Source organism: Adiantum capillus-veneris, chromosome 7 (assembly GCF_014529385.1).
Source record: "Adiantum capillus-veneris isolate H3 chromosome 7, ASM1452938v2, whole genome shotgun sequence".
NCBI lineage: Eukaryota > Viridiplantae > Streptophyta > Polypodiopsida > Polypodiales > Pteridaceae > Adiantum > Adiantum capillus-veneris.
The window spans coordinates 116,387,085-116,459,173 of NC_140937.1; the positions used below are offsets into that span (position 1 = coordinate 116,387,085).

The following is a 72,089-nucleotide window of genomic DNA, read 5'->3' on the forward strand; positions in this document are numbered from 1 at the left end:
GAGGAATTTGGCAAAATGGATAGCGCCATCGCGTCCGGAACGGCCCAAAACCCCAGTCTACAATGTCAAAGTGCTCAAATCCGACCTCAGATGAGCAGTTTACGGCCAAAACAAGCTCCAAAAACCCCAAAAACACACCTACGGCTGTTCCTCCTCTTCTCTCCACGTTTTTTTTGGTCTTCTCTCTGTTTTTTCAATTCTCACGCTTAGCTTTATTACTTGGGCACCCTTGGCCTTTTAGATGACCTCAAACGGACCCCGAACAGGCCAAAAACTGACCCCGCAGTGCATAGTTGTCACCCTGCTGCATCCATACGCACACCTGACACTCGATTTTTTTCAATAATGTCTCCCGCCACCACGTGAAGTGGCCCCAAAATATGGTCCTCATGATGAACTTTCTGCATAATTATCACAAGAAAACATCCACGTTGTACCCGTACTTCTCCACGTGCAAGTATTGACCCCATTCGACCTCCTGACGCCACTAGATGCCATCTGACGCTGCTTACCTCATGTCATCGGCCCGCGGATAGCTTCCTCGAGAATTTTTACGTGCTATCAACTCCTCCTTATTGTAGAAAAAACACACTGGTACTGGTAACGATGAAAATCGATGCACTATGTACATGCTATCCTACCTGTACACATGTGGGCCCCACATAACCACCTGGTTCTGAAAAATGGGCAATTCTTTATTTGATGCACCATGCATGTGTATGTACATATGCGCAATCCCTTGCTCCAAAAAACTCCTGACATAATTTGCCCATCCCCTAGCCTGCTAGATCATTCATGATCAGCAGCAGCAAAAAGCGATATGAGAGTCGCCGCATCACAGGGCTCCTCATCCCTCGTATACATTACTTGTTCCACAGACAGCTCATCTTGCTCCACCATCATTAACCTGGCATGATATAATTTAAGACGCAATCCATTTACCCTTGACTTATGTAGAACCCCATCCAGGTTAGCCTGCTGATATGTACCATTCGGAAAACATTCCACTACCTTGAAAGGGCCTTCCCACTTAATTTGAAACTTCTTTTGGAAGGTGTTGTCCAGCTTACTGTTGTAGCGCAAAACCAAGTCATGCTTCTTAATACCCTTACTTTTGACCTTTTCATTTATCTTTGCTAAAGCCCTATCTTGCATCTGCCCATAATGTTCCAATGCACTCATCCTATCCAACTGAACCTCTTGTAATTGTAAGAGCCTCTCTTGGAATGCATCACTAGACAGCCCAAGTAGCTTCTCTAGCATCTTTACTGTAGGCAACTCTACTTCCACAGGCAATAGTGCTTCCTTTCCATATACCAAATGAAATGGAGTAAACCATGTACCTATCTTCATCGACGTACGGTAAGCCCATAATGCACTAGGCAATTCCAAATCCCAATTCTTTCCTTGGTGCTCTGTCACTTTCGAAAGAATTTGTACCAACTCACCATTGAATCTTTCATTTAAGCCATTACACTGTGGGTAATAAGGAGTGGTATGCTGGTGCCTAATCTTCATCTTTGCGCATAAAAAGTCTAGCAGCTTAGCTCTAAAGCCTAGACCCTTATCCGAAAGTAGCTCAAGTGGCACCCCAAACTTGCAACATATTTCATCGTACACAAATTTTTCCACATCCTTTGCAGTGATCTGTTTTACTGCTATAGCCTCTACCCATCTAGAGAGATAGTCCACTGCAGTCAAAATATAGCTTTTGCCCCTGCTAGTGATAGGTAACGGGCCGATTGCATCAATCCCCCACTTTTCAAACACATCAAATGCCATAATGGTTTTTCATAGCTTTGGCTTCAACACCCTCTTCCCAAATGCTTGACACCTATTGCAAGACCTACACCAATGGTGAACATCCTTGTGCAAACTAGGCCATACATACCCCTCTTGCAAGATCTTATGTAAGGTGATCTTTAGAGCAAAATGTCGGCCACATGCGCCTTCATGATTCTCTTCCAACACTCTGTAAAGCTCCTCCTGTCAAGGTACACGTCTCAACACGAGATCAGCCCCTTTCATGTATAAGACATCACCAATCAATTTGTACCTGTATGCTCTACGCACAAAACCATACTTCTTAGACTTCTGAATCTCCTTTGGAATGATTCCTGCTAGCAAAAACTCCTCCTCTTGAGCCAAACTTTCCCGGCCATGATAAAGAGGTAAAGTGGTCCTCAACACAAATAGCTCCCCAATCATGCTTTGAGCTGCTTCATGTGCCTCTCCATTTAGAGCACGTTCAATGTGTCTGATGCTCCATGCTTCAACCTTTTTTAACAGGCCTTTAATTCTGAAACACATTTCCTTCAATGAGGTGTTCTTGCTCTTCCACACACCCAACACTTGCTTCACAATTAACAAATCATCACCTTTTATGCTCAACCTTCTAACCCCATGCTTCAAACAAATGTGTAATCCAGCTTCCAATGTAGCATATTCAGCCTCATTGTTACTATGAGCATCCAATTTGAACCCTCTCTTGCATACTAGCTTTCCCTCTAGATCATAAAGTGCTATACTCCCTGAAGCCGCATCATGGCTCTTTCTGTATGAGCCATCAAAGAACAAAACATGTGCATTGTTGATCTGTGGCACTTCTTCAACTACCTTTCTCGCCACCTCCTCCTTAACAAGGAGGGGATTCTCCTTGTAAGTCAACAAATCAGCTAGTGTAGCTCTTGTACTGTCTTCCACTAGAAAAGAGAACTCAAACTCTTGCAGCTCAATCACCCACTTCTTGACCACATTTGACATGTTAGTGCCATTAATTAACTGTGGTAAAAAGGCATAACTCGTCAAAAAAACAAAAGGTCGTGGTAGCAAGTAATGACGAAATCATCGACAAGCAAATATTACACTGGCCATCACTAGCTCTACTTCCGATAACTTTCTCTCTGCTACCAACTTCACTCGGCTGGCACAATACACTGGCCTCATATAATGACTGCACTTCCCCTTTTGCAATAGCATGGCTCCAATGGCATCATCCCCTACTGATGGATTTACATAAAACACTTGCTCCCAATCAGGAGCCTGCATGGCTGACAGACCCCCTAACACCTCTTTAACCTCTTGAAACACCTCTTCACACTTGTCATCCCATTGCAATGGATCATGCTTTGCCACTTGTTGTAATGGATAAAGAAGCTGTGAAGACAATGGAATAAACCGTGCCATGTACTTTACTTTATGTATAAAGGTTGCCAATTGCTTCGTACTCGTAGGTGATGGAAGAAGAATAATAGACTTCACCTTGTCTGGATCAGCCTCAATGCCATTTTCTGACACCATATGGCCCAATAACTTCACCCTTGGCTGTGCTAAATGACATTTCTTTGGATTTAGTTGTCCTCCACATTCATCATATCGAGCCAATACCATTTGTAGCTTCTCATGGTGCTCAGCCCTACTGCTGTATACACAGAAGTCGTCCATAAAAGCTTTAACACAACTACCAATGAATGGTGCCAATACCCAATTTGCTCTCTCTTGATAAAAGGATGGTCCATTTGACAACCCAAATGGCAATATTTTGTAGCAATAACAACCCCATGGCGTAATAAAAGTTGTCTTTGTTCGGTCTTTAAGAGCAATCTTCAATTGAAAATAGCCTGAAAAACCATCACACACACTGTACCTCTCATAACCTACCACTGAATCCAAGATCTGATCAATGAATGGAAGAGGATATGGGTTCTTCTTAGTGGCTGCGTTTAAGGGTTTAAAATCTACACAAATCCTCCACTTCCCATCCTTCTTTGGACTGACTACTACTAGACTCACCCATTCTGTGGTCTCCACTGGGACTATGAACCCTGCCTTCAATAGCTTGTCCACCTCTTCCCGCAAGGCTTCCATTTTCTCTTGACCCATCCTTCTTAGCCTTTGTCTCACTGGCTTAGTACCTTCTTTCAGCTCTATATGCATCTCTTCACCCTTGAACCCTCTGATCTCTTCATATGAAGTAATGAACAAATCAGGAAAACTAGCTAGCATGTGCAAATATATCTCCTTCTCCATAGCTGAGAGGTCTCCACTAATCATTTGTGTCATCAATTCCTACTTCTTTGACGATTTAACCTTGGTCTGCATTAGCCCTTCAATCACTTCATAAGGCCCTTCACTTTCATCTTCAACCCCATTCGCAAATGCAACTAAACCAGACTCCTGGGTTTCTTTGTCCATCAGAAGAAATGCAACATCAACATCCTCATCACTGCTGGTAGTACTATTAATGTCCTCTTCAGTCACACTGTGGAAGAGTCTTCATCACTAGACTCATCTTCATCTTTACAAAGCTCCTCCAATCGTTTCCTTGTGTCCATATTATATAGCTTTTTGGCACCTGTCTTTCCATAGAGGCTAATCGTACCATGTCTCCAATCCTGAAGAGCTTCTACTGCACGTAACCATGGTCTACCCAGTATAATAGGATATGCTCCCAACCCCGCTGGCATCACATGAAAATGAACCACTGCCTTTGAATCATATGCTTCCACTTCTAAGCTCTTTACATATGCCTTTGCATCATATGCTTCCACTTCTAAGCTCTTTACAACACCCAAACATTTTACTTTCTGATGGTTTGTCAATCTGATCCGAAAGCCTGACACCCCAGTCACTGTAAGATCCATCTTCTCAACGCATGAGTGTGTTATGATGCATATTTGGGCTCCACCATCAACATAACCTTGTCCTAAATTTTTTCTTTTGTGCCACACATCTACTATTGGGCAAATGTTTGGTAGCTCATCCATCGCCAACACCATTATTGAACCTCTCTCTGGCTCTTTCTCCATTGGGTTAACCATCCTCTTCCACTGTTGCTTTAGTTTAGGAACCATCTCTATGAGCTGCCCAAAAGTAACATCTACCTTCCTGCTTGTCATATCCTCCTTTAAGTCATAGCTTAATTGTCCATCCCCTAGTGGAAAATCCGAAACATGAAACTTGCGACGAGCCCTCCTTTTCCTCTTGGCCTTGACATCTTCGCCTTCATGGCTCTTTCCCTTCTTCTTGCTAGGACCTGGGGCACTTCTTCCTTCCTTCTCCTCTGTGGTCCTCTTCCCAATAGGCATCACTAATGTATCCTCTAGCTTTGATGCCTTCTCCAAGGTGACTACACTTAGCACTTTTGTCTTTCCCTTTTCCTCCTGGGTTAATCCATTGGTTCCTTCATCTCCCTTAATTTCGATGCCATAATCATTTGACCTAGTTATCACCTGTCTTGGCAATGGATACATATCTCCACCCATCCTTGGTGGTTTATCACATTGCAGGCTGATGTGTCCCAACTCTCCACAATTATAACATGTGGGCGTCTGCCTCCAGAACCTACCATTACTTTGTCCAAACCATTCCTGGGTCTTTCTTCACCTCCTGGCTGATTTACAAACCTTCCTCGACCTCGATTATTTCCCACTTGACCTAGCATGTTTAGGCTGAGATTCTTCATTAAATCTACCACTTGCCTCATGTCTTGCCTTAGGCCATCATCTTGCACTGCTGTAGTGACCACTACTGGCATAACCTGAGGAGTAACAACAACCACCGGTTCATGATAAACCCCTGGCATGCGACCTTGTAAAGAGTCCATAGGCTGATATTCAGACCTCATGGGCAAAGACTCCACCCCTAACAGGCTCATTTTCCCCAGCTTCCACTCTTTGTTCCTTGCTACCTCTAGTGCATCTTCATATGTCCTAAGCTTCTTTAGCTCCACTCTCCAACGTATATTCTCCCAAAGACCAGCCAAGAACCTGTCCTTCTTCATCATATCAGGTGGGGGTACCTGTGGTGCTAAGGCCTTGCACATCCGCTCCCATGCCAATGAGAACTTACGTATGTATGCATCTACTGGCTCACCTTCCTTTTACACCAAACCTTGTACTTCTTGCCACACTTTGTCAGGATCTTCTATCTTCACAAACTCCACTTCCAATCCATGCCTTAGATTGTCCCAACTCAACCTTACAGGTGGATCAGCCACACGCAACTCCTCTTCAAATGCTTTGGACCAAACTCATGCATCACTCTTCAAACAGATTTGGAGAAGACGTAACATCTGCGCAGGGTCATGAATCTGGTTGCTAATGCAAGCAATCTCCATCTTTTCCAAAAATTCTTCCACATCTTCATCACTTCTTCCATGAAACACCGGATAAGAGAAAGCCATGGCTACCCAAGTTACGATGCTTTGAGAACCCCTTCGAACACACGTGCAAGAACCCAAAACTTTTGACTGACTCAATCCCTAGAAACCTCAATGGCGCTCAAACTTTAGATAAGGACAAACACATGCACATCAAATGAGTTTTCATAGTTGATCATTGGAATTACAACAGGCAAAGGACATTCCGGGATCTCTCGTAATCTTCTTGGCCCGAACATAAAGACTATGCGCTGCTAGAAAAAAATCTTCCTGGACACATGAACATTTATCTGGATTCTCTGGGTTAAATGAAAAGGAGTGAATTGAGGACCATTTTGATCATCCATTAAAGTCAACCATGCAGCTCCCAAGAAAGCACACCTGTCTTATCCTCTAATTTTGCCAAAATTTCAGCAGCATAACAGCATAAATGTCTCAAAAGACCAAAAAACCAGCCATCACCATTTGGAAAAATTTTGACAGAGTTTCCCCAGAAGTAGAGCAGTGTGAACCCAAAATATAGACTGTATATGTATGCATAAACTGCCAACAATAGAACCCGAGCATCAATTAGGATTCACTAGTACACAGCCTATGGCGAGGTCACGAAAAGGGTGCTCCAGCTACCTGTATCACCGAAAGGATCTCCACATTTGAGAATCCCCCAGCTCAATAAAACCTCATGCTATCTAACCTCACACGAAGGCTTATGCAAATCTCGTATAGTCAAGTCTCAGAAATGACTATCTTCCAGACCAAGTCTCAGAAATGGTTGGGACTCCCAAATAAAACCAAATATGTCTCCACAAAGGCGTACAATGGCAGTTTCCACAAGTAACGTACAATCCAGCAGACAATGCGCTCAAACAGGCGCCAAATGATGCATACCCACAACAACTGCCAGTGACTCCACTGCCAGTATATCGCTCTACTCCAGCTACCTATACCTGTGTGAATCACCTGTACCTGTACCTGTAACCTGTAACCTGTAACCTGTAACTTGTAGTCTGCAACCTGTAATCCCGAATCTCGAAGCTCGAAGCTCGAAGCAGAAGGTACTCGAAGAAGATCCTCAGTGGTGGCACCAAAAGAATCTGAGCGGGATGAAAACACACAGAACGCCTCTATAATGACCCGACACACACTCTTGGAATGATACACACACACACACACACTATGGGGCACCACTCGGCTTATACAATCCACCTGGCCGAGACAAGGAACACACCAATGGAGTGAGAGGAGAGAGACTTCCCACTTGCCCACTCAACACAGAGAGTGACACGCGCGCACACACACACACACACACACACACACACCCAAAAACTCAACTCAAAAGAGGAGAATTTCTGATGTTTAGATACAAATGAGCTTGGGCCAACACCAATGGGGCAAATAGCTCACACAATATGGGTAAAATAAGCCAGATACAATCACAAACTGGAGCAGAAGCTTCGCTCATAGGAGAAACTTACATAGCCAAAATAGCAAAAAAAGAGTGAGAAATTTGGAAAAATGGATAGCGCCATCGCATCCGGAACGGCCCAAAACCCCAGTCTACAATGTCAAAGTGCTCAAATCCGACCTCGGATGAACAGTTTACGGCCAAAACAAGCTCCAAAAACCCCAAAAACACACCTGCGGCTGTTCCTCCTCTTTTCTCCACGTTTTTTCTGGTCTTCTCTCTGTTTTTTCAGTTTCCACACTTAGCTTTATTACTTGGGCACCCTTGGCCTTTTAGATGACCTCAAACGGACCCCGAACAGGCCAAAAACTGACCCCGCAGTGCATAGTTGTCACCCTGCTGCATCCATACGCACACCTGGCACTCGATTTTTTTCAATAATGTCTCCCGCCACCACGTGAAGTAGCCCCAAAATATGGTCCTCATGATGAACTTTCTGCATAATTATCACAAGAAAACATCCACGTTGTGCCCGTACTTCTCCACGTGCAAGTATTGACCCCATTCGACCTCCTGACGCCACTAGATGCCATCTGACGCATCTGCTTACCTCATGTCGTCGGCCCGCGCATAGCTTCCTCGAGAAGTTTTACGCGCTACCAACTCCTCCTTATTGTAGAAAAAACACACTGGTACTGGTAACGATGAAAATCGATGCACTATGTACATGATGTCCTACCTGTACACATGTGGGCCCCACATAACCACCTGGCTCTGGAAAATGGGCAATTCTTTATTTGATGCACCATGCATGTGTATGTACATATGCGCAATCCCTTGCTCCAAAAAACTCCTGACAGCGTGTCAAAACAACCAGCCCAATCTGAGTCCGAAAAAGCATGTAAGTCTGGCGGCAATGATCCCCCCTTGGGATAAAACAAGCCAAGATGTAAAGTGCCACTAAGGTAGCGAAAAATCCTCTTGACAGCCTGCCAATGCTTAGACCCTGGGCTATGCATAAATCTGCTGACTTGTGAGACTGCAAACTGAATATCTGGCCTCGTGTTGCATACATAAATGAGGCATCCAACAACATTTTGGTAAAGAGTGACATCTGCTGGATCACCAGCATCATGTAGACTCAATTTCAAACATGTTTCCATGGGAGTGGCAATAGGTTTGCAATCCTCAAGTCCAAACTTACATAGCAATGTCTCTATGTAACTTTTCTGACACAAGGCAATACCACCATCACACTGCTTAAACTGTATGCCCAAGTAGTGATGCAACAACCCCAAATCTTTCATCTTGAAAGTAGCATTCAAATCATCCGTAAATTCAGCAATATGTCTCTCATTTGGTCTAGTGATCAGCAGCTCATTTACATAAGAACCACAATGGGAAGTACATCACCCTCACGCTTTACATACAATGTGCTTTCTGTTGGACTATTACGAAAGCCTTGTTTGACCAAATGAGTGTCAGCTTTCTCATACCAAGCACGAGGAGATTGCTTCAACCCATACAAAGCCTTGTTACATTTACACACTTTGTCCTCTTGTCCTTTATTGACAAAACCCCAAGGCTGCGTTACACAAACTTCCTCAAATATGTCACCATTCAAGAAAGAAGTAACAATGTCTGATTGATGTACATCCCAACCAAAATGAGCTACCAATGCACATAGAAAACGCACCATAGTCATACGACAAGTGGGAGAAAAAGCCTCTTCATAATCTATGCCTTTTTGTTGTGCATAACCCTTTGCAACAAGTCGAGCCTTATGGCGATTGATCTCACCATCCGGCTTGCGTTTCAACTTGTAGACCCACTTCGTACCAATGGCCTTTTTGCTAGGAGGAAAATCACATAAAGTCCATGTGTCATTTTCTATAAGTGCATCATATTCTGATTGCATGGCAGCCATCCAATTTTCTGAATTATGTGCTTCATCAAAAGACAGAGGCTCCTCAATATCATGTAAGCTAGACATAGCGAAAGCATAACAATCTGATGCATAAGATGCATGGTGAGAGCCTGAACGAGTACGACTAGACAAAGGTGCATCCAATTTACTGTCAGGCAAAGTGTGCAACAACCATTTTGGCATACCTCTAGCCTGCTCATTTTGAGCCCTTTCCTCATTAAGTACATCATGTACATCTGCATCAGTAATAGGCTCATCTATAACATTTTTGAAAACCCCCATAGGCTGTACATTTCCCTCATTGGAATTTACATTTGAACTTCCACCACTGAAAAGAGGCCACAAAATGTCATGAATGTCCTGTGAGCTTCCATTACACTCTTTAGTACATGACAGCAAGGGCTGAACAGAATCTTCCACAAACACTACATCCCGTGAAACCAGAATACGCTTTGTTTGCGGATGTACAACCTGTAACCTTTGCTTTCAGCACTATAACCAACAAAAATACATTTGACAGCCTTATCATCCAATTTTCTGGGCTGTGTTTGTGGCACCAAAGCATATGCCAAACAGCCAAAAACACGCATGTGCTCAATAGAAGGCTTTCTATCATGCCATGCTTCATATGGAGTAATAGACTACAAAGCTTTCGTAGGACACCTGTTTAGTACATAAGTGGCACGCATGATGGCCTCAAGCCAAAAAGAATGCCGCAAAGCTTGACTTTTAACCGTACATCGTGCCATTTCCATAAGTGACCTATTTTTCCACTCAGCAACACCATTTTGCTGAGGTGTATAAGGCACTGTACATTGGTGTTTTATCCCACGACTAGCTAGAAATGCATTGAATTCATGAGACATATACTCCCCCCCTCGATCGGAACGGAGGGTGTCCATAGTACATTTAGAACATTTTCAGCCATAGCCAGAAATCATTTGAAGCACATAAAAACTTCGCTTTAAGCGGAAATACCCATGCATGCTTGGAGTAATCATCAATGAAAGTCACGAAGTAAAGGTAATTGCCCAAGGATGAAGTTTGCATGGGTCCACAAACATCTCTATACACAAGCTCTGCAACCTGCATGTGGCCCGAACTGAACCATCCTTTGGAAACTTCGAACCCTACATCTTACCCAAAATATAGCCTTCACAAACATGTTTGACAGGTGCTTCGAGAGGCGGCAAAGAAGCAACCATATCAGATTTCTGCAAACACAGCAAACTGGCAAAACTCAGATCACCAAAACGTGCATGCCAAAGTTTTGCATCTGAAATAGCCCTTGAATTTGCAATTGCATTTGCAAAATTTTATCCACACTTGTCATACAAAGTGAGCTTATACAGCCCACGGCACAAAAGCCCAAATGCAACAATTTCATCACCAAAACTGAGATCATTAACTGTACATCTGTCATCCATAAATTTGACTACAAGTCCAAGTCTAGCAAGTGCAAATACAGACAAAAGATTCTTCTTGATCCCAGGTACATAAAGTGCATCAACAAGTGTGAAAGAACTGCCATTAGCAGTAGTAAGCACAATCTTTCCAACTCCCTGAACCGGATAAGAGGCATTGTTGGCACAAGTGACTGAATTCGCATGAGGGACATACCCGAGAGAGGTGAACAATTCACGATGTGAGGTAATGTGCCTTGTAGCACCACTGTCGAAATACCACACATGTGAATCTGTAGCAACTGACATGCATGCATCATGGACAACATGATTGTAAGTGCACTCTGCACTAAAAGCCCATTCTGCATCAACATCAACATTACAGTCTCATTTACGTCACCTGTAGAAATAAGTTTCTCATTGATATCCTTGCACATTGCGGCTTGCATAAAAACCTGCTAGAATATCCCAAGCTTGTTTTGTAGATTTTGCTGAACGAATGTGAGGAACAATGGTGCGCTTCACAAACAACGCAATTAATGCATGAGCCTGCGCAGCCTTTACATCCCAACGAGCTTGTTCTGTCGTAGGCAAAACAACTCTAATAGCAGCAATCCTTGCAGCAAGACCTGCAACATCCTCAACATCAATGCCCTGCATAATATTCCAAACGCCCTTTGACACAAGAACGTGTTGCATCATATAAGCCCACATAGGGTAATTGTCCCCATCCAACTTGTCCTCAGTAGCAAACATCTTGAACACATTTGTGTTGTTGTCAGCCATGATAAATGCTGCACCTGATGTGAAAACTGCCCGAAAAAAGGAGAAACGGAGCGGTAACAACATGTGCTATATAGCACAAACCGTAGAAGACTGCAAGACACCGTTTTGCAGAAACGGCACTGACTTAAATTTTGCACAAAATGACGAAATAGCTTGTGCAGTAATGCCTGTAGTGGAAACGGAGGCCGAAATGAGCCTGAATCAAAAATCTGAGCAGACTAAACTCTATGAGCCGTCCCGAAATTTTTGTCGACCTGTAAACGCTCGTCAAACCTCACTGTAATCGGAGAAAGTGAGCAGGCGTGTGCTAGAACAACTGGTGACTAAGCCCGAGAGGACGCAACCTGCTCTGTACCAATTGTTGGAATTAGGGTTGCACAGAAACGCACACAGCTTAGAGAAGACGAAGAAAGCTCAAGGTATAAATGGAGAGTGTGTTACTTAGTGTGCTATGGAAAGATAGATAGCCCTACAGTGATGGACGTTTATACAATGCACGAGAGAAAAAACCTCTTAAAGAGAAAAAAAATGCCCGAGGTCCTAATGCGTTCACACACATCATAACCACATGTATATGGTAACACCATGAAAGTAAAAGAGTTGCCTTCAAGAAACTCTTTAAATATTATTTTCTATTTTGAAAGTATTATTTAAATAGTACTTTCTATTTGAGCTCTCTCTCTCTCTCTCTCATTAGTCAGTTTGCACGGCGACTTCTCTTTTTCGTGATCCCCATGGTGTGTCCTTTGCACTCGCCTGCGGTTCTCTCTCTCTCTCTCGATCCTGCGTGAGGGCAGGCTAGCCCAAGGGTTGTGTGTGTGTGTGTGTTGTTGTTGGGTGGCAAGCAAGAGGTTGTAAGCGACCCGATCCTCTGTGTGTGTGTGTATGTGAGCGTCGAGGGGCTCTTGGGTGCAGAGGTAGTGGCGATGTTCTCTGTCTCTCTCATGGGTTCGGTGCGTCCAACCTTTGGGCTTGGCTGAGGGCAGCGCCCGATGGTGCTCACCTTGATGTTGGCACTCTCGAGGCGAAGAATTTTTGCTTGCAGACTGCACTTTATACGAAGCCACGAAAGTGGCATGAGTGTAAAGGTTAAGTTATATATACTAACCCTTACATTATCCAGAATTGGCTCGAATCTTTGAGGATGCCCATTGAAGTGAAAGCAGTTGGCCGTAGACTGAAAACGAAGTAGGGCCATGCTGTCATTGGAGAAGATCCAGAGGGGAAAGGAGAAGGCCAGCGTAGGTTGACGACGAGGGGCGATGGAGGATTAGTGCAAACGTTATCTTTTGAATAAATAATAATCATTGCAAGCTGTGTTTTGGACATCGTGAGATGCTGGTCTACGACGACCAATCTTAGCTCTGCGGATGTATTCAAACCTATAAGAACGCCTTCTCATAGACCCTCTAAAAGGGCCTTTGAGAGCGCCTCCCAATCAAAAAGCCATGCCTGTAGGGCTGGTGCAACCCCAGCCGAAACGAAAAGTACCCCTCGTTTGGGGGGTGGTTGAACCACCCTCTAGAAGGGCCTTCCGCCTCCGAAACCGGCAGTTGCCAGTGCACAAAGCCAACTCACCGAGCGACAAGCCCTGGAAATGGCAGCGTCTATACATATCGCCACATCTTCCTCTCAACCCTCTCGTAAAAATGGCATTGCCATGCCGCTTGGGATGCTGCAATGCAAGCGACTGCTTCTCTCCCTTGCCCTTACTCATTAAAAACCTGCGAGGACTATTGGGAGAGTGGGAGAGAACGAGGACAAGATAGACGACAGAGGAGGTTGATGAGCATGCAGGAGGTGCGGAAAGGGGGCTTGATGGAGCTAGCGCTGGCTGCAGCCGGTAAAATGGGTGGTATGGGACCGCTACGCTGACTCGAGAGGGCCTTCCAGGTCGGTAGGCCAGCCACCCAAACGGCATCTTTAGAGGGATTATGGGAAGGCGCTCTAATGGTGCATTTGCGAAGACGCCCAGATTCATGGAAACGAGAAACGTGCCAACTTGGACACACGTCCTTTTTTTTTTCTCTGCCGCCGTGTCTGAACCCGCCCTTATAGTGACGAGGCCCATTTAAAAGCTCGTGTAGGTTGCGACTGGCCAGTGGCCACTTGCCCCTTAGCTATAGCTCACACGGGAATGGGGAGATGGGATCAGGGGTCTGTATCCATCTAGGGCCTTGACATCAATCGAGCGTCGTAGATTTGTCGCGCTCCTCGTTCTTCCCTCCAAATAAGTCATGACCGTCTCATGCAGAAATGGATGAGGTAAATTAGACTCTGCGCTCCTGGTTTGCATCATCTCTCTCTCTCTCTCTCTCTCTCTCTCTGGTCGGGGTCACCGTGGTGAGCTATGACAAGCTCCGGCATATGGCTGCGCCCTATACGTGAAGCTACACTTATCAGATTGTCAGGAGTTCTGTGGGAGCGGCCGGTGGACATCGCAAAAGCCCTTGCGGATGCTCGCCTCTCGGACTGCCTCTTGTTCGACTCGGGCTTCTCTTCAGTGCCTGTGCTTGATGAAAGGATGAGATGGGAGCAGAATTTTGAAATTGATGGAGAGGGCGGTCAGATGAAGGTGATGAAAGAGGGCAAGAGTAGCAGTGGCATGTCTAAAAGTACAGATTATTCATCTGCGGTGCTCATAGATGCCGCAATTGAAATAATAGAAGGTAGAAGGGGAGGGGGTGATGTTGATGAGCTGCAATGTAATGACGTAGAGGGCATGGCTAGCGGAGCACAAGCTGATGCTGAGCTACTAAATTATGTGCCGGCCCACGTTTTCCTGGAGTCTCACAGTCCCTACCTGCCGCCCAAGGCAATGTTGCGCTCCCTGTCCACGCTAGGCCTCCCTGTTACCTTTGATACTCACAGTATCCTACCGCTGTTGGAGGACATTGCAGGTGCGCCTGCCCACCATCTCCATCTCCTTTTACAAATTTCTGGTGATGTCAATGCCACAGAGCTACAGCTTGTGGAGGCTCTCCAACCTCTGCCTAACCTTGTGGTGGGTGGCCTCGCTCTTCTTCCTCTCGGTCACAGATTTATCCTGCCTCCAACACTTCCACTAGTCTGTCACAAATTCACTCACCTGCGTTTCATGTAAGTTCTCTGCTTATATTTTCTAACTTGTGTTGTCGGACATCATTGATTAAGTGTTGATGCATTTTTCATGGCAATTGATTAATTACTTTTTTGTATCATCCATCAAATCAGGGTCTGCCTTTTTATCTTCAACTGGAGAACTGGTAGAGCATACAATAATACCAAGTAGAACTCCCTCCCAATCATTCCCTTGACAAAATATATGCCATGATTGGCAATGTAATTGGAAACCATTATGGAACAAATTTTTGACATCTGTTTCTACATTTTAAGTAAAAATCTAGAATGTTTGTTTTCGAGGTGCATGGAGAATCTTGACTATCAGGAGCTTAGAGCCTTACCTGATTATGAAGCTCTTGTGCACTTGAATATATTTGCAATTTAGATAATGCCACATGGCGAATCTAATTACTAAAAATTCGCAACAAAGAGTTAAATTCTTTACTCTACAAAAATGTTATAGAGCAAGTTAAAAATATAAAGTGCTGAAATAAGTATGGTGAAGAGTTGGTACAATGTCTTATGAGAAATGAAAGCCTTACCCTATGTGCTTGTCCATCCTACTACATATATGCAAATAAAATAGGAACCAGATGATGGACCCATAAGATGTGTGAATGTAGTGCTTTATACTTCACTCTGCTCGTGAACATCTTTGTCAATTTGTTTTTTGTTGGGTGGCACAAGGTGAGTTATATTATAATAGCACATAAGTTAGATTCAATCAAAACGAAACCTCTGTGTGTGTGTGTGTGTGTGTGTCACAATCCAGTGATGTGGCAGCGCGTATTCACACACACCCTCCCTTTGGTGTCCTTAGCCAAGCATGTACCACTAATTGCTTGGAGCAATTATGGAGTGTGTACAGCCACATTGTCTCTAAGAAGAGGAATCGTCCTAGGGTCCAAAGGGACAATGATTTGGTGATTTGGTGTTTGTGAGCACTAACTTGTGCATGCTTGCAAAGAGCGTAACACACAAGGCAGATCCCTTCACTGAGTGGGAGATGGCACAAGAGAATCCATCTATGGCCGAGACACTTTTGGAGGAGCTAGAGGAGGACTGCGAGCCTCGCGAGGCCTCATATGTCCCTGACGACCTCAACTACGACGATGATGTGGAGATTCAGCGGGAGTTTGATAATCATTGATCACTCTAGAGTCTAGAGTCTACTCCTCTAGAGTCTACCTAGCCCTTTGTAATTTTTGTTATCCTTGAGTCTTGTCCTTTTTGAGCCCTTGCGGCATGCACTTTTCACTTTGTATCCATGAATTTTTTATTAGCACATTTGCGCCTATATGACTCGTGCTCTTTGGTCTATTTAGTGTAAATTTGTGGTCAAAGTGATGCTCTATGTGTGTGGCATGTGTATAGGGAAAAAAAACTCCTTTTTTTTTGCCATTCCGACCCCATCCCCGTTTCCTAACTATTGCCGTCCCGTCCCTGTTCCTGACCCCGATTGGCCGTTCCATGTAACTATGGAAAAGATGCCTGCTGAACAGAGACTAACACACTACGACATTCATGCGTGATTAAAGAGTGCATGCCGGGAGCAAAACCAGAAACCTCCATAGAAGCCGTTGGTTCTAGGTGAGCTATCTTTACAAGAGAATCACTTGCCACATCATGCATGCTGCCAGAGTCAAACAAGACCACAACACGTTGACCATTCACATGACCATAACATTTAAAGAGAGACTCATCAAGGTGCTCATCAGGAATGTGTGGTGTACGTGCTGGATTAATCAACGTGCTGACAAACGATGTGGATTCTGTGGTTGATTTCGGGGGTGCTTTCTTAGGACAATCTTTTTTTATGTGACCCTTAGTGTGACATTGATAGCATCTTCCTTCTTTGCCATAAGTGGCTCTTTCTTCCAAAGTTAACTATCCTCCTAAGATTCCGTGAGTAGATTTTTCATTAGATGTCAACTTAGGTTTATCTTGAGATTTAGTCTTTTCCTTAGGTTGATTGTGAGAGTTCTGTGCTCTAGGTGTGGAGGTAGAGTGAGAAGAAGAGTTACCGTTATTCTTACCATTGGTCTTACCATTCTTACTATTCTGTGGGTTGTGAGAGATACTATGAGACGACTTGGCCTCCTTAGGCTTTGCCTTTGTTGTACTTCATCTCTTGGGGGAGAGCTATTGCCACTGCGGTGTTGTAGTCCGTAGGGTTGGAGACTTGCACATCGAACTTTATGTACTCATTCAACCCATAAAGGAAAGCCTCCTTTCGTTCGGCATCCGATTTGCGCAATTGGACGCCAATCTGCAAAATACGATTAGAAAAAGACATAATAGAGTGCCATTTTGCTTAAGACCACACCAATCCTCTTTTAACGGATCTAGGTACTGTGGTTGCATTAAGAGAGCCTTGAGCTTGTCTTGGAAGTCGCCCCAACTGAGAGAGGAGTATGCCTTCCTCGGCATGCTCAACCAACTGTGACTCCTGCCAAGCTTGATATTAATTAATGGCATCACGTGCTAGATACATGGCAACAGTCAAAACTTTACTGTTACTTGTTTTCTTATTAGTTGCAAAGTGCCCTTACAAAAATATGAAAAGTTCTTGTTGGGCACAATCTCCAAAATGTTATCACTAGGAGTGTGTTGATTGCAGGGTATGTGCAACATGGCTGTCGCAAGGTAGCTCTCCGTTGATTTAACCAGATGCGAATTGAGGCTTTCTCACCATCCAAAGTCTCTTGGAGTGCTCTTGTCGAGGATATGTGTCACAAATGGGAGCGCATGGCAATATAAAATATACTCAGAAAAACAGAATTTATCACTTAACTCTGAAGCCAAATGACATAGAGAGAGAGTGAGAAGATCGGCACAGTAATGGGGACCAGTGTAACAGGACGGGCACCATGTGCCAACAGAAAAGAACAGACTGAACACTTTTAGCACTTCAAATAACACCGAGCTAGAGAGAGTGTAACAGACTTGGACACTCCAAGTCAAGAATCAATCACGACAGCACCAAATAACCACTTCAAAACAGTTCACAGTTCACAATAGATTTGCACTGGCCCGGCGGAGTTCTGTGCCTAAAGATATTGGCCCCAAAGACTGGCACCCCTTTCGGTATTTCTTTATGTATTAATCAGTTCAAAGTACAAGAGAGTGGTTTGGGTTTCACTCTCAGACTCTGCGTCCAGATGCCATGCAGAGTGTAAGCCCTCATCACTTATTTATTGTTTACAAGGGTTGCCAAAAGCAGAGCCCCAAAAGCTTCAAAATCAAAAGCCTAAAATAAAAGCAAAGGCTCTCTCTCTTCTCTCTCAAACTCTCTTGAGTTTTTCAAATAAAGCAAAAGCTATTCTCTTTCTCTCTCTTGCGTAGAGAAAAGCAAAACTGCAGCAAATGCTGAAAATCTCCGCAAATTATGGGACTGCTGAACGGTGCCACGTCAGCATGCCAGCGCGTTTCTCGGAATTCAGTCATGCTGCTTTTTAGGGTTAGGGTTAGGGTTAGGTCAGGGCAGATTTTAGGGTTAGGGTTTCTGGCAGAAATTAGGGTTTGCAGGTTTTAGGGTTAGGGTTTCCGGAATTAGGGTTTTCAGCAGCAATCAGGGTTTCCTCTCGGGCAGCCACGTCATCACTTTGTGACATACCTCCCTCTTGAAAACATTGTAGTCACCCTCGATTACGCTTGCAAAACAGACAGAGGCTATAAACCGTCTTAGCAGACACTGACTATTAGTACCTACGTACTAGGAACACTCATCTAGCACATGTACCAATCGAGTCACATCACACGACATCACTAGACATCACATGACATTCAACATTCATTCGGATCTTAGACCATGATTTATCTCGGCAATGTAGCTAGCAATCGCATCTAGATCCAATCGGGACCTCATCGATGTCCGATTGACCAACCCCTATTGCAACCATGTCTATTCGAGATCAATTAGACCAAAATGCTGCAGTCATTTCGTCTATCAGTTCTTGCACTTAAAGAAGTCAAGAACAAATCAGTATCATAATCAGGAATTCCCATTTAGCAGAATACTGTTAGCTTTCAGTATCCTTGAAGCTCAAAGAGACATCAGTGACTAGTATCTAAATCATGGCATCTGCTGACAAAGGAGCGGAGTGACTCCCCTCTTGTGCATCCCACTGCACTAGATTTCCGGCCAAGGTGAATTTTGGGTTCTATTTGGAGTAGACTATGCTAAACCAAAAGCATCGAGGTAAAGATTCACAATCTGAGGAGTATCTGCTAGGTCCTCCTTCTCCATCCACTTCGCATCCAATGTAGGATAGTTCTTAAACTTAACCAAGAACCACCTTCGAACTTTACCTTTATTCTTCGTATCCTTATGTGCCAAAATCTGTTCAGGAACAAGGATCTTCTCATTTTCTTCCACTTCGGGTTGCTCATCAAGCTCCCCATCATTAGGCACATCACCTTTAAAAGGTTTCAAGAGACTCACATGAAATGCATTGTGAATCCTCTAAGTATCAGGTAGTTTCAGTCGGAAGGAGACATCATTTATCTTTTCAGTGATCTGGAAAGGTCCGTAGTATTGCATACTAAGCTTTGGAAAAAGCCTCTCCTTTCCCTTTTTCTTTCTCAGGCGTGCCTTCCCAATCATCCTCCTTCAATTTCAAGTCGCGACGATGGCGATCCGCTGCCTTTTTCTGTCGTTCTTGAGATTTCTGCAAAGTCTCGCGAACCTTGGCAAAAGCCGTATCTAAGTCTCGCGCATATTCATCCGCTTCAAAAATCTTATCTTTCGTGCTTAGGAAGGGTGGAACCTTCGCAGCACCTTCAACAATCTCAAATGGCGCCTTCCCCGTCGAAGAGTGTATCGTGTTATTGTAGGCAAATTCCATCAAAGGTAAGTACTTTTCCCATTGAGTCTTTTGATCTGAGATATAAGACTTCAATAAATCTAGAACCACTGAATTGGCAATCTCAGATTGCCCGTCAGTCTGCAGGTGGAACGATGATGAGAACTGCAACCGCGTGCCAATGCTCTTCCAAATAGCCTTCGAAAACAAACTCGTAAATTTGGGGTCTCTGTCGGAGACAATCGTCTCAGGCATGCCATGTACTCTGAAAATCTGGGCCACAAACAGTATCGCTAAGTGATCCAGCTTGACTGTTTTCTTCATTGGAATGAAATGAGCCCGTTTGCTCCTTCAATAACAGTCCAGATACCTTCGTGACCACTCTCTGTTCTTGGGAGATCAAAAATGAAATCCATTGCAATACTTTCTCAGGGGCGGGTGGGTATGGGCAGAGGCTATAACAATCCCTGTGCTTTATGCCTATCAAACTTGACCTTCTGGCATACTAAGCAACTGCGCACAAACTCTTCCACATCCTTCTTGAGTCTCGGCCAAAAGAAGTATCTCTCTACCCCTTTCATGGTGGTAGCAATGCCGCGGTGACCCGCAAAAGGTGGAGAGTGGCATTTAGTCATAACCTTTTCCCTCAACGGTTGTGTAACGCACAACATGGTTTTTCTCATCAAGTTGCCATCCCGAATGGAATATCCCGCTACTGTCTCCCCATCCCGTATCCGTGTGAAAACGTCTGCAAATTCTGTCTGTGGCATACTGGTCGACCATATCCTCGAAGCTCCTATGATGTATCGCGGAAATAGCCAGAACCAACGGCTTTCGAGACAAAGCATCTGCCACCACATTCTTCTTTCCCTAAACATGGACAATCCGGAAGTGAAACTGTGACAAGATGTTCGTCCAGCGCATCTGCTTTCCGAAAGCTACTTCTGTGACAAGAAGTAGCGCAAACTCTGATGGTCTGTAAAGACAGTAAAATCCGCTCCGAGTAGGTTATGCCGCCACTGAGTAAGAGCATGGATAACCGCCAAAAGCTCTTTCTCATACATCTGTGCTGTCATCTCCGGCCTTGAGAACAATCGGCTCTTGTAAGCAATGACATGGCCTTCTTGCATTAAGACCGCACCCAGACTACGACCACAAGTATCACAATATACTTCAAATGACTTCTCCAAGTCTGGCAAAGTTAAAATTGGTCACGTAGTCTATTTCTCTTTCAATGTCTGAAAGACAGTCACCTCTGTGGGTCCCCATGAGAAAGGGACTCCTTTTTGTGTCAAGATATGCAAAGGGGAAGCAACCTCTGCAAACTTTTGAATGAACCGCCTGTAGTACGAACACAGTCCCAAGAAGCTTCTAACTTCATGGACATTCTTCAAATCGGGCCAATCACGGATAGTCTCTATCTTGGCCGGATCCATTTGCACTCCCGCTGCTGAGACAATGTGTCGCAAAAAGTGTATCTCTGGTAGGAAAAATTCACTTTTCTTTGCATTAATCACTAACTTGTGATCTGGTAATGCCTGAAAGACCTGAAGCAGATGATCTCTGTGTTCTGTCTCATTCTTGGAGAAAACAATGATATCGTCAAAGAAAGTGCCAACAAATAGCCTGTACTCTTGAAAAACCTTGTCCATCATCTGGTTAAATGTCGCAGGAGCTTTGGTTAAGCCAAAAGGCATCACCAAAAACTCAAATAACCCAAAAGTCGTCCGAAAAGTTGTTTTGTAGACGTCTCCCGGCGTGATTTTGATCTGATGATATCCACTCTTCAAATCAATCCTGCTAAAGCACGAGGATCCTTGTAATCTGTCGAGTATATCATCGATCCTAGGAATCGGAAATCTATTCTTGATGGTGATTTTGTATAATCGATGCACATTCTCCAAGATCCGTCTTTCTTCAAAACCAACAACACTGGAGAGCAATACGGTGAACTACTCGGCTGGACAAGATCCTTTTCCAAGAGGTCTTTCACTTGGTTCATAATCTATTCTTTATGTGCTCGGCTCACACGGTAAGGTGGCTGGTTCGGTGGTGTGCTTCCAGGTATCAGATCAATGGTATGATCTTCAGGACGAGCAAGTGGTAACTCGCCTGGTAGGCCCTCTGAGAACCAATCGGCGTGAGAGTGGAGAAAGTCTTGGCGTTCTTTATCAAGTATTTGTCCTATCCTTATCGCTCAATTCTTTCATAAAGATCAAGTAAACAAACAGACTGGATTTCATTAATTTAGAAATGGCTAAAGCTGATTCAATAGGGACAGACTCGCCCTTCAGTTTAATATCAAGTACAATGGTTCTGCCCTTCTCTGTAGTCAATGTCGCTTTCCTCGCCCGATAATCGACCACGGCGTTGTTCTTGTGGTACTAGGGAATCCCTAAGAGAACATCACAACCATCCAAAGGCATTATGAAAAAGTCCTCATGCCCCAAATACCCATGACAATGCAACCGAAGTTTGCCAATGACAGGTGTAATGGCTACGTCCCTGCCGGGTGCCACTAGAACTGCCTCCGCAAGTGGTCCCATCCGATCGGGAGTGATTTCGAGCCGCGGTGCCAATTCCGGTGAAATGAAGTTGGCCTTGGCTCCTCCATCAAAGAAGATCAGGGCCTCTTGATCTTTCACTTTGTCCCAAGCTCGGCAAAGTTCTGTACTCTCGTCCATGGTGTTGGGATCGATACCCACACAATCTGGAACCAATTCTGTTTTCATCTTGCCTTTTCTTCCACGTTCCTTAGCTGCTCTCAAACTCTCAGGCCCGTCGTTGTCCTTGTCATTTTGTTCTTTCTGTACCTTTTTAGGGCACTTCGCGGAGATATGTCCATGTTCCCCGCATCCAAAGCACTTTCCCTCCCTGATGAAGCGAGCTCTCTCCTGAGGAGTAAGCTTGGGTCATGCATCCTTCTTCTCTAGGTCGCTCTTTCTCTTTCTACTTTCATTCCCTGAACTGAAGTCTATTCGGCTCGTTGTGTCATGACCTCATCGGTGGGGTAGGTCAGACTGCCAGAGTGAATGGCAAAGCCCCGCTTCGCATGACTCATCAACTCCTAAATAGAAGCTGACTTCTGTTCCAAGCAGTGATCTCGGATCTCTGTAGGTAGACCCAAGGTGAACCGCTCAATCTGTTCTCTGAACGAGATCTTCTTGAATGAAGAGGCGGGTAGAAAAGAGCTCCAGAATCTCTCAGAGTAAGCATCCACTGTATCTCTCTTGGTCATCTGAAGATGGTTCCAAGCAGCTCGTATATCGCGTTCATACTCTTGCGTTAGCCAAGAAGAAATAAAAAGCTTCTTAAATTTCAGCCATTTAACTGGCGCAGTCTTGTTTAAAAGAAGCGTGGACCACCAAGTTCGAGCATTCCCCTTAAAGTAAGAGGCAACTCTCCGAATCTTGGAGTGCTTTGAGTAGCGTCCTCCCGCGAAAGCGATGTCAAACTGCTGTTTAAAAGACAAAGCCTTCGAAGCATCTTTATATCCTGAAAAAGTGTCAAATTTGATCGACTGTCCACCTTCCTTAAACTCTCGGACTTTCTTGCTTTTATCTTCCAGAAAGTCATACTGGTTGGCTTTATAAAAATTCTTCTTGTTCACATAAAAGTTGCCATCATCAGAGTCTGAACTGTCTGTAGACGAATCCTCTGTAGAACTGTCACTCACTGGGCGAGATTTAGACTTCTTTGCCTTTTTCTTGCCCTGTTCGAAGCGTTGTTTCTTGCTTCGCTTTTTGCCTTTTTTGTCTTCTTCGCTCGAATCTGAAGAGCTAGAAGAACTGTTAGAAGAAGAAGAAGAAGAAGAACTGGGTACTCCTTCAAATCGAACACGCTTCTTCTGTTTCTTTGCCTTATCAAAAGTCGACTGACGACCCAAATATCCTAGGAAGTCAGTGCCTTTCTTCTTCTTTTTGCCGTGCTTTTTGGCTTTGTTCTGCGCGTCAAAAAGCTGAGCAATTTGTGCATGAACCACCTCTTCTAATTCCTTCTCTGAATATTTCTTGTGAGCAGAAGGTTTCTTGAGAGCGGGTTTCAGGGGTGGTGTTGTGGTTTTCTGCCACTGCTCGTGCACTTTCTGAAAAGAAATTTCGCTCATATATTTTGCCAATTTCGGATCCTTCGCAAAACTGAGCATCATCTTTGTTGCATCGCCGATCAGTTGACGACGCTTCATCTCTCGTTGCTCCGCCTGAGTAGGCCGAGGCGGGCCATACTCTCTGCCGGAATCTTCGTTGTGATCCCTGCCCACATCTCCGGATGCAGAGGGAGTCGATTGATCCTTGCGTGAAGCCATAGGTGCCGCGGGAAAAAAAAAATTGGGGATCGGATTTCCCGTAGAAGAGAAATCAGCCGTGCTCTGATACCACTGTAACAGACTTGGACACTCCAAGTCAAGAATCAATCACGACAGCACCAAATAACTACTTCAAAACAGTTCAGAGTTCACAATAGATTTGCACTGGCCCGGCGGAGTCCCGTGCCTAGAGATATTGGCCCCAAAGACTGGCGCCCCTTTCTGTATTTCTTTATGTATTAATCAGTTCAAAGTATAAGAGAGTGGTTCGGGTTTCACTCTCAGACTCTGCGTCCAGATGCCCTACAGAGTGTAAGCCCTCACCACTTATTTATTGTTTACAAGGGTTGCCAAAAGCAGAGCCCCAAAAGCTTCAAAATCAAAAGCCTAAAATAAAAGCAAAGGCTCTCTCTCTTCTCTCTCAAACTCTCTTGAGTTTTTCAAATAAAGCAAAAGCTACTCTCTCTCTCTCTCTCTCTCTCTCTCTCTCGCGTAGAGGAAAGCAAAACTGCCGCAAATGCTGAAAATCTCCGCAAATTACGGGACTGTTGTACGATGCCACGTCAGCATGCCAGTGCGTTTCACGGAATTCAGTCTTGCTTCTTTTTAGGGTTAGGGTTAGGTCATGGCAGATTTTAGGGTTATGGTTTTTGGCAAAAATTAGGGTTTGCAGGTTTTAGGGCTAGGGTTTCTAGAATTAGGGTTTTCAAAAGCAGTCAGGGTTTCCTCTCGGGCAGCCACGTCATCACTTTGTGACACACACACAGAGAGAGAGAGAGAGAGAGAGAGAGAGAGAGAGAGAGAGAGAGAGAGAGAGAGAGAGAGAGAGAGAGAGAGAGAGAGAGAGCATGGCACACGAGACGGGGAGTGGTAGAGTTCTACCCCGAGAGAGCACTGGCCCCAAACCTTGGCGCCCCTTTCGGTATTTCTTTATATTGCTTGAACTCAGTACAATGCCGGTACTCACGCTTTGCATCTTCACTCGAAAGAGTGCCAGAGACTGAGCCCTCTGCACTTATATAAAGGCCCTTGGCCAATGAAAAGGAGTTACGTGAAAAGCTTGAAACTCAAAAGCATTTGGCCCAAAAGCTGGCGCTGAAAATCAATCAGCGTGAAAATTAGTACAGGTTGTCGCATCAACCGAGTCAGCGTGAAGCACGAAAATCTGTACAGGTTGCCATGTTAGCTAGTTAGTGTAAAATGAGGAATTTGGCAGTGGCCTGCCACGTCATCAGGCTCCACGCAAGTCTTTGTGTGTGGGTCCCACTTTATTTTAATGGCTTTAGGTTTCGTGGGCCCCATTGGACGGGGTCTTGTAAGTTGGTGGGAATTTGTCTTTAAAAATAGGCCACTCAACAAGAATTTGTGAGTTGGTAAAACTTCTCTTACTGCTTGTAAGGTGCAGCGGAATGAATGATGAACTTTGCTCAAGATGAGTGCTCCGAACTGTGCTCAAGGGTAACTTACGGAAGGGAGAGCCTTCCGTTCTTAATGAGAGAGTGCGATGGACACAAACAAAATGAATGGACAATGTGCGTGAAGGTGCATGAGACTGAGAGATAGAGAGAGAAGAGAATACGACACCAGAGACGTTGTAAAACCCTCCTCCGAAGGCCCCACTCTCGATGGCGAGAGTGGTCTACTATTGATTGCACAATCTGGTACAAGTGTATGTGGAAGCTAACTGATGCAAGTCTAATGGGCTATGTCGAGGCCGACAGTGATGCCGACGATGACGGGACTATGGCTGAAAACTGAATGCTTGGTGAATCTGCAAGGGGTCGAAGTTGTCGGACTGATCAGCTACTGTTTTGCTTGCTTAAGTGTTCGCTGAAAATGCTTCTTGCTGCTGCCTAAAAACGCTATCTGTGGCTGAAACAACACGCTGGATTGGGCTGTTTGTAAACGCTGTTGGGGCTGCTTGAAGATGCGGCTATACTGTGCACTTGATGGCTGTAATCGCCCTTGCTGAAAACGTTGGCTGGCTGCTGTAAAACACTGAAAGTGCTGGCTGAAAAACGCTAGACAGCAGGGTTACAAAAACGCTATCTGAAGGAGTCTTTGTTGCGGCAGTTCCTGGCTGAAAACGCTAATGGGAATCGCCAAGGCAAGGCTGAATTGCTGAGGCAGATTGGTGGAAAAACGCCAGCAAAAAGGGGGGCGAGTCTTGTTGAGAGAGAAGAGGGGGAACCTGTTGCGCTTTGGCCTGTGTTCTCCTTGCTTTTCTACCAAATGGTGCTAGCCTTGGTTTCCTTATATATTATCTTTACCCATTTTGCCCTACTCAGTTTCCAACAAAAGTCACTTAAAATAATATGTGAAAAATGTTAAAAATGAGGGAAAATAGGTTTAATGCACTGGAAAATGCTCCTGATGGATTCGGTTGGATTCTGATGGTAATGCTGATGATCATGCTGTGTGCAACCAGAGGATATGCATCTACTCTAAGTGCTTGGGCATGCACGGTCTGCGAACAGACTCACAAAAGTGTCAGAACACTTCCTAAGCTAGATTGACTGGATTGACTGAACCCTTGTCATGCTGTAGCTTGTCCACAGACACATAGGGTTGGATGTGTCACGTGACATCCCCTCCTTTATAAAGTGAGGTACTGGTACCGAGCTGCATGGCTTCCTTGTAGTCTGCCAACAACTCTGGGTAATCTTTGAGAAACTCTTCGTCGACCCACACTGCTTCGTGGGTTCCTCGATCCTTGAACTTCAAAAAGTATTGTCTCACTTGCTTCTTTGAACCGTGTCGAAACCGATGCAACGACACTTGCTCCAGCTCCATGACTTCAGCTTCATCTACGATCTCCGGTTCTTCTTCTTCCGAAATATCTTATGGAGGTGTTCCCTGAAACACTTTCAACCAAGAAACATGGAAAACGTTGTGCATTGACCATGAGTTAGGCAACTGTAACTTCATTGAAACCTCATTTATCTTTTTAATGACTCGAAATGGACCATACATTCGAAAAGACAACTTTGGGAGAAGTTGGGACGCTTCTTTCCAACTTGCTTAAGACGTTGCTTCATGATTCTTAAATACACCCAATCCCCTTCCTTGATTGAAACATCTTGACGATGCTTATTAGCCTGCCGTGAATAAGATTCCTGAGCCTTGCTTAGCCGAAGCTTCACACTCTCAGAAATCTCATCCAATGACTGACTTTCAACATTGGCATCAGGTATTTGACTGACCGAACGAGTCAAAAGTGACTAGAACGACGGCCAAAAACTGCCTAATACGGAGTTCAACGAATGGCAGAGGAAAAAGAGTCGTTCAAAATAGGCTGACCGATGGGAGATAGAGCTCCCACTGAGACCGTTGATCATACACATATGACTTTAAAACATCAAAAGCCAAGTGATTGTAAATCTCTGTCTGACCATTTGATTATGGATGAAAAGCCGATGAAAAATTCAACTTAGTGCCAAAATTTTCAAAAAGTGCGCGTCAAAAATTGGACGTGAACTTAAGATCCCTATATGAAACCGATTTTGGCAAACCACAGAGGGGGTACCAATGCTTAATGAACAACTGTGCTACATCTTGTGCGGTGACTGTGGCTTTACAAGGAATCAACATGCAAAACTTACTGAAACGATCAACAATTGTCAAACATTGAGTGTTCCTTGAATGCAAACTTGGTGGAAGGTTAGTCACAAAATCTATGGAAATAATTTGAAAAGGTCCATCGGGAATAGGCAGCAGAAGCAAGAGGCCTTGTTGCTTACCCCGAGGAGCTTTTACCTTTTGACATATAGTGCACTGAGTGACATAACGAAACACATCCTTTCACATTTTAGGCCAATAAAAGAATCTTTTAATTTTTTCCAAAGTGGTGTTCATTCCCCTGTGCCCACCCGTGAGAGAATCATGTGCATTATGCAATGTGGTTGGCCTGAGAGAGGGCAACACATATAAACGTTAACGAAAATACAACAAACCATCACGAATGAGATAGTTGCTTGGCCCTTGGGAAGCAAGAGCCTGCAACCAATGCTTACGAAATTCGGAATCCGCATAGTGATTCTTCATACTTTCAAAAGACACACCCTCAATAAAAAATGTGGACCTTGACTCAAGAGCCAAAATCTGTTCTTTGCGACTCAACGCATCTGCAAGAGGGTTAGCTTTTCCAGGCACATACTCACTCAAACCTCCAAATTGCTCAAAAAATTGTGACCACCGTACTTTGCGATCACTCCAATGTGCACTAGGCATAGAGTGGAGCCACTTGAGGGCTTGATGATCTGTGCGAATTGTAAACTCTCTACCATATAGAAAATGCTTCCAATGCTTAAGAGAGTGAATGACAAACAAAAGTTCTTTATCATAAACTGAATAATTCTTTTCCGCACTATTGAGCTTCCGGCTAAGGAAAGCTACATGACGACCATGCTGCTGAAGCACAGCGCCTATGGCTACATTGCTCGCATTCGTCCATACCTCAAAGGGATCATCCCAAGAGGCAAGGATAAGACACGGTGCTTCTGTCACCGCAACCTTGAGAGCTGCGAAAGCCTCAATGGTTGCTTCGGGCAAGCCTACGTGGTGACGGCGAGTCTTGACCCCTTTCAAAACATCAGTCATAGGTGCGGCAATGCATGCAAAATTCTCTATGTGCAAACTATATGCTCGACATAAACCAAGAAAAGAACGCACATCATATGTAGTTTTGGGCAAATCCCAATTACGAACTTGTTCCACCTTCGCGAGATCTAGCTTGACCCCTTCTGCAGAAATGATATAACCTAGATAAGTGACTTCAATAAGAAAAAATTCAGACTTCTTAGCTGCAATGTACAACTGACTCTTATCCAAACGGGTTAGGACCCTTTCGACATCCCTTTCATGTTGTTCCCACGATGCAGAAAAAATGAGAATATCATCAAGAAAGATGAGCACACGTACACCGACCATATCGCCGAAATGGCCTACCATGAGACAATTAAATGTACCCACAGCACCTGTCAATCCAAAAGGCATAACAACATACTCCCATTGCCCTGCTCGGTGCGAAAAGCAGTCTTGAAGATATCGCCTTTGAATACCCGTACCTGATGGTATCTACTCTTGAGATTGACCTTGCTGAAAACCTTTGCCCCATTGAGCCTATCAAGAATATACTCAATGCGAGGCATTGGAAACTTGTTCTTGACGGTTATCTTGTTCAAAGCCCTATAATCAACACACAAACGAGACGAACCATCACAAACAAAATAGAAGCAACAAAAGGACTTACACTAGGACGTATGAATCTTTTGGCCACCAACTCCGTGAGTTGTCGCTCTAACTCTTCTTCCTGTGTCTTGTTCAAACGGTAGGGAGCCTTACTGACTGGCTGTGCCCCCTGCATAAGCTCAATGCGATGGTCCTCTTGCCGCTCGGGTGGGAGACGGGGTGGAAGATCATTTTGCAAAAAGAGATGCTTAAACTTGGTAAACAAATCTGAATACTTAGTTGGAGTCTGAATGCTCTGGGAAATTGGAGCAGCATAGATGAATGCCGCTTGTGCTCCCCGTCGTAATTCATGCTTGACTTGCACATGAGAAATGAGAGGCAAAGAATGGAGACCCTCCGCAACACGAATGATGATAAGGGAGTCAATCTTGGCATTTAATGTGAGAGTGTTGGCCTCCTGATCAATGAGAGGGTTATGCTCACGAAACCATCTAATGCCCAAAAGCATATCACATCCTGAAAGAGGAGACACGAGAAATTTCCTACGGAAAGCAGCTTGCTGAACTGTAAACAACACATCAAGGCACTCTTTTGTGACGAGAGAGTCCATACCAGGAGCGAAGCCAGAAACCTCGAGAGGAGATTCCTGACTAACCTCTAGACTAACCTCTAGACGGGCTCTCTCAACAAAAGAGGTACTAATCACATCATGCATACTTCCTGGATAAAACAATATGATTACATGACCATAACACTTCATGAGAGGCTCATCAATGTGTGTCAGAGACATGAGAAGATTCAGCTTGGTTCATTAAAGTGCTTGTGGTTGCTGTGGGTCCTTTGGTTCTTTAGGTGGGGTTGTCTTAGGGCAAGCCTTCTTAATGTGACCCTTGACGTGACATTGATAACATCTACCTTCCTTAGCATAATCACTTGTTCTTCAGCCGTGATGTATCCTCCTATAATTCCTCGTGCAGCTTTTTCATCCGGGGTTAGCTTAGGTTTTGCAGGTGCTTTAGCTTTACCCTTAGATTCATTTTGAGAGTTCTTTTCCGACGAATTAGAGGAAGATGGGCTAGAAGAGTTACCATTCTTACCGTTCTTACCATTCTGTGGGTTTTGAGAAGTCTGATAGGTTCCTTGAGAAGTTTTGTTCTCCTTAGGCTTTCCCTTGTTGTGCTTCATCTCTTGTGCGAGAGCAATCGCTACCGCCTTGTTGAAATTGATTGGATCAAGTACCTCCACATTAAACTTGATATACTCGTCCAATCCATAAAGGAATGCCTCCTTGCGCTCTGCATCCGATTTGCGTAATTGAGTGCCGAGCTGCAAAACACGATTAGAGAAAGACATAACTGGCATATCATTTTGCTTTGAAGCGCGTCAATCGTCCTTCAATCGTGCGAGGTACTGAGGTGGCATAAACCGCGCCTTGAGCTTGTCTTGGAAATCAGCCCAACTGAAGGAAAGGGGCGTGAATTCGTCGGCTTCCTCTAGGTGCGCGGCCAATTGTGCCTCTTGCCATGCGTGGTACCAATTTATGGCATCACCGGCAAGGTACATGGTTGCCGTCAAAACTTTACTATTTCCTGTCTTCTTAGTTGCTGCAAAATAAGCATTAAATTGATGGAACCAAGAATGAATAACCGTGGCATCTATCTTACCATCATACTTACTGAAGGTCAACTTTTCTGTGACTCGGTTATTGGAGTCCGAATCTCGGTTTGCGCCACTTGATGAACTACCAACATCTTTGGCTGGCTCGGACTTCGAAGCGAGAACATGTCGGACCAACTCTTGCATGCGTTGTTCACTCTGTGCTGCACGCTCGGCCTGTCGTTCTTCAGCGGCCAAGCGCGCTTGATCACGCTCACACTCAAAGGTGTCTTGTCTGAGTTGGCGTTCACGCTCCAAGGCTTCCTGTCGTTCTGCTTTTCTTTCTAGTTGTGCCATCGCAACGCGAGTCGTTTCTTGTTGTTGTGCCATCATTTCCATCATCGACTTGACCATCGCCTCCATAGGATTTGGTACAACTCGTGGCGTAGATGGGGAAGGGGGAGGGTCGGGAAAACCTCCTGGTGGGGAAAACTCTTCTTCGCCACTCCCATGCTCACCACCTCCATGCGAAGTATCCAATCCGCTTCGGGTGATGACCACGCACTGTTATCTTGGGTTCTTAAGTTCACGAGGAACTTGGGTTCTTGTGGGTCTTGGGTTCTTGGGTTCTTGAGGGTCTTGAATTCTTGAGGGTCTTGAGGTTCTTCTTTCGCTTGCAATCTGTGTTAGAGAAGGATCTTCTCTTCACCCGAGTTCTGCTCTTTTCCGCGGGCGCACCCCTTAGTGGCCTTGCACTCACACCAAGGTTGCTTTTTCCCACCTCACGTCGATTGGCTGGCCGCTAAGTCCACGGTCCGCTCTCAATGAGTGAAAAGATGCACAAGGGGAGGCTGCACAAGCCCTTCTTTCTTGGGTTTCCTGTCACTCTTTAAAAACACGATTAGGAATCGACACGCCGGTCTTGGGTTACGTGCGACCACAAGAAGCAAAAAAAAAAAAAAACTTGTGGTTCTTTCCTTGAGTGATACAGAACACTGCCAAAGCTCTGATACCAATGTAAGGTGCAGCAGAATGATGATGAACTTTGCTCAAGATGAGTGCTCCGAGCTGTGCTCAAGGGTTCCTTTAACTTACGGAAGCGAGAGCCTTCCGTTCTTAATGAGAGAGTGCAATGGACACAAACAAAATGAATTGACACTGTGCGTGAAGGTGCATGAGACTAAGAGATAGAGAGAGAAGAGAATACGACACCAGAGACATTGTAAAACCCTCCTCCGAAGGTCCCACTCTCGATGGCGAGAGTGGTCTACTATTGATTGCACAATCTGGTACAAGTGTATCTGGAAGCTAACTGATGCAAGTCTAATGGGCTATGTCGAGGCCGACGGTGATGCCGACGATGACGGGACTATGGCTGAAAAGCGAATGCTTGGTGAATCTGCAAGGGGTCGAAGTTGTCGGACTGATCTGCTACTGTTTTGCTTGCTAAATTGTTCACTGAAAATGCTTCTTACTGCTGCCTAAAAACGCTATTTGTGGCTGAAACAACACGCTGGATTGGGCTGTCAGACTGATCTGCTACTACTGTTTTGCTTGCTAAATTGTTCACTGAAAATGCTTCGTGCTGCTGCCTAAAAGCGCTATTTGTGGCTGAAACAACACGTTGGATTGGGCTGTTTGTAAACGCTGTTGGGGCTGCTTGAAGATGCGGCTATACTGTGCACTTGCTGGCTGTAATCGCTCTTGCTGAAAACGCTGGCGGGCTGTTGTAAAACGCTGAAAGTGCTGGCTGAAAAACGCTAGACAGCAGGGTTACAAAAACGCTATTTGAAGGAGTCTTTGTTGCGAGAGTTCCTGGCTGAAAAGGCTAATGGGAATCGCCAAGGCAAGGCTGAATTGCTGAGGCAGATTGGTGGAAAAACGGTAGCAAAAAGGGGGGCGAGTCTTGTTGAGAGAGAGAGGGGGAACCTGTTGCGCTTTGGCCCGTGTTCTCCTTGCTCTTCTGCCAAATGGTGCTAGCCCTGGTTTCCTTATATATTATCTTACCCAGCAACAAAAGTCACTTAAAATAATAAGTGAAAAATGTCAAAAATAGGGAAAATAGGTTTAATGCACTGGAAATGCTCCTAATGGATTCGGTTGGATTCTGATGATCATGCTGTGTGCAACCAGAGGATATGCATCTACTCTAAGTGCCTGGGCATGCACGGTCTGCGAACAGACTCACAAAAGTGCCAGAACACTTCCTAAGCTAGACTGACTGGACTGACTGAACCCTTGTCATGCTGTAGCTTGTCCACGGACACATAGGGTTGGATGTGTCACGTGACACTGCTTGTTCTTCTTAAGGTTGAGGCCCCTTGTAACTGGGACGGGCACCACGTGCCAACAAAAAAGAACAGATTGTCAACTTTAAGCACTTCAAATAACTACTGAACTAAAAGAGATAGAGCACACGCATCACGGAGTGGTGGAGTTCCACCCTAGAGAGTACTGGCCCGAAACCTTGGCGCCCCTATCGGTGTTTCTTTATATTACTTGAACTCAGTACAATGCCGGTACTCGCGCTTTGCACCTAGAGACTGAGCCCTCTGCACATATTTAAAGGCCCTTGGCCTTCAAAAGCAATCACATGAAAAGCTTGAAACTCAAAAGCAATTGGCTCAAAAGCTGGCGCCCAATAGCAAGCAACGCACTTTGCGGAAATCCGTACAACTGTCACGCCATCATGTCAGCGCGAATTGCGAAAATTTTGGGATTCTGTATAGCGTTGCCACGTCATCAGCCTCTACGTAGGTGAGTGTGTGTGGACCAGCATTATAGGTCCTCTGGCCCCATCAGATAGGGTCCCAAAAGTTGGTGGAACTTCTACTTCTTCTGTTGCTTCTTCAGTGTCTTGACATGTCAGCAAATTGTGACATCCCCCCTTCTTGAAAGAAAGTAATCGTTCTCGATTATAGCATATTTGCAAAACAACTCAAAGTTAGCTCAAAAATTTCCGGGGGTCATTCCAAGGGACGATCAGTTTTCTCATTCCATATCGGAGCTCGTGATTTCTTGGGTCATTGGCTTCCCAGAAGAATCTCATCCAATAAGGAGTCTCATTCCATATTGGAACTCTTGATATCCTGGGTCGTTGGTTTCCTAGCAGTATCTCATCCAATAAGTAGTTTCATTCTGTATCGGGACTCTTGATATCCAGGTTCGTTGGTTTCCCCGAAGTATCTCATCCAATAAGGAATATTCAATGGTTGGCACGTCACAACGCAACACAAATGCTCACATATGCATGACAAGACATTGAAACATAAAGCTGCGGATGAACACTCCCTCGCAAATAACCATCTTGGTCTGGGCCATGAGCAGTTCAACGAGTCCCTCATCACTCCTCCCGCAAATAACCTAAAAAGGTCCGGGCCATGAGATATAGAGGCCTTTTATAACTCAACGCCCCCTAGACCGTAGCCTGTGTCGTTTGGAGGTGCTGAGAGTAACCACTGCTCAGACTTCTTAATCCTCCCCCTGTGAATAACGACAAGGGTCCGGGCCACGAGTAAAAACAACACTTTTCAATATATAACCCCCCCCCCGGCAAATAACCACAAGGGTCCGGGCTATGAGTATGAACAAACATTCTCAAACATCATTTCTCAGTACTCCACCCGGGAGTGAAATCACCAAACATTGAAATCATTATTAAAACCAGAGTCAAACAATTCAAATTGACACCAAGACAGGTTCAAAACCGATACCATCCATTTGAAACAAATTCCAAACAGGAGCACCAAACAAGTTCTCAAACAGAACTCAAACTTAAAAAGCAATCTCGACATTAGTCGAGCTCAAAAAGTCGATTGACTTTCCATCTTGAGACCTGCACCAAAAATCAGGGTTAGGTTCCTTACATAAGGTTGTAGCTGACTGCATCATGGTCCCTAAGCTCTTGAATAGTCGAAACAAGCCTCGACAGATAGTGTTCGGTGATGGTAGCCCCAAGATATACCAATGACACTGGACCTCCAAGGTTATCAATTCGAGAAGAGACACCTGTTGAGTGTCAAAGGTGCAGCGGAAAGAAGGTGAATCAGATGAGGAACTTGTCTACAACTGCGATCAAGCCCTCTCTGTGACGGACAACAAATAGATCTCGAATCTATCGCGATGAATCTCCTCGTCGTGTAGGCACAAGCGCGTACCGCCCACCGAACGGGCACAGGATCTTGCCGGGGATGCACAACTGCTGCGGAGCGTGGTAATAGGCCAAAAAGAGAAGCACTAGGGCTAGGAGAGAGAGATCGCAAGCCGATGTCACCTCTGCAGAAAACGCTAGAGAGAGAATGTGCAAAACGCTAGAGAGAGAGTGCTCGCCAGATACTGCAAACGCGAGAGAGAAAACGCTAGGAGAGGAGAGAGCCCAAACACTGGTAATCTGCATTCAACAACTTGCCAAAAGTACAAGGAGGGGGACTGCTTATATAGGACAAACTCCAGTTTGCCCTACTCAGCTAGAAAACCCCACGATTCTGCTAATAAATATGAAAACTCACTAAAAGTAACCTGGAACACATATTTAGTGGCCTTAGTGTAAATAGTGCAAATGACTCGAGACTTTGACCTCGGGAAACCCTAGGAATAGGGGTCCTGCCTCATGCCAGCCTATCGGGTGAGCAATACTATGATGTGCACCGTCGAGAATAGGTACGTCTACCCATAGTTGACACGTACGGTCACGTACGACGGGTACACATACGAAGACGTGCAGTACTAATCGAACTAAAAAAAAATAGACGTACGGTGACGTAACGTACGATGCAAAAAAAAATCATGCGTCTTACACATGATAGATCATATCAGTCATGACATCGACCTTAGTACTTAGTACCAGGGCTAGAAACAAACATTTTTCCTAACCGATCAAAACAAGGGAAAACTTGAGTTTTCAGGTCAAAATTTGAAGCTTTTGCCGGTAATTACACTAAAACTTGTGTAAATTTGCCGGTTTTCTTAGAGGCAAGCTCAAAATCTAACCGGGATTTTATAATTTCAACCGGTTAAAATACACTAGACCCCCGCTTTTTTCTAACACTGCTTAGTACTAAATACTTGTAACTTAAGTCTTAAAAGTTAGAACATGAAAGATCTGTCCATGGACATTGGAAACGGCAATGTCCGAAGAAAGAAGAATCATGATCTCCAAAGTGGTGGCGGCCATAGTAGATCCGCTACCCAAGCCTCGTCGCACATAGGTCATGGTGGTTTGAGCCAATGCAGCCATTGGGCTCTTGTTCAAATGCAGTCGAGATGCAAAACATTCCCACACCAAAAATCGCCCCGCCAAAAAAAAAAAAAAAAAAAAAAAAAAAACCCGGACGACTCATGTACGGAACGTACGAGTCGTACGGTACCGTACGGAACGTCCGTACGTCGAACGTGGACAACCTTGGTCTACCTACCTCAAGTACGGCCGGGCACAGCCACAAATCAGCCCTCACTCCCTACTCTGCTCCTAGGAGATACCAGCCACCTGACAAGAAGATGAACTCTAACACCCCCTCTCAGCTCCTGGACGCGGAAGGAGTCCGAGGGAGCTGGCATGAGAGGATAGTGTAGCTTGTGGAAGAGGTTTGGTGAAGATGTCAGTAGGGTTATCCGAAGTCGGGATGTACTCTAGGCGGATAGAGTCATCCTGTGTCTTCTCACGAACAAAATGGTATTGAATCTCTATATGCTTGGTCTGGGCGTGAAACATCGGATTCCTCGCAATGGCAATACAACTCTGGTTGTCTGAGTACATAATGGTCGTCTGTTGCGGAAAGCCCATCTCCAAAAGTAGCCTCCGTATCCAAACTGACTCACATGTAGCACTACAAACATCACGGTACTCTTCCTCTGTGGAAGACAAGGCAACTGTTGGTTGTTTCTTGCTGCTCCATGAAACTGCTCCCGAGCCAAAAGAAAAGGTAAAACCTGTGGTCGACCATCGTCCGTCTAGATCACCTCCCCAATCTGGATCACTCCATCCTCGTAGAATGACCTGGTGATCCGAACCTCCAGCTGCATAGTGAATGCTAAATGACTGGGTCGCCTTCAAATATTGTAGGACCCTGATGGCCCGCTGCATGTGTGACTTGGCAGGTTTCTGCATAATGGAACTGAGTAGACCCACCGGGAAACTGACATCAAATCGAGTATTGAGTACCCAAATGAGAGAACCAACCAGTTTCCGATACTCTGTTGCATTTGCTAGAAGAGGAAGATCAAACTGTGACAACTTTTGATTGGGATTCATGGGAGTAGAGATGAATTTTCACTCGGTCATACCAAATGCTTCCAATAACTCCTGGATGTACCGCTCCTGAGAGAGGAAGATGCTCTCCTCTGTTTGCCTAACCTCCAATCCAAGAAAATGATGAAGCAAGCCAAGGTCTGTCATCTCAAACTCCTTCCATAAGGTTGCTATAATACTGCGAATGTGCTCACCATGGCTACCTGTAATCACAAGATCTACCTGTAATCACAAGATCATCGACGTAGAGGATAACAAGTGTCACTAACCCTCTCTCATGAAAAATGTACAAATCTGGATCAACAGAAGATCTTTGAAAGGAGCGTCGTAGGAAAAAGGAATCAATCTTCCAGTACCACGCTCTAGGCGATTGCTTGAGGCCATAGAGAGCCTTAAGCAACGTAGAAATCATGTGTAAAAATTTTGGATCCTCGAATGCTGGAGGTTGCTCCACGTAAACCTCCTCCTCTAGGTCGCCATTGAGGAATGCCGAAACCACATCCATCTAAAAAACCGGCCACCCGCGAAGGGTAGCAAGGGCAAAAACAATCCGAATAGTTGCCATCCGTGCGGTCGGTGCGAAGGTCTCCTCGAAGTCTACACCGGGTTTCTGGGAAAAGCCTTTGGCAACAAGTTGCGCCTTGTGCTTGTCCTGAGAACCATCAGCTTTATACTTGGTTTTGTAGACCCACTTGACCTTGATCACTTTCCGCTTGGGAGGCCGCGGAACCAACACCCATGTGTTGTTCTTCTTGATGGAATCAATCTCTTTCTGCATGGCCAACTTCCACTGAGGTAGTGAAAGTGCCTCCTCAACTGTAAGAGGAACTCTGTCATGGAGCACTGAAGACATCAATGCATAGTTCACTTGTAGTAACGGGTCATCTACCTCGGCAATTCGAAGTTGATGAGAGCGTCGTGAGGTACCGGCTTCTCACCAATCGGGTGGAAAATCTGAGGTTGCTGAATCTCACAAGGTCTTTAATAACCAATTCGTCAACTTGTCAGGCTTGGGGAGCCATTGGAAAATCTGTCTCTACATCGGCACTGTGATGAGATCCACTGTCAACTGTATCTTTGTGAATGGGTGCTTCCTCCTCCGTGGCCTGAGGGACAGGGGTAGGAGAAGAGGGCTCATCATAGGACATGTCAAAATCTGGATCTCCAAGAATCGGAAGATCAGGAGTTGTCGTGGAAGGCTTGGGAGTGGAAGCCCCCTTTGAAGGTAAGGTCTCATTGAAGACATCATCACGGCTTAGAACAATCTCCTTCTTCTTTGGATCATAAAGTTGATATCCCACTAAAAGAGAGTTGTAGCTGACAAAGATCATGCTGCGGGTCCTGGGGTAGCTTCTTTTCCAAATAGGATTCAAATGGTGTCATCTTTGGAACGAAGAGGTTGGAGATCTGTTGAGGGTGTGGACAGCCGTCGCAACTGCCTCAGCCCACAAGGACTTAGGTAAATCTCGATGCTCAAGCATGGTCCTAGCCATCTCTACTATTGTCTTGTTCTTCCGTTCCACAACTACATTCTCTGAAGGTGTATTGGTCTTCGCAAGCTCTCTCTTGATACCATGGTCCGTACAAAACTGAATGAAAGCATTGGAGGTAAACTCTGTCACGAGGACGTGGCAACTGTTAACTATGTCACAAGGACGTGGCAACTGCTAACCTTAGTTGTTGGTTTCTTTTCAATGATTTTTGTTTTATTTTTGAGACCCTCTTTTTGAAGTTGCAAATGGTCGGACATTGTATGGCCAATGTGAACGGTAGTTTTACCCGTAGACAAGAAGTTGGTCGGCACTGGAATTCGTATAGTAAGAGGATGTCTAGGCTCAGTTCAAGATCATGTAGGTCCCCCCGTTGCACTTAGCAAGTTGGTGGATACTAGGAAGTGAACTCAATAAAGGCATAGTGCCAAGGTGGGGTCACCGAGGGAAAGTACCCGACAGCTGGGCCACATTGCATTTTTGAATGCGGTCCCAATGGGGATAGACGGTCAGATGACCAGTGGGAGTCCAACGGAAGCATCCCCTAAAATTTAGGGAACTGCTATTTTGGGCCATGAAATCTGTTCGCATCATTATCTCCGGAATGACAAAGGAAACAATTTAGAACTCTGCTGCAAAGTCAACTGGGCAACTTCTAGCTGAGAGAGAGCTCATTTTGCAAGCTGTCACACAGGTGAAGAGCTATTGGCTGCAAGCTTTCCCTCTCATGTACAGTGTGGTGCAAGAAGTCATGTCCTGCACACCTCACACTGCGCTCTCTCTCTCTCCCCTACATGCAGTAATGTGATGCCCCACAAGAGGGCTCTTTATTTGACTCATATACAATTGTGTGGTTACATGCGTTTTTGCTGAGACAAGAGCCTCTCTGAGGAGGAACAGGAGTAGCTAACTGTTGATCCAAAAGCAAGCACCGGTGAGGATGATAACCTCACCGTACAGGTGCATTTTCAGTGCTGGTTATGCGCTGAATTTTGACTGTTTTTCAGCCATACGGATGCCAGAACCATTGGGAACAGTGCCCTACCGTTAGAGGACAGTTCAGGGACTGTTTAGTGCTGAAAACAGGGCACAAACCAGTAAATACAGCGTGCTGAATTTCCTGTTTTTGGGCAGAAATCAGAGGGTTTAAGTCGGTGGAAGCGAGTTCTAGCAAGGGAATTGGTTTCAGGCAAGTTTTGAGAACGGGTGGTATCTAGCTGGATACAGGTAAAGAATTCCCAGGACTCTTCTTGTAATTTACCCTCTTAAAGTATAAAGATAGGTTGTCGGCGTCTGCTCCCGTCGGAGGTTACCTATCAAAAGTTCTGTGTGTGTGTCTAAAGTAAAGAATTTCGGATAAAGCCTACCGCTACCGCCCCATGGGCCGGTTTCAATGTTCCATTGCCGGGACATAAATCACCTTTTCCTCAAGAAGTGAGCCTCGATTGTTTTGGGTAAAGAGACAGAGTACAGAAACGCGGGATTACACTATGGCCGACAAAGGGAAGGGCATTATGGAAGAGGGTTCCTCTTCGAAAGATAGACAGGAAGTTCCTATGGTGTTCGAGATTGGGGAGAGCTCACTGCCACGCCTGTCTGTACCTCTTGTTGATGTGAATGTTCCTCCATTACTGGGCTTTATGACTCGGCAACTTGAGGATGATGCGTTCAGGACTCAATTAGTTGCGGCTTGCCGCGGTGAATGTGTTTTCACAACTAGTGCAGAACCCAAGGTTTATGGAGTTCTTGCAAGCGCCACCAATGCCACAGCAATAGGCAACCTACACCGCGAATAGAGCTTGTTGAGGCTCAAGCCCAAGTACTTCATGCGCCCCACAGGATAGGGAGCACTCGCATGTTGCTGAGTCAAGGACTCCAAAACAGGTTCCTCCCGCCCTTGAATAGGTGGTTAGAAGGCCTGTTTTACAGGCTATCCCAGTTCAGCCCGCCACCTTTTCAGAGCCCGCATGCTGTGTTTAATGGACAGAGAATTGGTTACCAGGCAATGCATCCAGTTTTTCCACCACCCACGGTACATCCTGGATGTTTTGGGGGTGGATCTGTGTTCCAGAGTATGGCTGGTTATGCGCCTGGAAGCCAGCCGTACATGCTAGGAACAGTGTTTGGGGGTATGCAAGGCATGATGCCAAACCCCATGTATGGTAGCATCGGCATGCAGCAAGGTTTTCAGAGCAACCAGGGCCAGTTTGGGGTGCCACAGGCTCATTTTGGCATGGCTAGTTTTTCCGGACAGCAGCCAGATATGACACCTGTGACGCAAAATGTCAATGGCCACTATGTGCCGACGATTCCTACTACAATGCCCATGTTGCAGACTATTCCTTATGACAATTTGGGGGCACTGGAACAGCCGAAAGCTTACAAAGAAGGTGGTGCAGCTGTAAAGTTTAGTACTTTCAGCGGCTTCGAGGATAAGGCAAAGGCTCTCACTTTCCTCTAGCAGTTTGATACAGCTTATGCAGGAGGGAATTTTACAAAGGCCTTCAAGGCCAGGAAAGCTGTCACTTTCTTGCAGGACAATGCGCTTACATGGTGGACGACATTGTTAATGCAAGGACAGGCACCCGCCACTTGGGTCTACTTCAAACAAATGTTTGCATCTTCTTGGCTGTCAAATGAATTTGAAGCCAACGTCATGACAGATTGGCACCAACTCACTGCGGCTACTTGCAAGAGCCTATAGGAGTACAATTGGAAGTTTTGCAAAGCATTACTCTCAGTAACCTCCTACAGATTTGTGCCTTTGACAAAGCAGATAGAGAAGTATTGTTGTGGGCTGCCTAAAGGGCTATGGGACTACTGTATCAAGAACAGAGTGGCTATCCTCACCCAGCTCATGGAAGTTGCTAACACTGTTGTTGCCTTGTTGAAAGGAGAGGATAGTGGGTTTCCAAGCAACGAAAAAGGAGGGCAGCAGAAGAAAAATTCAGCGAAGAAGCCCTTTGTAAAAACGGCTCCTGAAGCGTCACAGGGGTCAGAGAAGGCCAACAAGGATAAGGATTCATCCGGGATTTTTGGAGCGCACACAAAGAAATAGAAAAGGAAGCCTTTTGTGCGTAAGTCGCTCGAGGAACAGAAGGTCCTAATGGCTGAAAATAAATGCTTTATATGCAAGCAGCCTGATCACTTTGCTACCAATTGTCCACTAAGGAAAAGACCAACTGACTCAGATAATAAAGAGGACCAAAAAGGCAAAAAGCCTAAACCCACGGCAGGTTTGGTGCTAGATATGGTGGGTGATAGGCCCAGTACAGATGCCAGCAAGTTATCCAGAGCATGGGGTAAAGTTAGAGATCAAACGACACTCATCTTCTTTGATCCATGTGTCAAAGTCAACTTTATCTCACCAGAGCTAGCTATGAAGCTGGGCATAAGAGCTGAAGAGATGGGGTACAAGGCAGAGGTAGGGTTGGCATGTCCTGGTCACTCAGAGTGTGTTATTCCCATTATTGGAAAGCTGCATCTGTATATTCAGTCATATGTAGACACAGAAGAATTTTATATCATGCCATTGGAAGGGTGCGATGTGCTACTTGGAATTCCGTGGATGTTTAGAGTACATGGCGTGCTGGATGCCTTCGGCAAGACGATCACCCTTAAGCATAGGGGCAAAACTCATGTTTTGGATGAAAAGCTCAAAGGGGAGTCTGTCCCTATTGTATCTGCTTCGGCTATCACTTCTGTAATAAAGAATCATCTTTCTGTGTACTTGATTTTTGCACGTGATGTCTCAAATAATTGTCAATCAAATTTATCTGTGTTAGATAAAGAGACTTTAGTGTCTATTTTTGAAATTCATCACCGTCGCAATTGCGGCCAGAGACACCTGAGGACCATCGGATAGATTTTGTGCCAGGGTGTAGCCCACGAAATAGACCTCCCTACAGGGTTAGCGCGGCGCAACAGAAAGACATTATGGGCCAAGTTGAGGAGTTATTAGAGAAGGGGCTGATCCAACCTAGTTCTTCACCCTTTTGCTCCCCATTACTCCTAGTAGAGGAAAAGGATGGCTCATGGCGCATGTGTATTGATTACCATGCGTTAAATAAGAATACCATCAAGAATAGGTTTCCTATTCCAAGGATTTATGGTCTTCTCGATCGTTTAGAGGGTGCTGCAATTTTCAGCAGGATAGACCTTAAGAGTGGGTACCATTAGATTCGTATAAAGCCAGAGGATGTGCACAAGACTGCGTTTAGAATGACATTTGGTCTTTATGAGTTTCTAGTGATGCCATTTGGTCTAACAAATGCTCTTGCCACGTTCAACGGGATGATGGACCGGATTTTCCGCTCGCATCAACAGTTTGTTGAAACGTTCTTCGATGACATGATAGTCTATTCGAAGAATGAAGAGGAGCATACGTCACTTGACCATTGTGTTCGAAGAGCTGCGCAATCACAGGCTACTTGTCAATCCTAAGAAAAGTGAATTCTTTCTAGAAGAGATCCACTTTCTCGGCCACAGTCTCAAAGGATGGTGTCAGAATGGATCCCGCAAAGGTCGAAGCTATCAAAACATGGCCAGATTTGAAGACTGCGCATGATGTCAGAAGCTTCTTGGGATTATGTCCTACTATAGAAGGTTTATCAGGAACTTTGCTGAGATAGCATCACCTCTTCACGCATTGCAAAAGAAAGAGGTCACTTTTAGATGGACCCAAATTAGACTCTTCAAGGAAAAGTTGACCTCAAATCCAGTAATTGTTTTGCCAGATCTCAGGAAGCCATTTGTGGTGCAGTGTGATGTGTGTGGCAGTAGCATCGAAGCAGTGCTAATGCAAGATGGATGCGTAGTAGCTTATGAAAGCCGAATTTTGCAAGGGCCAGAGAAGACTATGCAAGTCTATGAGAAAGAGTTTTTGGTTGTGATTCATGCGCTTTCTAGTTCATGCGCTTTCTAGTTGGAAGCACTACCTCTTAGGTGCTGATTTTGTTGTCCAGACAGATCATCAGACCTTGCGATACTTCTTGACACAATCAAAGCTACCCGAAAAGCATATGCGATGGGCAAACATTCTTTCTATGTTCCACTTCCAGATTATGCATGTGGAAGGCAAGAAGAATGTTGTGGCTGATGCGTTATCAAGAAAGCCACAAATTTCAGCTGTGTCTTCCTTATCATCATGAGCTTGATGACATGAAGGAACAATATGCTACTGATGAAGATTTTGCAAGGATCTTTGAACAGTTGCAAGAGGGGCAACATCATGAGCATTACCTCCTCAGAGACGGTTTTATGATGATGCATGGCAAACTTTGTGTCACTAGGCCATTGTGACATAAGGTCATGGTAGAGAGTCATGTCCCACCGTATGCAGTGCATTATGGTATTGATGCGACAATTATAGCGGCTGTAGAGACATTCTTCTATTGGCCTACCTTGAGGAGAGATGTGGATGCCTTTGTGCGAGCATGCGTGATTTGCCAAAAGGTCAAGTTTGACAGGCAAAAGGCACCAGGGCTGTTACAACCACTGCCGATTGCGGATAAGCCATGGAAAAGCATTGCTATGGATTTTATCTTTGATCTTCCAAGAACGCCAACGGGGAAGGATGGTGTATGGACCATCATCTGCAGGTTCAGCAAGCACGCCCATTTTATCTGTGTCGGGAAGAAGATAAAATCTGATTAGATGGCATGCTTGTTCATGTACAATGTGTTTAAGTACCATGGTATGCCACAATCGATTGTCAGTGATCGTGATCCTTGCATGACAAGTTTGTTTTGCAGAGGATTGTTTGAGAACATGGGCACTGCGCTCAAGTTCTCGTCTTCGTTTCATCCACAAACTGATGGACAGTCAGAAGAGGCTAATTCTAGTGTCTTGGAGCTGCTGAAATGCTATGTGTCAGATAATAAGGGCAAGTGGGAACGTAATTTGTCTATGCTTGAGTATGCGTACAACAATACGGTGCATTCGTTGACTGGCAAGGCACCTTTTGAGATTGTTGAAGGCGGCAAAAAGGTTCCTCCCATTTTGCATACAAAGGACAAGATTTTTAAGGCAGATCGATATGTTGAGAACATGGATGAAAGTATAAGAAAATTAAAGCTGCCTTGGAGAAGACTTAGGCAAAGCAGAAAAAGGTTGCTAATCATCACCGTCGTGAATGTTGTTATCAGATTTGGTTCTGCTAAGGTTCGAAAAGGCAAGGTTAAAAAAGATGAAGGGCAAGGAATGGTTGTTTCGTAAGCTCAGCATGCGTTACTATGGGCCTTTTCAAGTGCTTGACAAGATCAATGATGTGGCTTACAGGGTGAAATTGCCTGAGCGTGGAAGATTCATAATGCGTTTCACGTGAGTCTTCTTAGACCCTTCGTGGGTGATGTGCCAAAAGATATGCCAGATGAGGATCAGCCAGAAGTTGAGGAACTTGATGAGATCCTGATACCTGAGCAAGTTTTGGCACATAAGGACAAAAAAGTTAAAGGATAGGTTGCAAGACGCTATTTGGTGAAGTTCAAGAACTATCCACCTATGGATGCAAAGTGGATGGAAGAGTATGAACTGTCAGAGTCACCAAATGTATTGCAGCTTTACCTTGAAGCCTTTGGGTTACAGCCTACTTATACCCCAACCCAACGTGTGCAAAGGAGGGGTAATGATAGAGCTAGCACATTAAATGTATATATAAATTCAGTGTAATAGATGGAAATGACAAAAGTATGAAGGTTTCATTAAGTCATTTGTATCTATGTGTTACGACCTTTCTTTCGGATACATGCGATGATAAAAGAGTGCTAACAACACAAGATCATCAGTGGCATGTATTTATGATATGCAATCAAGGACGTTTGCGATTTCAAGAGGGGGGTATGTCACGAGGACGTGGCAACTGCTAACCTTAGTTGTTGGTTTCTTTCCAATGATTTTAAGACCCTCTTTTTGAAGCTACAAATGGTCGGACATTGTATGGCCAATGTGAACGGTAGTTTCACCCGCAGACGAGAAGTTGGTCGGCACTGGAATTCGTATAGTAAGAGGATGTCTACGCTCAGTTCAAGATCATGTAGATCCCCCCGTTGCACTTAGCAAGTTGGTGGATACTAGGAAGTGAACTCAATAAAGGCATAGTGCCAAGGTGGGTCACCGAGGAAAAGTACCCGACAGCTGGGCCACATTGCATTTTTGAATGCGGTCCCAATGGGGATAGATGGTCAGATGACCAGTGGGACTCCAACAGAAGCATCCCCTAAAATTTAGGGAACTGCATTTTGTGCCACGAAATCTGTACGCGTCATTACCTTTGGAATGACAAAGGGAACAATTTAGAACTCTGCTGCAAAGTCAACTGGGCAACCAGTCGGGAGATTTTAAGCGGGAAGCCCAAAACGAAAAAATGCTTGTAAATGTGCCAAGTGGCACTTTTTGGTGCAGTTTCCTCGTGCAGAACAAGGGGCGCTCGATTTCTAGCTGAGAGAGAGCTCATTTGCAAGCTGTCTCATAGGTTAAGAGCTATTGACTGCAAGTTTTCCCTCTTATGTACAGTGTGGTGCAAGAAGTCATGTCCTGCACACCTCACACTGCTCTCTCTCTCCCCCCCCTACGTGCAGTAATGTGATGCCCCGCAAGAGGGCTCTTCATTTGACTCATGTACAACTGTGTGGTTACATGCGTTTTTGCTGAGGCAAGAGCCTCTCTGAGCAGGAACAGGAGTAGCTAACTATTGCTCCAAAAGCATGCACCGGTGAGGGTGATTGTCACCAGCGTGTGACTACTATCTATCCTTTTTGTTGATTTCTTTCTTATTATCTATTTACTTTCACTTTTTGGAAACACCCCTCGGGAAATCTAACTGCCCTGCATTGCATAGCTAGTGTGGAACTGTCCAGAGGGAGTCCAGGCCTGAGGGCAAGAGAGCACTAAGGTTGGACAAGGACTATGGTTAGCCAAGTGGGGTCATTGACTAGCCAAAGTGGAATCCTTTGCTACAGAGGCTACATTTCAGTTCTGGATGTGGCCGCAGTGTACAAAGAGGGTCGGATGACCTAGAAAGATACAATGGCAGCATCTCCTAAAATTTAGGGAACTGCTATTTTGGGACCTGAAAATGTGTTGGCATCATTACCTCCGGAATGACAAAGGGAACATTTTCTTACTCTGCCGTGAAGTCAACTGGGCAACTGGTTGGGATATTTTTAGACGGCAACCCCGAAACGGGAAAATGCTTGTAAATGTGCCAAGTGGCACATTCTGGTGCACTTGCCTCATGCAACAAGAAGTGGCGCTGAATTTGAAGGAGGGAGAGGCTCATTTTTCAGATTTGTCACAGGTTAAGAGCTATGGAGTGCTTGCTTTCCCTCTTATGCACAGTGCGGTGCCAGGAGTGATGCCCTGCACGCTACGCACTGCCCTCTCTCTCCCCTTTGGCAGTATGTTATGCCCCTCTAGTGGGCTCTTCATTTGACCAATGTACAGTTGTGTGGGTTCATGCGCGATTGCCGAGGCAAGAGCCTCTTGTACAGGTACTGGATTAGCTAGCGGCTAATCCCCCCGCAGGTACAGGTGAATTCGGAGAGGTTTCACGCCAGAAATCTCGTCCGATTCAAAGGGCAAGTAGCCCTACAGGTGCGGGAGCTCGAGGGCTTGCTACGGATGCGACCGGCACGCGAAACGGAGCCCGAAACAGTGAATTACAGCCTGCTGTGTATTTTTGCAGGTTTAGGGTTTTGGCCCTAAACGGACCCTAATACCACCAGGAGGTTCGGGGATGCAAGGGGACCGCTGTACAGGTGATCTGGCGCATTTTCAGGGCTGAAAACAGAGAATTCAGCGTGCTGCAGATTCTCGCCAGGTTTTGCAAAGTGCCCGTATGCGTCAGGAAAGTCGGCCAATGCGTGGGAATACTGACTGTGAAGGGTTCTAGTACAGTTATGCTGCCGAAATCGGGCTGGAACAGTGGAAATTCAGCCGAGTTTGTGCGGGGCAGCTTGTAGGGAACCGCAGCGTTTATTCCCTCTTTTGAACAATAAAGAAATACCGAAAGGGGCGCCTAAGTTAGGGGCCAATCTGGTGTCCGTCTACTCATACAGGTGCAATCTAGCAGCCTGTATCCCTCTCCCCTTTGTTGTGTCTTGAAAGTACAGGTAAAATAGACGACTAATAATGGGTGAAAGCTAAATCAAGGTTTGAAGTAAAGTCTACCGCCCTTTTTGGATTGAACAGGCCGGTTTCAGTGATAAACCGTACAGGTGCGTTTTTAGCGCTGGTTATGCACTTAGTTTTGACTCTTTTTTAGCCATACGGATACTAGAACCATTGGGAACAGTGCCCCACCGTTAGAGGACAGTTCAGGGACTGTTTAGGGCTGAAAACAGGGCAAAAACCAGTAAATACAGTGTGCTGAATTTACTGTTTATGGGCAGAAATCAAAGTGTTTAAGTCAGTGGAAGCGAGTTCCAGCAGGGGAAATTGTTTGGGCAAGTTTTGGGGTTGTAGTGTTGCCGAAATTTTTCCAGAACAGGTGGTATCTAGCTAGATAGAGGTAAAGAATTCCTAGGACTCTTCTTGTAATTTACCCTCTTAAAGTATAAAGAAATACCGAAAGGGGGGCCAATTTTGGGGCCTACAGGTTGTCGGCGTCTGCTCGGAGCATTCTAGCTTCCGAGCCGTGTGTGTAAATTTTTCAGAACAGGTGGTATCTAGTTGGATATAGGTAAAGAATTCCCAGGACTCTTCTTGTAATTTACCCTTTAAAGTATAAAGAAATACCGAAAAAGGGGCGCCAATTTTGGGGCCTACAGGTCATCGGCGTCTGCTCCGAGCATTCTAGCTTCCGAGCCGTTTGTGTGCTTAAGTGTTTATTCCCGTTGCAGGTTACCTTTCAACAGTGTTCTCTGTGTGTCTAAAGTAAAGAATTTCTGGTAAAAGTCAAAGCCTACCACCCCACTGGCCGGTTTCAAACCCCCCAGCTTTATCCGATCTAATGGTCTTCAATACATGATTGCTTTCCTTCTCCACAAGAGTATGCCAATTCTTGAAGAGGCCAAAAGCCTCGTGCTTGTGTTGTAGAAAATATGCCCAAGTAAAGCGGCTAAAGTCATCCACGAATAACATGAAGTAAAGAGCCTTGCCGAGGGAAGGGGTCTGCATAGGTCCACAAAGGTCGGTGTGAACCAACTCCAACACGGCAGTGGCTCGGCGTGTAGAAAGCCTCGGGATGGATTCTCGATGTTGTTTCCTACGAATGCAAGAAATGCATTTCCCATAATTACTCCCAACGTCTGGTAAGCCTTGAAGCAATTGTTCTCGAAAAGCAAGTTGAAGGGCATCATTGTTCAAATGGCCAAACTTGTAATGCCATAAATCACGTGTGGGTATCCGAGTCGAGGAAGAAAGAGCATTGAGTCGATAGAGTCCGTTCTCTACCGAGCCCCTTCTGACTTCTATACTGGTTGCTGATCCCATATAGATACTGAGTCCTCCGTGAAGATCACCTCCATGCCAAGCTTGCACACCTCGTGTACTGACATAAGATGAAAACCTAGTTTCGGAGCATAAAGTACCTTGGAGGTATGCATACCTCCTCTGACGTCGGGAATGAGCTTCATGGAACCCTCGCTCTGAATAGGAATTTCAAATTTGTCGCCGATGAAAATAGTACCACAGTGTCGCCGCATGTTGGACAGTAGATCCTTCGTAGGTATCATGTGCCGTGAGGCACCACTGGCAAGGATCCAATCACGACCATCTTGAGGAGAATGGGTCACCAATGCCTCCAATGTCCTCGGAGAGTGTCGAAGGGAGAATCTCCAAATAAGGTTGGTGACTGTACTACTACCATCAAGGAGGTCAAAGCCTCTCCAACTCGCTTTGGACACTTCATCCAATAATGTCCTTTCTCACCACAATTGTTGCAATGCTGCTCCGCCTTCAAGGCGTCACGCTCGGCATCACTCTTCTTGTCTTTGATGTTGGTGCTTTTCTTCCTACCCTTCTGCTTCTTATTGTTGTTGTTGGAAGAACCGGTCAAGGTTTCGGAGCTTGACTTCTTCCCCTTTTGAAACCGCTCCTCTTGTTCTAAAACCATTGAAACTAGCTCCTCCCATGTGATAGTATTCAACCGTCCACTGGTAATCAAAGAAGAGTAGAAGTTGGTATACCGGGGAGGCAATTGAGCCAAAAGCTGAATGGCCATGTCCTCTGAATTGATAAGCTTTATCTCCTTGTGAAGCTCTTGCATCTTGTTGATATGATCGTGCATGGAAGTGTTCTTCGCATCCAAGGTTCTCAACTGCACCTTGGGGGCTATCCGCTTCATTGGAGAGACTCGATCATATAGAGAAGAAAGCCGATCCCACTTCAACTTTGCATCGTATGGACGCTCCTCGTTTTGTGGAAAGAGCCCCTCGGGTGATAGCTTTTCATAAGTGAAGCTTTTGAGGGACAAGCTTTTCATGCCTGATGTTTTTGAGCCTAGTGCTTTTGAATACAAGCCTTGGGGGCTCACTTTGGCATTCTTGCGTGTGGAGAAGCAAAGGTAGAGTCCCTAAACAGTTGTACCTATTGTGAAGCAATATAAAAGAAATACCGCAACGGGCGCTTGGTGTTGGAGTGGAACTCGGCCACTCTGTGTCTACCATTTGGAGTCCCTCTCTCTCTTGAATAACATGTCTTGAGTTCAACTCTCCTCATCGGTTAAGGTCTCGTGGGATAGTTTCCTACGACGTTAAAACAATCTTCTTCTTCCTCTTCTTCTTCTTCTTCCTCTCTCTCTCTCTCTCTCTCTCTCTCTCTCTCTCTCTCTCTCTCTCTCTCTTATGTTGCTTATGCCATCTAGAGCCAGAGACAGAGGTACATTACATATGTCATTGCACAGTGTACTATGAGATACGAGGCCGTTTTCATTGTCTATTCCGAGAAGGTTTTGGGCCTCTATCTAGGGTCATGAGTTATGAGGATTAGAGATGTCTTGGGCTATATCTACTTGAGTTACACAGGTATAGAGAAACTTTACTGAGGAGAGCTAGAGAGAGACAACCCCAGAGACAGATCACAGATTTCTTTACACTAGATAATGTACACCCAGAAGAACAGACAGAGGAGCAACCAACAATGGAGAGGTCGGCCCGCACTATTGGCATTCTCATTGACCGAGCATTGGAGCTAGGGAGATCTAGACGACCCCGATGGAGAAGAGGAGCTACACAATTTTGAAGGAGGTTACAGCAAAGGATTCGAGCCATACTTGTTCATCGTCCAGAGTGCAGATGAAGATGGACCTCTATGAAGATGGATCGCTACCTCCCTCCCATATTGTCTACACATTGTACTGCTTAGTTCACACATTTCACGCCTTCCACCTTTCACACCTATCAGCTTAGTTTAGGATTCCGCAATATTCATATTTTGATATTTTGTTATCCTAGCTCAATTTATTTTGTTAATCTGACTTTGAATCAGATACACCGCATTGTAACTTTCTGGTCTCATAGGTCACTTTGGCCTTTTGAAGACGTTAATATAACATTTCATTTCATTTCATTTCTCTCTGTTTAGTTGTCTGAAGTGCTAGTAGTGTTTCCAGTCTGTTCTTTTCAGATGGCACGTGGTGCCCTCTTGTTACAATGGTATGCGAGAATCAGTCGTTTGTGCTAATTTTTTCGATTTCATGCTTCTTTTAGTGCTAGGCTTCATTATGGCCGAGTCTGCCCTTGATCTCCGGAGTCATGACAGAAACTCAGTACGTTGAACTTTGTGTTGATGTATGCTCATGTGTGTGTGCGTGTGGTGTGTGTTGTGTTGGGGAGCATATGTTAGTACCTAGTTCTACACCCACTATTGGGCACTGACGACGTTAGTGGGGATGTCGTGGTATTTAGTCAATACTATGCATGATGGAGCTGATGGTTATATTGTCTTGTGGGTGACTACCATGGGTCTATACCTTGCACTCTCCTTCAAGGGTGAATCTGGGCTTATCCTAGATTCATCTAGGTATATTCAAACAAGCAAACTGGTCCTACATGAGCCTACAACATCAATCTATGGAGTTGGATGAAGAAGAAACAACAACGAAAGGAGGAGATAAAGAAATAGGAGTTTGTTTTTGCCCTAAAAGCTCTAAAAAACATGTGCTCTGTGATCCTTTTTTGTGTTGCAGAGGCTTTTGAAAATCTTTTCAATGGATGAGAATTTGGATATGAGGCAGAAGACAAAGTTGATCTTCTCGAGGAGTCCTACGCATTGACGTGAACAGATTTTGATTCCGACAATTTTGAAAAATTAGGGTTTCAACAGCAAATTAGGTTTGTGCAGTATGTGTCAAAATTATTTTTTGGGTGCATTTTTGCAGACAACGATGGAGGAACATGGAATTACAAGCATGGGAGATGGAAAACCAACAAGAAGAACACTTGTTCGAATTTTGGTCGAGATTTTGAATACTGTTTGCAAATTGTTTGGAATAAATTATATTTGTTTCGAACTTGTTTTGGTGCTGCTTGAATTTAGTTGATTGTGGTTTCAATGTTGTTTGATAATGGGCACAGACTATGGTGTGGGGAGCGTTTCGTTCTATTTGGAACCTCTAAATGATGCAGGTTGTGGTCTGGGGAGGGTTTAGGTGTAGATGGAACCCTCTGAACAACGCAGGCTGTGGTCTGGGGAGCATTTATTTCTATATGGAATCCTCTGAATGACATAGACTTCAATTTGGGGAGCAATTTGGTTCTATCTGGATGTCTTTATGTTCTGTATTTGCACATGTGAATCTTGTGTCTTTGTAAAGCATTTTGTGAAGCATATGAATCTAGTGCATCAATAGTTCCAATAGATTGCCTGGGTATGTGGGCAAGGGGCACCTAATTTAGGGGCCACTGCGTCTGATGAGGAACTCCACTCCATTGTGACTCATCTTCATTGTTCAATTCTCTTTCAAGTTTAAGAATTTTATGTTTACAGTGCAGTTCATGGTGCCCACACTTGGAGTGTTGTAGTGAAGATGGCACTAGGTGCTTTAAAGTAGCACCTATGAGTGCCACTTGCAGAGAACTGTGAAGGAGAAAATTAAAATCGCTCTATGACACCATTGTAAGAACATGGGTATGGCCAAGCACAACCTCCATCTACTCCTAGAGCCATTCCCATGGGCTCCTAGTCTCCAGGCTCTTAGCTGTAGGACTTTTGTCTTGACACATATCCAATGGGCCACATCTATGACCAACTATGTTTATAGGAAACCATGATCATCACCTTCTTCCTCATGTATAATGTGAGACTTTGGGATCTCTGATAGCTAACAAATTGTTTTTTGCTTCACCGAACCTTACTGCAAACCCACACGCCAAAACAAAGCATAAATTTGGCCAAACCATATGAGCAAGTGGGAAAACCCATATCTAATCCATCTGTATTATGCAATGAAATTCTCTAGAATACCTACCTTTCCTCCTACCTTCCTTGAGGCAAGTGGAATGCAATCCTCAAGAAGCCCAACACTCCAAAGCACAACTTAAAGAAAATAGCACTGCATTAATGTTGACCAAGGAACAATGACCTGACATGCTTATACTAAGGTAAAACTCTATTCGAAGGAGTCAGACTGATGAAACCAGGTAGACGTTTTGGTTTGACAAGTCTGTAATACGATTGAAGAGTTGGTGCCTAGTCATAATTGTCGAGCTTGCACCAACAACATTCAGAAGTAGGTGACACGCATAATTAAACTATTGTCTCTCTTCCTCTCTTACATTATTAGATTCAAGTCTCTTGCATGTATGAAAGGCCATTCAAGTTGCAAAATTACAGTCTTGTTGAGAAAAAATTAAGAGAACATTTGTGTACACCTTGTTATTGTGTGATTGATTTTAAAATTTGGAATCAGCGCACTAGCATCAAAGTTGTTTAACTGTCAGACTGTTTAATCTTGTTTTTGTGCTTGTTAGGTTGCCAAATCGGATGGCTGACAAGGAAGCACAAGTCCTCGTTCAAACACTTGCACAAGGGAACTCCAGTACCGGCCACTTGACGCAGTTTCGAGTGGAGTCAGAATCCACAGTCCTGATGCCAGTCCTATCAGCTGTTGCATCGGTGCTCCAAGATCCTGCATGCCGTCTCTCACGCCTTGATCTCCGTTCCTCTTCTGCGCCTGGTGGATCCAGCATTCTAACAATTCAGTCTAATACATTGTTGCATGCGCTTGCTGCAAATACATCCATAACCGACTTGGGTGTGGGCATCAGCAGTGCCGCTGACTTGAAGCTAATTCTTCTGGACCCCCAGGCTACATATTTCCAACGCCTCCTCATCCTCCGCCTGCGATACTCATGGTGGTCCCCCCAATATGTAATCAATGATGCTGCTGAGATTAAGTTGGACCAGGTGCTAGCAGAAGCCCTCATGAGCCCCAACTGTTGCCTCAGGTTTCTAGATCTGGTTATTCGCAAATTCGGAGTGCCCGAACGTGATTCTAAGCAGGTCCTGGGAAGCACATTCTGGCAGTCATTACAGCGAAACAATGCTAGTAACAAGGAAAACCCCCTTCAAGCCCTGCGCTTCGGGGACCCTAGCGACATGCAGATCGCAGGAGGTGGTCTGGCTGACTACTTGTGCTCCCCTCATTGTTCCCTGCTCTGGCTGGACTGCAGAGCCCTCTATTCTCACCAAGACAGATCAACACTTTTTGACTCGAGCAAAGAGTGGGAGCTGGCCGAGTCCTTGGTCCACAACTTCTCTATGTGCACATTGACACTCCCTCAATGGAAAAATCCTGCAGCAAAGGCCAAAGCCATGTTTGTCATCCGCCGAAATTCCCTCTACAAGTCTGGCCAACTCCTGCAGGAGCCACAGGTGAAGCCATCTGCTGCCAAGGTCTTCCTCTGTGGCCATGGAGAGGCTGGTAAAACAACACTTTGCCGAGCACTATTGTCACCCATATCCGTTGTTTCATCAATTCCAGCGTATTGGCGTTTGCTTCACAAGCCAATTAGCCGGACACGAGGTATGGAGCTCCATCCACTTCTCTTCCAGGAAGGCAGGTTAAAGCTGGTGATTTGTGATTTGGCCGGTCAAGAGGAGTTCCACACCTTTCATCATTACTTCATGAATGCTAGCAACAATGACCTTTTTGTAGTGGTGTGCAAGCTTCTTCATGAACCATACCACTCTCAAGAAGCGTTTGAACGCGAGCTTCGATATTGGTTGAAATTCATAGTCTCCCACAAAAGAGCTAGCAGTGGTACAACCATAACATCAATCAAGCCGAAGGTGATGGTGGTAGTCAATTTCTTCTATGCTGCCTCTCCTGAAGACATGTCCAGCATCGCTTGTGATAAGGCTCAGAAAATAATGACAAACTTCTCAAGAGAGCTTGATTTCAGTAGCAGGTCAAATCTGGTGGATATGCGCAACACTCCTATAGAAGGACATCATTTTAGCAATCTTTTTGGTATTGCTGTAAACAAGGTTGCCCAAGTGCAGGTAGTTAAGAAGAGATTAAGAGCCTTGCTTGAAGAGCAGCTTGCAGAAAGTGGGCGCCTCATTCCCAAATTGTGCAGCGATATTGTAGAAAAAGTGCTGCCATCCCTCAGGCACGAAAATCATGCAGTCTCTTGTTTTTCTTCGATGCCTCAAATATCTAGATCAAAGCCGACAATGTTCTTACCCTTGGCAACCATTTCTCAAAAATACTATGAGATTTTCCCTGATGCAAATACCCCTGGCAGTGGGATTATTGCAGCAATGATGGAGCTACACAATCAGGGAGAGTTGTTCTTCTTCCCCAAGGAAGGGAAGAGTTCTGGCAATGATCATATAGCAATTGCTATGAGAAATACACTGGTAATATTAGATAATGGGTGGTTTTGCCATAAGTTTATAGGCGATCTCTTGGCAGTCCATCTAGAACAAAGAGCATCTTCGTGTACTTCAAGTGTGAAAGATCTGTCCGTGTGGAGGATAGAGGACATCAAAGATTTGTTGAGAAAGCAAGGATGCAAGGACGAGTGGCAGCTTGAAGAGATGGTGCGCTACTTACAAGGTCTTGAACTTTGCTTTGTTCTTGAGGAAAGTACAACACATGCTCAGGCATCGCATCACAAGAAAATGTTGCTTTTCCCTGCACTGGTAAAGCAGAAGGAGGTTGTGTATCCAAAATTGGTACCCAATTCATTATATCATATCGGCGAGGGTCTCTCAGACAGTCACAAACATGAAGCCTTCTTTGGGAGGAGGTTGAAATGTGAGGAAACTTCAGTTCATCTTATACCATCTGGAGTGTTTAGCAGGCTGCAAGTGAGGTTACGCACCCTCTGCGACAGTTATAAGTGCTATAAGCTTGGCTATTGTTGGGCATCCTTCATGAAAGGCAATATTGGTGCTGTGGTGCGTTTTGGAGGGGATGCCACTGAACCATGGGAGAATAAAGAATGGATCGACATTCTTGTCTTTTACCCCACCATAAGCAGTCGTGATGTCGATCAACTACAAGGATTTGAGAGAAGTCACAACTTTGAGTCTTTAACTGCTGCAGAAAATCTGATGACCCAGATAAAAAACCTTATCTATGAGATGTGCCAGTCAATTGATTGCTCCGGCATTCCAACAGTGGTGCTACAAGAGTGGGTTCTGAATAGCAGAGGAACAAGACCCTACGCCGTTGAATTTTCCCTCTTGAGAGAGCAAATGAAAAACCAAGGGCTTGAAGGATGCTATGTAAATTGGGGAGATCTCAATATACCTCCAACACCCATAGTGGAGCTTTTGCTGCCGGCAGAGCTGGAAGAACATGTTATAAGTAGGCAATTCACCCCTCTTGCTAGCATCACAGCTGAATTCTACTTGAGCATCAATGATCATGAATCACCAGAAAACTTACATTGTAAGGAACATGGTGACGATATAGTGGAACATGCAAACAATGTAGTGCCACCAGCGCAGCCCCAAGATGATGGTGCTGGCATCGTGGCATATGAATCTCCACTAGAATCATTGTTTAGGCGGATTCTAAAAGAAGAACTGGAATCCTATGATCTACGGCAAGAGTTGAGGTATCAGACTTTAAACTCTCAGATGCATGACATAAATGTGAATGTTCAAATGCTTAGAACGGATATACATGCATTGGCAAAGTGCTTGCGCCTAGTGAAACGTAACATCATTTTCAACTGCTCCACTCGCCTTTTGAGACATGAGCTCACAAGAGAGCATGCACATCCACTTTACCCCTACTTAGTGGATGCACAAACAGGAAAGCTGGGTGCTTTGAAGGCTTTATTAGTGAAGAAAGCAAGGCTGCATTTCATGTGTGAGTCTCCATCTGAGGGGCCACACCCAGTTCAGGACCAGAAGGGGAAGGTGGTGACAATTGAGACAAAAGAGTGGCTCACAAAGCTAGCACGGGTGATGTTGCCAGCGTTTAGAGTGATATGCTGCCTCTTGAGAATTGCAGCCACGGTGTACATGCCAAGTGCCAATGTCTTCATACCTTCTCCGGATGCATTGGAAGGATTAGGAATCAGTCAAAATGGGCTTCAACAAGTGATATTGCCCAAAGCTCTAGATGCCTTACTCAAGGGAGTGTCCGACATCAATTACGAGAACCTGCTAACACAAGGGGCCATGCTCAAAACAGGTGAGGTCAAGGAAGCCATCCAAGGTATCCTAAAGCATGAGAATATTGATATGCAATCAGATTTTACCCTCCACCGAGTCTCCTTTAGCAATGTTAACAGCATTGCTGGCAAAGATGCACATTGGGTGTGTGAGAAGCATATGTTAGGAGGTGCTCCTTTGAAAGTTATTGCCAATCCTTTCAAGTAGCTGGCGTTCCGCCAAAAGAGAAATCTACGTGATCTGATGCCTATTGTCTCATTTGCATAAGGTTGTTGGCATGAGCCTCATATGAGGTGAATAGATAGAGACATGTTCTAACCATTCTATGTCAACCTCATTGTATGGATTGTATTAAGAGGAGTTATGAGTTAGTGTATGCTTTCCACTTGGGAAAAATCAATAATACTTGTCTTTTGTTGGCACTGCCCTGCACAAAAAACAGCAGTGTAATGCTTTAATCACACTGGCAAAAAAAGGTCCAAGTTAGTGTAGCTGCGGCGCATCAGAAAAATGCAGTTGCTAATATCCTTGGGGTCACGTATTTCGATTTGCATAGGCAATTTCCGCCGTTTGTGCATGCAGTAATTGATTTTTTTTTAAAAAAATTGTTCTGTGTCTGCATCTCTTTCAACAAGCTCCATCTGATAGAGCAAAGTGGGCAGGTTTGTGTCGACGATGGGGAAGCATAGAGAATGCAAGAGAGAGAGAGAGAGAGAGAGAGAGAGAGAGAGAGCTGTGCTAACCTAGGGAATCTTGTCAAATAAGTAAAATAAATAGCTAAAGACAAAATAATGTATCACATTCACATTGGGCTATTCTCTTTAGATGCTATAACTTTAACACCCTCTTGCAGCTCATAGTCCACATATATATGAAGACCAAGTCGATGAAGAAGCTATCGCAGCAAGGGATCCGTCCCTTGGATACACCTTAGCTATGGAACCGCCAGCTTGTTCTTGAGAAGATAGCTATCTTGAGTATCGGTTGCCTCACAGAATATTGAAATGTAGACCACACTACATCCAAGAATCCCCATTCGTGAAGTGTGAACGAACACACCACGTCCAAACTTTCTTAGACAAAGAACTTCTAGAACATATCTTGTCCATAAGCGGGTCAGCAACAATGAATTTGCTTGCACATCCTTACTGTTTTGTATATGTCGTGCTGGTTCCTTGCCAAATGTATGTGCTTCCCAAGGAAATGCCAACAACAACAATAACAAGAGTCGGTCCAAGGAGAAGGGAGTTTACAAGATAAAAATAAACTCTCTTCTGAATAGCTAGAAGCTTTTCGTAAGGACCACAAATGCTTCAAGTGTGGCGAGCAAGGATATGGCTACCGTTCTTGCCCCAAATGAAATGCTCGCAACAATGAGACTCCTAGAGCTTCCATGATCAAAGCTCCAAAAGAGGATGCTCATTGCAAAGGATCACCTCTCTTCTAAAAGGTAAGGGAGCATGATGCCTTCATCGTGTTTGACCCTGACGCTACTCACAATTTCATATCCACGGAGTTGGCCACCAAGTTAGACATTCAAGCTCATGAGATGGGAGATGTAGTTGTAGCCGATGGAGCCTTCAGGGGGCAAGAAGCCGCAGTTACTCCCTTGATTGGAAAATTGAGGCTTTATATCCAAGGCAATGTTGACATAGAAGATTTCTTCATCTCTCTTCTCAAGCATGAAGATGTCATTTTAGGGGCACCATGGTTTGACCGTATGGTTGTTAATGTAAAGTTTATCGAAAGAAGGTTGTATTTCAAGTATAGGGAAAAGAACATGTATATAGATGCTAATGAGCCTGGTCGTACCATACCCCTTGTAAATTCTCCTGCTTTTGACAAATCAATAAAAAGCTCAATTTTTGCGAACATGATTTTTGCCAAACAATCCATAAAAGGTCCTAATGTTTTGTCAAATGAAGATGGTAGGAATCAAGAAAAGTTAGACTTGTCTAATTTTCTAAATGGATTCCAAGATGTTTTTAATGATGATATCCCTATGGACTTACCTCCAAAACGAGGGGATGATGACCATTGAGTTAAGCTCCTATCAGGAAGCTCACCACCTAATAAGCCTCCTTATCGAGTTTCCAAAGCTCAACAAGAAGAGATCATGAGGCAAGTACAAGAATTGGTAGACAGAAGGATGGTGAGGCCTAGCTTCTCTCCCTTTTGTTCTCCAGTCCTTTTAGTGAAAAAGAAAGATGGTACATACCGAATGTGTGTGGACTATCCAGCGCTAAACCATATCACTATCAAAAACAAATTTCTCGTACCGCGGCTAGAAGATCTATTTGATAAGCTACAAGGTTTAAGCGACTTCAGTAGGATTGATCTTAAAAGTGGCTATCATCAAATAAGGATAGTGAATGAAGATATCCTAAAGACCGTGTTTTGTATAACGTTTAGTCGTTATGAATATCCAGTCATGTCTTTTGGCTTGACTAGTGTACCGGCCACATTTAAGCGTTTGATGGAGAAAATATTTAAACCCTACCACAAGTTCATTGGAGTGTTCTTTGATGATATCATCATCTACTCCAAGTCCTTGGAGGAGCACAAGCAACATCTCCAGGTAATTTTCAAGCTTTAAGGAAGAATAAGCTTTTTATTAATCAAAAGAAGAACGAATTTTTGCTTCAAGAGATTCAATGCTTAGGTCATATTATCTCTCAAGATGGTATCCGTATGGATCGACACATGGAAGCACTATCTTTTGGGGACTCCATTTAATTTGCGAACGGACCACCAAAGTCTCAAGTACTTCATTATGCAAACCAAGCTTTCCGACGACAAACAAATGAGGTGTGAAAATTTTCTTTCGCAATTTTATTTTCATATTGCTCACATTGCTGGTAAGCATAATTAAGTAGCCGATGCAGTTTCACGACAACCAAGAGTCAATGCAATGCCCATAGCAACTCACAATGATCTATCTTTTATGATAGATGAGTATGTTACTGACCCTGACTTTAAAGACATAATGTCAACCCTTGCATTGGGGAAGAAAGAAGAACCATTCACCTTGCAGGATGGTTATCTTCTCCATGAAAATAGGCTATGTGTTACCCACTCCCTTCGTGAGCAAGTCATGTATGAATCCCGTGCTCCTCCCTATGCGGGGCATAGAGGCATTCAACCTACTCTTCGAGGAGTAGAGACGTACTTCTATTGGCCTACCATGAAAGTAGTCATACAAGAGTATGTTTCAAAATGTGTGGTATACCAAAAGACCAAACTTGATAGAGGGAAGAAACATGGATTACTCCAACCATTTTTGGATTACCCGAGTCTATTCATGGAAATACGAGAATATGGACAATAGTCGACATGTTTAGCAAGCAACACACATTATTCTTATCAAAAAAACTATTAAGGCGGACCAAATGGCAACCCTGTTCATATCCGAGATTTTCAAACGCCATGGATTGCCAACATCCATCGTGTCAGATAGAGATCCTAGAATGACCAATAATTTTTGGAAAGGTCTCTTTGAAAATCTAGGTACAAGATTGAATTTCTCTTCGGCCTATCACCCACAAACAGATGGCCAAAGTGAGATAGCCAATCTTACGATTCTCGATCTACTAAAGACTTATGTTATAGAAGTAGATCAACCATTATTCAACCTCCTTGTATATAAGTAGTGATCCTCTTCGATCTGTACATAACCTTGGGATTGAATGTACTTATCAAACTTGATGTACAAATGTCTTGAGCCTTGCTCTAGTCCATACGAAGCTTTCTTGAGTCCACACACCAATTCTACCCTAGTTGGATTTTATGCTTTATCTCAAAATCTTATGGCTGCATCATGTAGACATCTTCTTCTAGGTCCCCATGAAGAAACATCATCTTTACATCCATTTAGACGTTCTCCAGGCACGAGATTCAATGTAGTCATCTTGAACACTGGAGAAAAGATTTTATCAAAATCTATGCCTACACCCATTTGCAAAGGAAATGCTTGTTTAAAAGTCTCTTCATAATCTATGCCTTTTTGTTGTTCATAAACCTTTGCAACAAGTCGAGCCTTATGGCGATCGATCTCACCATCCGGCTTGCGTTTCAATTTGTAAACCCACTTTGTACCAATGGCCTTTTTGCCAGGAGGCAAATCACATAAAGTCCACGTGTCATTTTCTATAAGTGCATCATATTTTGATTGCATGGCAGCCATCCAATTTTTTGAATTCTGTGCTTCCCAAAAGACAGAGATTCCCCAACATCATGTAAGCTAGACATATCCAAAGCATAACAATCTGATGCATAAGATGCATGGCTAGAGCCTGAACGAGTACGACTAGACAAAGGTGCATCCAATTTACTGTCACGCAATGTATGCACCAGTCATTTTGGCATACCTCTAGCTTGCTCATTTTCAGCCCTTTCCTCATCAAGTACATCATGTACATCTACATCACGAATAGGCTGATCTGTAACATTTTCGAAAACCCCCATAGGTTGTACATTTGCCTCATTGGAATTTACATTCGAACTTCCACCACTGAAAAGAGGCAACAGAGTGTCATAAATGTCCTGTGAGCTTACATTACTGTCTCTAGTACATGACATCAAGGGATGAACAGAGTCTTCCACAAACACTACATCCCATGCTTTGTTTGCGGATATACAACCTGTAACCTTTGCTTTCAGCACTATAATCAACAAAAATACATTTGACAGCCTTATCATCCAATTTTTTGCGTTGTGTTTGTGGCACCAAAGCATATGCCAAACAGCCAAAAACACGTATGTGCTCAATAGAAGGCTTTCTATCATGCCATGCTTCATATGGAGTAATAGATTGCAAAGCTTTCATAGGACACTTGTTAAGTACATAAGTGGCACACATGATGGCCTCAAGCCAAAAAGAATGCGGCAAAGCTTGACTTTTGACCATACATCGTGCCATTTTTGTAAGTGACCTGTTTTTCCTCTTAGCAACACCATTTTGCTGAGGTGTATAAGGCACTGTACATTGGTGTGTTATCCACGACTAGCTAGAAATGCATTAAACTCATGAGACATATACTCCTCCCCTCGATTGGAACGAAGGGTGCCCATAGTACATTTTGATACATTTTCATCCATAGCCAGAAATTGTTTGAAGCACATGAAAACTTCGGACTTCGCTTTAAGCAAAAATAGCCATGCATGCGTGGAGTAATCATCAATGAAAATCACGAAGTAAAGGTAATTTCCCTAGGACAGAGTTTGCATGGGCCCACAACATCACTATGCACAAGCTACAACCTACATGTGCCCTAACTGAACCATCCTTTGGAAACTTCAAACGCTGCATCTTACCCAAAATATAGCCTTCACAAACATGTTTGACAGGTGCTTCAAGAGGCGGCAAAGAAGCAACCATATCAGATTTCTGCAAACGTAGCAAACTGGCAAAATTCAGATGGCCAAAACGTGCATGCCACAGTTTTACATGTGAAACAGCCCTTGAATCTACAACTGCATTTACAAAATTTAGTCCACACTTATCATACAAAGTGAGCTTATACAGCCCATGGCACAAAAGGCCAGATGCAACAATTTCATCACCAAAATTGAGATAATGAACTGTACATCTATCATCGACAAATTTGACTACAAGTCCAAATCTAGCGAGTGCGGATACAGACAAAAGATTCTTCTTGATTCCAAGTATATAAAGTGCATCAACAAGTGTGAAGGAACTGCCATTTGCAGCGGTAACCACAATCTTTTCAACTCCCTGAACCGGATAAGAGGCATTGTTGGCACAAGTGACTGAATTCCCATGAGGGACAGACTCGAGAGAGGTGAACAATTCACGATGTGAGGTAATGTGTTTTGTAGCACCTCTGTCGAAATACCACACATGTGAATCTGCAGAAACTGACATGTATGCATCATGGACAACAAGATTGTAAGTGCACTGTGCACTAAAAGCCCATTCTGCATCAACATTAGCATGACAGTCTCCTTTCACAGAAGACTAAAAAATGGCTTCATTTGTAGTGGAACCAGCATTTGCAATGGAATCACCCTCTTTCTTCTTAGACTCTTTGGCCTTCAAGTTAGGACACTGCTTGATCAAGTGATCATTAGCTTTACAATAATGGCAACGCGTCTTTTTTTTTGCCCTTATCACTAGAATTTCCAGACGAACTGCTGCCAGCAGAAGCATTAGAAACATAAGTTTTTCCACTCGCAGCAGAACCATAAGAAGTGGCTGCATTATTGTTGTTACCACCCTTTCTTTGAGAAGCAATAAAAGCATGTTCAACTGCACGCTGCCTAGTCCTATTTTTTTGGAAAGTGACTCTTGCAACAGCAATGTGCATAATGCATCAAACTTGACAACTTCAGGATTTCCTTGGGTCGTAAGTCTCCAAGTACTAGCAAAAGTCTAGTAAGAATCTGGTATGGCATCAAGAACAGTCCACACAAGGGAACTGTCTGAAATGACTTCATCTGCAGAAATAAGTTGCTCATTGATATCCTTGACACAAGGAAGGAAAGTGTCCATATCATCTTTCTCATGCATAATCTTCGATTTGTTACATAGCAAAGCAATTTTAGCCTCGTTGCGGCTTTCATAAAGACCTGCTAGAATATCCCAAGCCTGTTTTGCAGATTTTGCTGAACGAATGTGAGGAGTAATGGTGCGCTTCACAAACAACAAAATCAATGCATGAGCCTGCATATCCTTTACATCCTAACGAGCTTGTTCTATTGTACGCAAAAAAACTCTAATAGTAGCAATCCTTGCAGCAAGACCTGCAACATCCTCAACATCACCTACATCCTCAGAACCAAGATGTACATCAATGCCCTGCACAATATTCTAGGCGCCCTTTGACACAAGAACATGTTGCATCATGTAAGCCCACATAGGGTATTGTCCTTGTCCCCATCTAATCTATCCTTAGCAGCAAACATCTTGAAAACATCTGTGTTGTTGTCAGCCATGGAAAATGCCTGCACCTGATGTGAAAACTGCCCAAAATGAGGAGAAACTGAGTGAGACTAGCATGTGCTATATAGCACAATCCGCAATAGATTGTATAAAACCTGCTATGCAAAAAATGGCATTGACAAAAATTCTACACTAAATGATGAAATTACTTGTGCAGACCTGCCTGTAGTGGAAACGGAGGCTGAAATGAGCCCAAATCAGAAATCTGAGCAGACTAAGCTCTACGAGATTTCTCGAAGTTTTTGTCGACCTGCGAACGCTCTCCAAAGCTCACAGAAATCGAAGAAAGAGAGCAGGCATGTGCTAGAGCTGCTGGCGACTAAGCTCGAGAGGATGCAACCTGCTCTGATACCAATTGTTGGAATTAGGGGTTGCAGAAAAACACATACAGCTTGGAGAAGATGGAGGAAGCTCAAGGCACACAATAGAGAGTGTATTACTTAGTGTGCAATGGAAAGATAGATAGCCCTAGAGTGATGGGCGTATATACAATGCACGGGGGGGGGAGGAAACCTCCTAAAAAGGGAAAAAATGCTCGGACGGTCCTAGTGTGTTCACACACATCACTACCACATGTATATGGTAACAGATACATTGATTCTGATTATGTGAGTTGTGTGGAAACTAGGAGATCCACATCTGACTATGTTTTCTTGTTTGCTAGAGTGGAAGTCTCCTGGAGATCATGTCCCCAAAATTACACTTAGTCTTCCACTCCGGAGGTCGAGTATCTTGTAGGTTTCAGTGCTAGCAAGGAAGTTGTGTGGTTATCTCGTCTAGTGGAAGATCTTGATATACACCAAACTTTAATGCTACATCGTGACAATCAGAGTGCAATTGTGTAAGCGAAGAACCTCATGTTTCATTCTAAATCAAAATACATTGAGGTCAGGTATCATTGATACATGATATTTTGGCCAACAAAAATGCATTGAGTTAGCCAAAATCCACATGGATGAGAACCCAGCAGATGCTCTAACAAAGAGCCCATCTTCATAGCGGTTTGCACATTGCATAGAAATGATGGGCATAGGATGAAGCTATGTTCATGCTTCACACTTGTATTGTTGTACATACTAACCCATACACTAATAGACACATGGGCCACATTGGCCTTCAAGTGGGAGATTGTTAGGGTTTAAGCCAAGTGGTCGGCTGCCCATTACTAGCTGAATGATGTGGTCTCTCTTGCACTACACCACACTCACACATACATGCTCCCACGCACAATCGCACCAAGAAAGTGCTTTGTGTGCCCAAGGGTTTGTGGGAACTTTGCCTTCCAAGCCCTCAAGGGCACTACGTTTTGAAACGGAGGTCAAAATCTCACACCTTGCCCCCCACTATTCGCAAGCATGCCGCCTAAACTGCCCTCTTTTACAAGTGTTTTAAAATGTTATCGCTTGACAATTGCAAGGAAGTCTATTGCCAAAAAAAGGTCCCTTTTTAGGAGGTGCTTCAAAATGCACCTAGAAACGCCACCTGCAAGGTCTCCCATCTCTAAGTAGTTGCAGCCAAGTCGACTCCAAGTCTCCTCAATGCTACATTTCAAGAAGCTCTCCCAAAGAGCATGGGCACAAGGTCAAAACAAGACCAAGGCCACTGGAAAGAGCAAGGGTACTCCTATCTTCCTAGATCTTGAATCTCTATACAATCCTCATTCAAAAGGAAGGTGTGTATGATCTTCTCAAGATCATCATCCTCTCTCTCTCTCTCTCTCTCTCTCTCTCTCTCTCTCTCTCACACACACACACACACACACACACACACACACACACACACACACACACACACACACACACACACACACACACACACACACACACAAACACAAGTCTCCATAGCTATGGTTGCTCAAACGTATGCATAATTAACTAGCACATTACTACTTCTTAATGTTTATCTTATTTCCAACCTGATTGTATCTTATTCCCCACATATCCTATCACCCATGAAGTGTTTAGGGCCTTGGGATTGAGTTCAACAAGGTGTTTTGAGTGAAAAGCCTAATCTCAATCTCTGTCAAATTTTAGAGCTTTCATCTCTTCAATTTGTACACTTAGAAGTGAGATTAGCCACTTGTATTGATCAAAAGATCTTTTGAAGAAGAAAAATTATATTAATACAAAGTCCTTCCATGGGGGGGTTGATTCCAAAAAGTCTGGCCCTCAAGTGGTGTTGAATTCTCTCTCTCTCTCTCTCTCTCTCTCTCTCTCTCTCTCTCTCTCTCTCTCTCTCTCTCTCTCTCTCTCAGCACATGTATGTGATGTGTGATTTGAATCTAAGTTAATGCTTGCATTGCAATTATCATGCTTAAATATGCTCAGTGTTACACAATTGATAAATTATTCTAGTTAGTCTGTAATTCTTGTTGCACTTTAATCTTAATTCTCTAGCAGTGGTTCTGTTAAAAAATGATACAAAAACAAGATGTGCAGGCTTAATGGTTTGAAGCAAGCTCCAGACGCTTGGTATAAATATATTCATGCTTACTTGGTTGCACATGGTTTTTAAAATAGCCTAACTAAGAGAAAATTGTACGTCAAACATGCCGATGATGTATTTTTGGGCATTATGCTCTACATTTATGACATGTTGCTCGATGGGCCAAAATAGAGACATATTACTGATTTTAAGGTTGCTTTGAATGCCTCTTTTGAAATGTGAGATTTGGGGATTTCTTATAATTATCTGAGCATACAGTTTAAGCAAGTAGATGGAGGTATTTCTTTCTATTTGATAAAGTACATTGAGACTTTGTTGCATAGATTCACCTTGAAGATTGCAAGCCTACTGCTATTCCTTGAGAAAGGTATGAATCTGTCTTCATGGTCTTGGAGTTGAATTTGATGTCTCTCTATCAACAGGATGTTGGTTGCTTGATTTATGTGTACATTATGAGGCCAAATAGCAAGATGCAATCTCCCAGGTGAGCAAATTTTTGCATAGCCCAACACAACGCTACTTGAGTAGCACAATACATCTTGGATTGTTTTATTCCAAGGGGGCATCATTGCTACCAAATTTACATGCTTTTTCAGACTTGGCTTGGACTAGTTAATATGACACATGAGTGTCCACTAGTTATTTTTGTTTCATGCATGGAAACTCATGTATATCTTGGTTGGGCAAGAAATAACTTACATTATCCACTTCTAGTTGTGAGGTCGAGTACAAGGGAGATTTCATGGACATTGTTGATGATGAAGAAGTAGGCTATAGTGGGAGCCACTTCTAGTTGCGAACGTGAGTAGAAGGGAGCTTTTGTGGCCATTGTTGAGGAAGAAGTAGGCTATAGTGAGGGCCACTTCTAGTTGTGAGGTTAAGTACAAAACATCTTTCACAAATATTTAAGTGCATTTGGTTGAGGCACGTTTTGGTTGGCTTGGGTATTGGACAACCGTCTACCACCACGATCTTCATTAATAGTCAGAGTGCTTTTTGCAGCTGCAAGGAACCTAGAGTCACTAAGCACTAGTGAGAAACCTAGTTCTGAGGTTACATGCTTGCACAAAACATATCAAGCTGTATTATTATTATGTTACGAAGAGACTCACTACAAGAGAGGTCAGCTTGGCTTATGTGCCTATGTAGGACAATCCTACTCGTCTTTTCACAAAGGCCTTGCCTCCGAATGATAATTTTGAAGCTTTTCATAAAGCTCTAGGCTTACTCCCCTTTTTGGATTGATTACATATACACTTCTTTATACAAGAGTGTTGAATCATGATTATCAAGATTTGTTACCATATTGTGGTAGTGATGTGTATGAACACACTTAGAACTTGGGAGCATTTTTTCCCTCTATACGAGGTTTTTCCCCTCGCTTTCATGTACGCCCATCACTTTAGGGAAAGCGTTATCTTTGTATTAGCACTCTCATTAATACTACGTGTGTTGTGTGCCCTTGAGATTCTCCTTTATCTTCCCCATTTATGCGTGTATTTGCAACCATACTCTTCACATCCTCTCTCACTTTGTTTGAAGCTTTGAGTTTAGTACTTAAGTTTTGTCAAGAAGTGGCTAAGGTGTTGTGTATCTCTCTCTCTCTCTCTCTCTCTCTCTCTCTCTCTCTCTCTCTCTCTCTCTCTCATTGCAAAGTGGAAGATGCATTCATTGTTTTGACCATGGGATCTTTGATTTGCAAAGTGGTTAAGTCCTTCTCTCTCTCTCTCTCTCTCTCTCTCTCTCTCTCTCTCTCTCTCTCTCTCTCTCTCTCTCTCTCCATCCTAGCTTGTGAGTTCAAAAACTAGGTGGTGCCTCTATGTTTGCCAAAATTGTGTGTGTTGTGTTTTGGTTGGGTTGTTGTTTTCTCGGGGGGTTGTGTGTTGTATTAGAACCCAAGCCCAATGAGCAGCATGGGAGCCTTGAGAGGTGCTTAGAGGCCACATTTCTTATTTCCCACCCTAGATCGACTCACTGGAAGTGCCAAAATAGAATATACACAGCAATCGGTTGTAGAGTTTGTCCCTTTGGAACCACTCAAGCTACTGACTACTCAAATCAAAGCCACATAGAGTGTGCCAGAGACATTACAGATTGAACCACCACTAGAAATTAATTCAAAGGCACAATGGCAGATTCTAGGAAAGAGCTCGCCAAATGGATTGAAGATATGCTTGAAGTGTCAGCAAATCAAATCATGAAGTGGAAACTAAAAGTACTATGTTTAATAGCCCTTTAATTCATTAAACCTTAAGAGCAAGCGAGGAACATCGGGCATAATAGTCTCCAATTGCCATTACTCAAGCATGAAGTATACCTATGGAAAAAGAAAATGCTCCCAAACCTTGAGCCCAACCCTCAGGGCACTTATGAAGGTGTAGCCATTACAATGGAGGAGGCCCAATTGAGTCTAGACTACCAACTCCTATGGAAAAATTAATGGCTAGAGAAAAGACGAAGGGACAAAACAAGGTACAAGGCCACATTATTACAAATAGAGCCCAACTCCACCTACTACCTTGTACCTATCAAAAGAACTTGGGCTCCATTTGCAACATGGAAGGACGAGAAAATTTTTTCTCAACTATCTGGTACTAGCAAGCCCTACCACACATGCATTGCCTTCAAAAACATACATGCTACTCACATTAAGAGCTACCCTCGGCCTGCTAAGAGACGTACCAAATTGTTTGACCGATGCAGTGGACGGGTGCCCTGCTAGCTAACCACACTTGACCCAACCACAAATTTTAATGTAATATCTATCATTTTTTCCGCTAAGCCTTGTAAAAGAACAATCATGATGATGATTTGAGTCGGATCTGTAAATTCTAAGTTGTATTCTTTTTCCATGAGCCCAAGTCTTGTAATTTGTTCAGTGGCCATGTGAAAAAGTCCTAGGTATAAAGCCTAATAAGCTTTAGTTTGAACACACCATTGTAACATTATATGAAGAGGAGAAGAGATTTTGAGCATACAAATGTGAGAAGCCTCCCAGCAGCATCTTGTAACCTGATATTTTTCTTGATCTGATAATCAAGTTCAATTTTCAAGCATTGCATTACGTTCCTTGTCTCTTGCTCTTTGATCTAAGTATAATTATTCTCAGTTTTGTTGTGGTTCACAACTACTTGTCTGTGAGCTATAATTGCATATTTGAGTGCCAAAATGGTTATTTCTTTGTGTTTCTAGATCATAGGACGACCTTTTTGAAGTGTTTTGTTGCAATTTTTTTGGCCGTGATCATGATGGATTGTGATTTTAGTACCTCATTGGATGACGGCTAGAATTTGTAGGATTTTCTACCCTTAGATGAAGTATATCTCTCCTTAAAGTTTCATGGCAATTCGAGTTCGTTTGGCCATCAAAATGGTGTGATGAACTAGAGTGATGAAATAGGACATAGGCCTAATTTTTGAGAAATATCAAGTGTTGGGTTCTCAAGAAGTACCTTTTTGATGCATTGGTGACAATGGTTCTTCTTTATGGAGTTGAAGTGTGGGGCAAGAGCATCTCAAAGTCTACTTGGAAAGAGTTTGAGAATATCCAAAAACATTTTCTTACAAACTTTATCCAAGTTAAGACATAAACACCATATATGCTCCTACTCTTGAGTCGAGAATTCTTCCAATTGAGGTTATGAACATGGAAAGGGTTGTGGAGTACATGATAAAGATGCGTCAAAACCCCTCACATCGACTTCCTACAATTGCATGGGAAGCAAACAAAAAAGTTCAAAAGATGCATAAAGGAAGATCTTGAGCACGGGATGGATGCAATACATAAAGAAGTGGTTTGGGAGATGGGATGCACTACACTTGCTACATGATGCTTCAATTGACTACCAAGTGAATGAAGCCTTTCTACAATTCCAATCAATGTGTTACGGCTTGGGAGAAACCCAGTGGGTCACGCTTCATACATTACACCACCCATATTGTGCGCTTCTACCGCACGTGTCAGAGGCTGGGGACTTGCCGAACACTGTGTGCGAGCCATGAATGGCAGCAAGCACACAACTAGACTATCCTAGTAAGCTCAAAGGGGGCAATGGTGTGTCACTCACCACTCTATGCTTGCCGTTGTGAAGGATTCCATGCCCTGAAGAAGAGGGAGCCGCCACCACCGTGCTCAACCGTCTTGCCGCAATGCTCGATCACTCTCTCTCTCTCTCTCTCTCTCTCTCTCTCTCTCTCTCTCTCTCTCTCTCTCAAGCATACACACACACACACACACACACACACAGCGTGAGCACACGATGGAGAAGAAGGTAGAGGTAGAGCAAGAGCACTTCTTTAGCATGCACCTCGAGAATGGGGATTTTAGGTCAAAATGGACCTTTTATATGAATCTGACCCATTCACATATGGACGCCCATAGTGGCCGGTCATAGCAAAAATAATGTAAAAATGAGATAAGTGGTGCGCCTCTCATGGGCGAGCACCTACGCACCTATAGGATCGACAAGCGTGGTTCTTGACTTAAAGTGATAAGGTGTCCATTAAAGGTTTTAGGGTGTCCGTAAGTGGTTAACATGTCCCCCTTCTTGATGTAGATTCTGTCCTTGAAAGCTAGTTAAGTGAAGCCCGTCGTCGAGGTGAAAGAGCATCTGAGATTGAATGTCTTTAGTATCCTTCAAACACTCCAAAATCAACCAAAAATGGCACAGTAATTGCATTCTCATAGAACATATATAATTAAAAATCATATGCAGTGAATAGGCACAAAGATTGATTGGTAACACAATATTAAATAATTTTCAACAGTAGACATTAAACTGTAGTATAATCAAACCCATAAGCACTTGTAAAGGTCAAAAAATAAACAAGTCTAGGGTCGCTAATTTAACGATGGAAAGGCATTATAGGTCAACTATTAATACCATGGACAAGCTTCTCAATTCTCTCTGGTTAATTAAGTTGTTTAATCGTGAGAGCAAAGTATTTCATGTCCGAGGACTGACTAAAGGCTATACCTAGAAGACGTTCTAGTTAAGCTACAATAAAAGAAACTGCATATGAAATCATTATCTGAATTATTCCCTTTGTTTGACCCCCCAAAGTGTTTTCCACATTGATTCAATTTTTGACGTTTGTGGTTATTTTGTATACCTTGGGAATTTTCCTTTCCAACAAAAAGCACCCACATTGGGAACCTCTAGGGCTCTAGTACCATAGGCAATACATGTGAGTGAAGTACCAAATCAAGCTAGGATTTCTCTTCCATCTTAAGATTTTATATTTTTGGCGCTTTTTTTTTCACTGCCTTTCAATTTTATAACTTTGAGGGGTCATATTGACATTGTTACCCTCCCCGGACTCATCACAATAGTAGACTCCCTTTATAATACTTAAGCTAAAGGTCAAGAGAGATTAAGCCCACTAGAAAGCACTAATATATTGCACACAATGCTTCATAATATCGGATTAAGAACCTAAAGTGACCATTGACAATTAGGAAGTCATTTCCCATGGTATTAAGAGAAGAGCTCTAATGTCTATCTTGGTCAAACTAGTTTAGTTAGACTTCTTCATTCATAAACCTAGACAAGGGACTATGACATAAAATAAAATTGAATCTAATGTTTCATACTAAGTAAATGTGCTAAATATTGTGCTACCAATCAAAGTTAAAGCAGACAAATATGGATGCTTAAAAAGAGAAGAGGCAATGATAATGGACAAGAAAGACAT

The 72,089-nt window shown here is 44.0% G+C and overlaps 1 protein-coding gene across 1 annotated transcript; it reads left to right on the top strand.

The window, feature by feature from the left end:
* The first annotated feature begins 13,780 nt into the window (after positions 1–13,780).
* On the top strand, positions 13,781–57,412 carry LOC147454483 (uncharacterized). The gene is made up of 2 exons (XM_086516421.1): positions 13,781–14,780; positions 53,324–57,412. The coding sequence occupies exons 1-2, from the start codon at positions 14,032–14,034 to the stop codon at positions 57,195–57,197; spliced, it is 4,623 nt and encodes a 1,540-aa protein (XP_086372547.1). The 5' UTR covers positions 13,781–14,031; the 3' UTR covers positions 57,198–57,412.
* Positions 57,413–72,089: the final 14,677 nt, after the last annotated feature.

Coding starts and splice junctions, on each gene's coding strand:
- LOC147454483 (XM_086516421.1), top strand. CDS start 14,032: ATGACAAGCTCCGGCATATGGCTGCGCCCTATACGTGAAGCTACACTT. Junction 14,781..53,323: donor TTCACTCACCTGCGTTTCAT/GTAAGTTCTCTG, acceptor TGTGCTTGTTAG/GTTGCCAAATCGGATGGCTG.